The sequence below is a fragment of the Triturus cristatus genome, chromosome 5_1 (genome assembly GCF_964204655.1).
Source record: "Triturus cristatus chromosome 5_1, aTriCri1.1, whole genome shotgun sequence".
Taxonomy (NCBI): domain Eukaryota; kingdom Metazoa; phylum Chordata; class Amphibia; order Caudata; family Salamandridae; genus Triturus; species Triturus cristatus.
Genome location: NC_140587.1, coordinates 184,029,644 through 184,101,732, shown reverse-complemented (window position 1 = coordinate 184,101,732; position 72,089 = coordinate 184,029,644). Strand labels below are relative to the sequence as shown.

The following is a 72,089-nucleotide window of genomic DNA, read 5'->3' as shown; positions in this document are numbered from 1 at the left end:
AGTATTTGTAATGCGCGAACAAATAACTCCCAAGGGTCTCAAGGCGCTGGGGGCCATCGGGAAGATTAAGTGAGCTATTGCCCAGGGTCACATAGTGCTAGGCTGACCTACCGACAGCACCGGGGATCGAACCGTGAGACCCGTGTTCGGGAGTCAGCCACCTGGCCGCTGCATCACACCTCTTCCACCTCTCTATGCCCTTACCTGCTTTCCGCTGAGCCCCCACAAGTCAATAAGGCTGAGATTCCTCCTGCATTGCCTATTAAAAATTGTACTAAACAGCTATCATGCTACTTTTTTATTGACATTTTGACATTATAAGAGTCATCACAAATAAAAACAAACTTTAGTGATAAGAACTAAAAGCATGCTGAAAGAACTAAAAAGGGAAACAGCAAGGTAGATGTTACAGCAATTGCGATGTAGAAGAGAAACACTTCATTTAACAATGAACTAGGAGTCACACAACCATCCAGAGTGGACAAATTCTTGTTAACATTTTCATAAGTATGCATCAGTGTGGTGAGTAGCCATTAATCACATCTGGGCTCCTAGCATTACAGCAGTAAGCTGTGCAGAGTACCATCCAGGAAACCGGATGATCCCCATAAAGTGTTTAGGGAGTTGATGATGTCTACTATCTAAGTATGGCGACATTTGGAGTCGTCAGTGTTCATGGGCTTTGGTATCTCAGGACCTCAAATAAGCAAGAAAGGGTTCCCAGTTATCTTTGGGACAGGTTCGTGGTGGCATCAGTTCCCAGAAATGAGACAATTGATCGGTTCCCATCGGTTCCCAGAACTGAGACAATCTGAACAATAAGCAGCATCTTGCAGCCAGTCTTCCACCTTTGGCACTGGCCGCCTACTCCAATGAATGACCACTCTACGCTTAGCATCAGAAGCAGCAGTCAAGCAACAAGACAGAGGGAACAAGGAGTGAGACAGGCGATGCTCGTAAAGACACATTGGATCGCATTCAAGCTAAAGGACAAGAAAGAGAGGCACAATGCCTTATCATGTATACCATGGAAGACAGCTTTCCATACAGAAAAAAGAGCATACCCCAAGAAACTTCCATTCCTCCACAAGAACAAACATGTGTCCCTCAAAAACACATTTGGCCCTGAAGATGACATTCCACACATCTAATACCAAGGTCCAGTCCTGAAGGTCGAAACGCGTCGGCGTATCCCACAACAAGGTCAAGAGCCCAAATGAACAATTGGTGCATATGATCTTATTAGGACCTTAAATTAGTGTCAGTATACAAAACTTTGTGAGGATGCAAGGGTACTTGGTCCCAACAATAGAAAAGAGTAGGATACAAGATACTCCAAAAAGACACCTGGTTGAATTTGCCACACGTTAGAGGAACAAAGCACTTGTAAATATCTGTTTTATATGTGTAATGTAAAAAGACATGTCTCTTTGTTAATGGATCGTTTATGTGTAAGAGATGTTTCACACATCATCATTTATTTGATTGAATCGTGAGCCTTCACTAATTATTTGTAAGTTGTCACAGTGAAGTACGTCACATATCTATGTTACTGTAAAGTGTGTGAATTGTCTTTATACATATGCGGAAGTATGATACCAAATATTTGACAAAAAAGCAATAAGAAAGACAACGAATTAGACAATGGCTCAGTGTAAGAGTATTTATTGAATTAGTTGGGTTGTACTTACAAACTTTCTCTGAACAATTGCACCAGAGTTGGAATAATTTCATTAGTAGAACCTGAGCAGGGAGACTTGTGCAGATCCCTACTCTAAAACCGATGTCAATCTATGGTCTGGGAGGCTTTGCATTGCAGAGACTAGCTAAGAGTAGCAGCATAGCAGTGAGCCTGCGTGCACTCATTGGGACATCTTTGAAATAGCCCAAAAGGCCCACCAGTGGAGTATAATCAATGTGTCCATTTATTAGCGACTGTATAATCCGGAATACTTCCTTCCAGAAGGTAGCGACCCTTGGCCAATCCCAAGCCAAGTGAAGAAATGAGGCTCATAAGCTGCACATCTAAAGCAGCTGGGGTCTCCAACCAGGTCTAACCTAGGGAGTTGCAGTGGGGTGCAATGTATCTGATGTAAGTATTTAAAATGTATGAGCTGGAGTCTGTAATTAGGTGAAATCATTTCCAGTTGCCCACAGCTAAGTGTCCAGAGTCTGTCAGGTCAGGACCTATGTCTGTGTACCATAATGCCCTAGCTATGGGAATGTCATCGGAGCGCTTTGCTGAACCACAGAATATAAGCGGCTAATCAATTTGCAAGGTGAGGGAGTGGTTATGATGTGTTCGAGTGCTTGCAGTTTCAGAAGCTGTGTTGGGAAGGTTTCATGAATAGAGCGGCAGGTGGCCCTCATCTGGTAATATAAGAAAAGGTCCAACGTGGTGAGTGAGTGTGGGATTTTGGTGGACATTGATTGTAGGAACTACTTCAGGGTAATGGTCTGAAACGTTAAAGAGTTGGAAGTGCCCTGCCCTCTGCTTAGCACATTTATCTCGGAGTGGTGGCATCATAGGGTTGTCACATAGCGAAATAGACAAGCATATGACTGGGTACATCCGTCTCTCTTCCGTATGCCATCCTATGCCCACCGGCCGCATTCCACAGTGTCTATTTCCGCCCTGGGAAGCTTGTAAGGAATGTATAGTGCAGTGGTTAAGGGCCAGGGGTCTGCACGGTCCTTCTTTATTGCAACATGAGGCTGGTTTGGGGTTGGAATCGGATGGACCTAAAAATGTAGAAATTGTGCCTGTGCACATAATACATAGAGAGTCATGTCCGGTGCCCATCCCTCTCTGCACGAGAGGAAGTTGAGTGGCTGACTTCCTGCCCATGTTAGGGTGATTAAGTTGGTTCAAAGACACCGCAGAAAAGCCCTCATGACTGGTAGTGGGACATGTAGAAATAGATTTAAAAGTTTAGGCAGCACCACCATTTTGGCAATGGCAATTTAGACAATACAGGGACCCTATCTTCGAGCCATTCAATTGCGTGGCTGAAGTTAGCTGCCCACAGTTCTTGTGTGTCATGGCTTCACCGGTAATGAATGGGTATGTATGGTCCATCAGGGGAAATGCCGAGCTGGCGATGCAGCAAGTGCAAGGTAAAAAGTTTTATTTATTTAATTACTTACCTTAGTGCTGTCCGTCGTATGTCTGAGTCCACTACCCACCCACCCTGCCCCTCTCCCGCCCCGCCCCACCCCACCTCACCACAGCACTCCCTCGGCATTTTGATCTGCCCCACCCTCATTCCTGACACAACTAAGCCTGCTGTTTAGGTCGAGCATTCGAGACCTCTTGTATATACTTTAGTATATACTTATATGTGTATGTACTTTGTGGGCTCTGGAGATCAGCCCTAGGACTTGTCTGCTTCCGCTTAGCGACTTTTTATTCTGTTCAACTGCCTCTATTTAACTGTCTTGATAGAAAACGACCAGTAGTGGTCAGTAAAGTACTGGAATTGCTTTCTGCTGAGGGACATTCTTTTTTTTATTTTTCTGGCAACTGCCTCTATTTAACTTTCTTGATAGAAAACGGCCAGCAGAGGTCAGTAAATTACCAGAATCACATTAGCATTCTCTAGATTGCAGTCCATAGAAATTGTCTTCCACGAGCACCCGTAGACAATAATATTTTTTTCAAATCTTATATTTTCAGTGATATGACCACCGAAGACCCTGATTTTATATTGAAAACAGAGCTTTGGACTGCACCATTTCTTGCTGAAAGGCAATATTTCTCTCCATGTGTTCCCATACCTGGCGTGTCATGACGTTTGGTGCTTACTTTCCCCTCCATGTTAAAGAACAGTAGAGGTTTCAGCACCCAGGCTAATGTGCTGCATCGCTAAATACATATAAGGTCCCAAAGGCAAGACAGATTGCATTGCAAATGCTTGTTTTGTGACTCTGTACTATAGCTCGTTTATAACGCGCTTACTCCCCCAGGCGAGGCGTTGTAACCATGTATGGTGAGGATAGTAGTTAACTCTCCCCTTCAGCCCTTGCCCTCCTTGGCACTAGTATTATTGTCTCCATAACCCGGTTAACAATGCTATGTCCCTTTGCAGTTTTCTTTTTCACACAACGCTCTGCATTCTCCCCTCCTCATTGATACCTTTCTTTTGTTCTTCTCATTCTGGATATGAGTTGCCCTTTTGATTTTCCTCTTTCACCTCTGCCCTTCCAGCTCTTCCTGTCGGTGCTTCAGTGCTTAGTTAGTAAAACAATACCTGCCAGGGCCCAAAGATTTGGTGAGAAGCCTGCCGTCATTGCCACGAATGTCAGGGGTACCAATCTCACGGCTGCATAGTCTTGCTTCCATATCATGCCTGTTTCATCCGTAGCTAGATACCCCCTGCTCATTTATCTCACTGTTGCAGATTGTTTTTAGGTCTCGCCTGAGGCAGCGTGCATGCGATGTCTCGCTGCGATTTATTGTATCGGAAACATATTAAACAAGGATTGGCAAAGCCAATAGTTTTTTTTTTTTTTGGGAAACCTTTATTACACATTAAAAGGATACAAACAAGGGCCTACAACCACAGAGGCCGGCCGCTACAAAGCCCAGGGGCCAGCAAAGCAACGCCATATACATTCAAATAAACCATAAGCGAAAGCCCCCAGATGTTCGTGAGCACCTGTAACAGGCCGAGGCCGTAGTCCAAAAGCAATTAGAAAGAACGGTTTCATATTTTCTATTTAAACATACCAACAGATACACACCAACAAGGCAATGAGAGTCCTAAATAGCAGCGTGCGCTCCCCAGGACGGGGGAAGATCCACATTATCTGGAGTAACTTATGTCAGGAGGTGGCAGTGGGGGGGCAGCGGAGAAGAGAACAAAGTATACAGCACACCTTGCGCAACTAAGTAGGAATGCGCGGCTAGGGGGACAGAGCGACGTCGACCTCTAGCGGCAGAGGCGGAGCGCAGATACCTCCACGATAGGAATTCCATGGACCCCACACTTTAGTCCATCTCCCTGGCTTGCCTCTCGCCACATACACCGTCTTTTCCCTGAACATGCACTAGTCCATATTCTCCTTCTATACCGCCACCGTAGGCGGCCTCGGGGAGCCCCACAGCTGTGCGATATTACGCTTGGCCACCATGTACCCCAGAGTCACCCACTGCGTTTGTGCCGCGTTATAGTCTTTCGGTTCCCAGACATTCAGCAAACACCTCCTGGCCTCTGGTAACAAAGCAACATGCGTGACCTCCTCCATTACAGTATGCACTCCGTTCCAAAACCGTACAACCTCCGGACATTCCCATAGGATATGAAGGAGAGTACCCAACAAGCCACAGCCACGCTTACACATTCCATCCACCGAATAACCCATACGTATCAAACCAGGCCCTGTGACATACACTCTATGGAGTATCTTCAGCTGCACAAATCGAAGGCGGGCCGGGATCGCCACTTCTTTCGGGGATGCCACCGCGATACCCAATCCTCATCGTCCAATTCCAATCCGTCGGCTGTCCATGCCTCCCGTAACTGGGTCAGCAGGTCCGTGCGATCATTAATGAGTTTTTTATAAATCAGAGAAATAGTGCTGTCGGGCACATAGCCGTCTAACACTCTATCTTCCAACGGGGAATATTCTGGGATAGCAGCAACGTCCGGAAAAACCGAACACAGAGCCTGATATACCTGTGCGTACCGGAAGTACTCCCTATCATTCAAGTTATATTCAGTTTTGAGCGCTTCAAACCTTTTAAATTTTCCTTTCGCCCAGAGGTCACCCACCTTACTTATACCAATCATATCCCATTTCTCAAAGCCTTTCGTTTTCCACAAACAACCCAGCCACTGGGAGGCATACAACGGCGTCGCTCGAGTCAGGCGATCTCTCCACCCCATCGCAGCATTCGCCGCATGCCAGACACGCACCGCGACTCGCGTTGGTCCTGTCAACCGTGCCTCCGGAGTCGCCGAGTACAGTGCTCTATTGTAATCCCCACCAGGCAGTAGCAATTTATCCATCTCGAAGGCCGGGTTCAAAGCAGGACCGTACATCCCGTGATTCACCGCCGTCAATTGAGACGCCCAATAGTATCGTTTGATATCGGGGAGGGCAACACCCCCGTCGTACCAAGGGAGTGTCAACTTGGCAAGAACGATCCGTGGTCGCCCATCCCAAAACAATTGTCGTTGAAGACTCTCCACCTCACGGAAGTAACGGGCCGGCACCACATCGAGCGTATTTTGCAAAGCGTACAAGAAGCGAGGCAGCGACATCATTTTAAACAATGCCGCCCGTCCGAGCGGCGAGAGCGGAAGCCATCGCCATCTCGCGACGTCGGCCTTCAAGCGCTGGAGCGGAGGAAGAAGGTTCCGCTCATAACGGACCGTGGGATCCAATGATATAAAGATTCCCAAATATTTGAATCCTAGTGTCGCAATCTGAATAGGGCAGCCCCGGGGCAGGAGGGGGGGCTCGCCCGAGAGGACGTAGACACATGACTTTGCCCAGTTGATAACCAGGCCAGAGTTACGACCAAAGGAATTCAATACGTCCACCAGTACAATTAAGGACTTTCGAGGGGAGGTGAGATACAGAAGGATGTCATCCGCATAAAGGGAGACACGGTCCTCAAAATCCGGCGTCCATCTAATGCCTCGCAACAACGGCTCCCAACGCAGCCAAGCAGCGAGAGGTTCCAAAGAAAGGGCAAAAAGGAGGGGCGACAGCGGACAACCCTGTCGCGTACCCCTCCCCAGCGCGAGGGGAGCCGACACCCTGCCATTCACCACAACCTGCGCCAATGGGTTAGCGTATAGTAATTTTACCCAGCCAATGAACTCAGGGCCAAACCCGAATTTCGCTAACGCAGCCCAAATATACGGCCACTCTAAAGTGTCGAACGCCATGGTCGCGTCCAATGACGCTAAGATGGCCGGCTCACTCATAAACTCCGCTCTGGCCAGCACGCCATGCAATCGCCGCAGGTTCAGGGCGGTATTACAATGAGGTATAAAACCGGACTGATCCTGATGTATCAAGTCACCCACGACCCGAACCAGACGATTGGCCAACACCTTAGCCAGAATTTTGGGCTCCGCGTTCAACAGCGAGATAGGCCTATAGGAGGCGCAACGATCTCGCCGCTTCCCCTCCTTATGGATCACAACTATGGTGGCAAGACGTTGGTCAGGGGGGAGGGATCCCTCCGCCCGTGCAACGAGGAACATGTCACGGAGATACGGCGCTATCTTATCTGGACGCAACTTCTACAATTCAATGGGAAGACCATTAGGACCCATGGCCTTACCAGAAGCGATCGAGCGAATGGCCAAAGCAATCTCATCCGGCGACAACTTCGCCTCCATCAATGTTCTATCAGCCTCCGAGATAGACGGCAATGCAATATCTCGAAGTAACAGACGAGAATCCTCCTCCGAACGCCCAGAGGCCGGAGAGTATACCCCGCGGAAGTAATCCGCGAAGCAATCAACAATTTCTACAGGGTCGGTCACACACACGCCATCCACTCTCTCCACCACCGGCACCACTCTGCTCGCTCTCTCCTTCTTGACCAACCAAGCAATCAGCTTTCCGGCCTTATCCCCCACATCATACAGTCGCCCTTGTTGCTCTCGACTCATCGCTTTAGCAGCATCCGTGACCAGCGCTCTATAATCAGACTGTTTGAGACTGAGAACGTGCAATTTCTCATCCGTAACACCCCGCTCCAAGTCCCCCTCCATCTCAGCCATGTCAGTTTCCAGGCGAACCACCTCCTCCCTCCCGCATCTTTTATCATGGGAAATGAGAGACAAGGCCTGCCCCCGGATCACAGTCTTATAAGCTTCCCAGAGGGAGACAGCCGACGACACTGACCCCACATTGTCGTTGAAGTATTGATCAATGGACTTAACCAGTTCTGCGCGAATATGAGGATTACGCAAATACCAGAGGTTAATGGGCGCCACTCTCCCCTCAGCCCCAGGGACAACCTCCATCTGCAATAGTAAAGGGGAATGGTCGGAGATACCCCGGGCTAAATGACGCACCTCCCCAATCATACCAGCCTGGATCGCCAGCATAAGTATATAATCAAGTCTCGAGAGACTCCCGTGGGCCCCCGAATGAAAGGTGTATTGTGCCTGCCCAGGGTGCATCAGTCTCCAGAAATCTATAAGTCCTAGTGTATCTAGAAATCCACCCAGCCAAGCCTGGGCCCTAGGGAGATCCCTGGGGGGGTGACGTCATCTGTACCGGATACAACAGCGTTAAAATCACCCCCTAGCACCAGAACCCCCCCAGGGAGTCCCAAGACCAATCTTCCCAAATCAGCAAATGTAGCCGTCTGCAATCCCGGTGGCACATAAGCAGTAACAAGCGAAACAGTTCTACCCTCCCATCTCCCCACCAATGCAGCATATCGTCCTCTATCATCGTGGAGCACCTCATCTACCTCCAACGGGAGAGAGGTTCTAATCAAAATACCCACTCCCCTAGAGCCAGAAGTGAAACCAGAATGAACAGCCAGGCGATAGCCCCGCCTATTCAGGGCATGGAAGGAGTTCCCAATCAGATGCGTCTCCTGCAAGAAAACAATGTCGGGCGAGATCCGTTTCAAAAACTGCAATACAACCCCGCGCTTGATCCTGTCCCCCAGTCCGTTCACATTCCATGAGAGTATTCTCAATCCCCTACCCCCCACCCCGCTCCCGTGCATGATGCCCACATCCCGGAGAACACGACCCACACAAGTCAGCAAATAACGTCACATTGCCTTGTAAAACAAACAAACAACCCCCAACACCCCCCCTCCCCCACGATATCCCAACCACAACTCCCCCCTCCCTGCACCCCTGCTTGAGCCCGGACAGCCCCCCCAACTTGCAGTGTGCCTGTCGCCCTAATATATACTGAACTACAAAAAGAACCCCTGAAGGAGGAAGGGCCCCAATAGGCTCCCCACAACCCCGGAGCAATTTGAGGGCATATTACACCGGACAAAAGTCTCATTGAGCCAAGGTACAAACCGCCGCCACCACAGTCCAGCACTGGGAACCAAAGTTCTAGTCCTGTTCCGCCGAGCCTCCTCCGGTCTCCGGCGTCTGTCCATCTCGACCTCGTCTCTGAGGCAGGGTATCCAACCAGTCTCCAACCGCCTCCGGCCGGTCGAAGAAGTGCAAGCGATCCTCGAACTCAACACGCAACCTGGCCGGGAATAGCATCGCGTACTTCAACTCCATGTCCCTCAAGCGCCGTTTGACACCCAAGAATCCCAGTCGATGTTTTTGTACCGCTTGCGTAAAGTCCGGATAGAAGCTAACGTTAGTGTTCTCGAACTTCAGCGGCCCATTCACCCTTGACGCCTGAAGAATAGCATCCCTGTCCCGAAAGTTAAAGAGTCGAGCAATTATAGGCCGCGGGGGGACACCCACTTTCGGCTTACCACCCGGAATTCTATGAGCCCGCTCCACCGCGAAAAATTTGCTCAGGCCCTTGGGTGCGAGATGGTTGACCACCAGATCCTCCACGAAAAGGTCAGCCGCAGGGTCCTCCGATCGTTCCGGTACCCCGATTATACGAACATTATTTCGCCTTGCCCTGCTTTCGGAATCCTCCAGTCGACGGTCAGTTAGGTCCCTGGCTAGCCGTAACCCGCGAACCTCAGATTGTAGGGCGGCTACGTCCGTAGTTAGGCTCGACGCAGTGCGATCCAAAGAGTTGACCCGCTCATTCGTTTTGGACAGATCCGCCCTGACCAGATTGACATCGATCAAGACTGCATCCAATTTATGAGCCAGGGTATCGAACTGTTGACCCACTGTAGCCTTCATCTCTTCAATGGCGCCCATGACGTCTAGCAAAGTCAGTTCAGCCGATAGGCCCGAGACATCTTTGGACCTTTCCGGCGACTTATGCGATCCACTAGGGGATCCCTTTGACTGCGCATAGCAGTCCATATTATTAGCCTGGGTATAAGCTCCACGCCGGGTCATCTTAGGTTACTGCTTGTCTCCGTCCAGTCTCGCCGCCATCCTCCGATGACCACCGAGGTTGGCACTTGCCAACACTAGGAATAGGGACCAGACAGCCAATTCAAGTGACCACCGCCGTCAGACTGTAGGCCCGTCTATCGTCAGAAATCCGGGCCGAACACTCGACCGCTCCGCCAGCCACGCTCCTCTGAGAAACCAAGGTCCCGCAGTCGATTTCAGCAAGCAGGCTCAAAAACGAAAGTGAAAGTGCGGGGTACGTGCCAGGCCAGATCCTGCCTGCCGCTGTTGTTCACTTCGTACCCGGGCACCTCACCCACTCGAGTTCGGGGCCAAGGCAGGAGCAGGCCGCAAACTTCAGATCGCGACCATTCCGGTTCCCGGAGTCCGATTTGGATTTGGACAACGGATGTCACCTCAGCTCAAGCTCACCAACAAAAGCCCGTCAATAAAACCAGGATTAATACAGGATAGACGTGGGAGGTTGCGGAGGCCCTCGGGAGCCTTTAGCCTACGCGGCCATCTTGGTTGCGCGCTAGGCTCCTCCTCCAAGCCAATAGTTTTTACTTATGCAACATCTATTGGCTTTGTCAGTGTTTTTCTTTACATGTTGCACAGCAGTGTGAGCTGCTGTGCAACATGGCTTAAAGTAAAAAAGATAGCTCTTTTTTCCTTTTGCACAGTAGCCCATGCTCTTGTGCAATATGTCTTAAAACAGCAAAGAGGGGTTGGGGGCTAATTTCTACCCATGCTGAACAGCAGCTACACTGGTGTACAATATGGCTAAAACACATTGGCAAAACCAATTGCTCTCGCATAGGTGAGACCTGTTGGCTTTGCCAATGCTTGTTCATACATGATTTCTCCCTTTATCACTGTTTTCACCCTACTCTACAACACTCCACTCTACGCCACTCCTTTCTATGCCACACCACACCACTCAACGCCACTCTATTCTACGACACTCCACTCTACCCCACTGTATGCCACTCAATGCCACTCCACTCTATGACACTCTACTCCACTTTGCGCCACTCTACTCCACTTGACTCTATTCTACTCTCTCTACTCCACTCTTCTCCACTCATTGCCACTCCACTCTATACCACTCCACTCTACTACACTCAACTGCACAACACTCCAGTGCAAGACACCATACTCTTCTCTATGCCACTCTTCTCCACTCTGACACTCCACTGTATACCCCTCTACGACACTCCACTGTATGACACTCTATTCCACTCTGCACCACTCTATCTCTGCCATTCCACTCTACGACACTCTACTCCACTCTACCCCACTATGTGCCACTCCACTTCACTCAACTCCACACATTTAACTCTACTCACCTCTATGCCACTCTCTGCCATTCCACTCGATACTACTCCACATTAGTCTACTCTAACCCACTCTACGACGCTCCACTTCAATACATTCTATACCTCTCTATGCCTCCCCACTCTATGCCACTATACTCTACTCTACTCTACTCTACCCCACTCCACTCTACGACACTCTTCTCCACTCCACTCTGCAACACTCTACTCAACTCTATGCCACTCCACTCTATGTCACTACCCTCTATGCCACTCCACTTTACGACACTCCACTCTATAATACTCTACAGAACTCTATGCCACTCCACTCTACGCCACTCTACTCTACTCCACTCTACGCCACGCCACTCCACTCTAATCCACTTCACTCTACAACACTCCACTCTGCTCTATGCCACTCTCTACACTCCACTCAGTGACACTCTTCTCCATTCTACGATACTCCATTCCACTTTATGACATTCCACCCTGCTCTATGCCCCTCTCCCATCCCCACCTACTTTTACCCATGCTGAACAGAACCACACGGGTGTACAACATGGTTATAACACATTGGCAAAGCCAATAACTTTCACATAGGCGAGATCTATAGGCTTTACCAATGCTTGTTCACCCATGCTTTCTCCCTTTTTTGCTGTTTTCCTCTTGCTCTTTCTTTCCCCCTTTTGTGCTCTGAGTGAAAGTCTGATGGGGAAAAGAAATTAGTACCAGTGGGCCTCACCTACAACCACTGGTTCAAATTAAGTCCTTCTGTGCTTCTTTGGCCTTGGTTCTAAGAGCTCTGAGATGCTTCCTCCTCTGTTGTCCTTTGTTGTCCTCCAGGGTGATTGGTTTGGTTCTCTGCCATCCTCAAAGAAGCCGCCTGGCCCTTTGGGGCTTCCTTCCTCACCCTCGCCCCAGAGTGTGGGGGAAATGACAAGTCATGCCACTTAATTTCCCTATGAACACTAATGTGATTTCTTAAAATATGAAGATTTTGCAGAAAAAGGATAATTGGTTGTTGACATTCAGTGACTTTGCCATGTCCTAAAGTCAAATCTCAGGGTATGCTTCAGCTAGCAGCGTAGCTAAGCTAACAAAGGCCAGATGTGCGAACGCTTTTTGCAGTCGCAAACTGGATATTGGCCCATTTGCGACCGCAAAAAAGGGTGGAGGTATGCACAAATTCTATTTTGCGAGTCGGTGCCTCGAAAAATAGTCTTAGCGAGTCGTTATTAGGAAGGGCATGCCAAGGGCGTCCCTGTCTAATAGCGAGTCAGAATGGTATGTACTATTGTTTTGCGACTGCATTTGTGGTCGCAAAACACTCACAGTTAACCGCCTTCTTCACCTTTGTGAGTAGGTGTCAAATATTTTTTAAAGCAGGCAGTGGTCCAAGGGACCACTGACTGCCCTTAAAAAAATGAAACGTTTTTTAATGCATTCCGGGTTGCATATGGAAAAACAAACTTGCTTTATTGAAAAATCAAAAACAGACATGGGGGTCTGCTGTCCCCTGCAGGCCACCATCCCTGTGTTTGCAGGCCATTCCCAATGACTCGCAAATTGGGACCTGCCTCATGAGTCTAAATGAGGCAGGTCCCTTGCGACCCATTTATTAAGCATCACATACAGTGTCTCAAACACTGTTTTACATTCCATTTTGCGAGTCGCAAATTGCGAGCAGCAAAATGTAGTAATTTGCAACTCGAATGATTGTACATCTGGACCCATATGCCTCAATGCATGCTAGGAAACTGGCCTCCCAGCCGCTGGTTTATTAGTAATATTCTGTTATATACTCTTAGTGTTATACGAATTGGAGCATACTTAGCTGGAACGGGACCATCGGTGGCAGTTGTGGTAAGTAACAATTGTTTTAAATGTATATTGTGTGCATGCTTGCAGATCACAGTGTGTCAACCCCTTGAGTGCCCCGCCCTTTCCACGCCCTGTGCCGGGCGTTTCATTAGCGGGCGGGGCTCATGACGAGATAGTCTCGTCATGAGCACAGCGCAACCGCGGCCCATGACGAGACCATCTCGTCATGGGCACTCAAGAGGTTAATGTGAGATAGACTGAGTGCATGAGTGAGCATGTGTGTCTGTGAGCATGTATGGGTGAGTGAAAGTGAGTGAGAGTCAATGACAGGTAATGTGATGTAATCCTGGTGAGTTTGTCATTGGCCCTCTCATACTGAAGTTAATTCTTATTTTATGGAGGCTTCCAGGCCAAAATATTGGCATACTTTTTAGGCAATTCTTAGGATTGCAATCACCTGTGACAAAATACTGGCACCGGCACACTAGGGGTAATTCTTGCCATAAAAGGAACCATGGGTTAATGCTAGTACCCAAAAACTAGAGGTAAATAGAGGCACATAGGCCACCTGTGGAAGAATACTGGCATGTATGAGGAAATTCTTGTCATGTGGACAAAGGTGGACACCTGGCATATGGGAGGGTGGCAACCATGATAAAATATATGCCTTGACATACTGAGGTAATGTTTGACCTAAGGGTCAACTGTGTGGATGGTATAATATTTCTGGCATCTACAGATTTTGTGCCATTTTTAAGGGACACCCATTGCAAAATGCTGGGCATTGGACAATGGAGAAATTTCTTTTTACATGTGGGGGCACCCGTAGCAAATTTTGAAAATAAAATTAACCAACTGTAGGGGAACGTCAGATTTCCTTGGCTTGGCACACCGTGAAAGAATTTGAATATTTAATGAGTGCCCTTTCAACACCTATGGCATTTTAGGAAATGTATGTGACAATTTAAAATGCACTATTTCACCCCACTCTTTTCAAATTTTTCTCGGGGAGATAGCCCTGGTTTACTCGTTTCTTTCACTCACTACGATTCCGAGCAAGTATTGTGCCCCAGAGTGTTCAATGATGACGTCAGCACCAAAACATATGTGGTATCTAAAATCGACCTGTGCCTGTGCTGTGTTGTTATGCTAATTATGCAATTATGGAACTTCAGTTGTGATGTCAGTTCTCCCTTGATAAAAATGAGAGTCAGTGGTCATATGATGTCACTTCCTGACACTTCCACTACCCCTGTCATTGTGTTGAATCCACGCGCAAGGAAATACATAGTCCTTGAATTGCATGAGGGACCCCTGAAGGATGCGGTGCTCCCCGCCTGCAGAGGACTGCCTTAGGACCCTCAGAAGCACCAAGGAAGCGCGAGGCGATCTCAGGCCAAAGGTCAAAGCTCTCCAGTGGAACTAAAGCAGCCGATTAAACCGCTCAACTCCAGGTCAGACCCAATAAACCCGTTGCTCCAGTCCGACTACTCTCCACCGTCCCAGCTGCCCCTTAGTTACAGATAATTGCTGTACACATTCACGCTTGTCACCAACGCGGAGTCTATATATAAAGGTCCGCAGAAGGAGCCATGCAGACTCCGGCACCTGAGCAACCATGAAGGCGTTTTGTGTCGCGCTCGTGGCCGCTGCCCTGTGTTTGGGGCTAGGTAAGTCTCCCCCTACCTTACACAGCAGCAGCTATCACAACGGTGCAGATCTATGTTCTTTTGTGCTCTCTTTTGTGAATAAAATGTCACTTCATGTATTTCCAGTATTCAATGCAGCGCCCATATGTCACCTTTAGGCACTTCCGAGTCAGTTAAGGTCCGTGGAGAACATGGGGGTCGGAGTATCTGAGGCGCGTGGCTGGAAAATACTCCAAGGCACCTGTTTCCAGATTATTATAGTTACCCTGGCAGTGGCGGGAGAGCCAGGGATGCGGAATGACTGACAGATCATCTTTACTTTCATCTTTACAGAACGTTAAGCGCATGATATCTCCCTTTTCCCCCTGTTTGTGGGCGGCCTCCATGGCATCGCATCTATCTGATTGGTGATCAATTGTATGATGTAAAAGGATCGACGATTACACTAGAAAATGTCCTTATGAAATATGATTTTTTTTCTGATCTTCGGTAAGAAAATCCTCGCAGTATTTATAGTATCAAACAAGACACATGAGAGTGGAACAAGATCCTCTGCCCTTATGGAAGGTGCGTCTGACCAGTTGCAAATGGTTCCTGCTGGATCCAGGTGAGGCACCTGTGTGCTTGAGCATTGCACCGTAGATCTATTGCGCAGAAACTGAAACTCTTGTAACCATTGTAACGAGTTGGAGGACGCACATGGAATTAATCATAATACAGTAATACTTGTTACCAATAATGTGGATATCTAGCGTGTTGGTTTAGCCATATTTAAACACTCTTTCTCCAAGGCGAAGGGATTTCTCCCCCAAGCAATGCATTTGCAGGCGCTGCGTTTGTAAGCACGTTAGACATTGGCCTTGCTTAAACCACTGAGGCATGTGCACACATCTCTACCGGTGGGTTGTGGGTTCTTTCTAACCCAGTATTTGTTCAAAAATGTATTTACAATTGTCAAATGTTTTTGTCAATAAGGCCAGTGGCGTTGGAGTGGAGGCAACTATTGCCAGTAGCCCACTTTGCAATTAACAAAATGTTATCCTTCACCCCTCCCAGCACTCAGAATGAGGTACAAGTCTCCAGATTAGAGTTGTGCACGCGCATGAGAACGCATCCCTTTTAACTGGCGTCACCTCTCGCTGTAGGCAGGTCATCAGTGCATCTCCTGCACTCCTTACATTCATATCACACTGCTTACTCTCTTTGAGTACCCAAAGATCGAGCACTCCCGCAGCTGCCAGGGTTCCAGTTTGCCTATGTGTGACATTTCCATGCTAGGAATGCGCTTATGTGTGACATTCCCATGGTTGGAATGTGCTTAAGTGTGGCATTACCATGCTTGGATTGTGCTTATGTGTGACATCCCCATGGTTGGAATGTGCTTAAGTGTGGCATTTCCATGGTTGGATTGTGCTTATGTGTGACATTCCCATGGTTGGAATGAGCTTGTGGGACATTCCCATGGTTGGAATGTGCTTAGGCGTGACATTCCCATTGTTGGAATGTGCTTAAGTGTGGCATTTCCATGCTTGGATTGAGCTTATGTGTGACATTCCCATGGTTGGCGCATGGAACGCCATGCGCCAACATCACCACCTAATCAGATCCGCCAAAAAGACCTCCTTCAAGGACCGCCTCGACAACAACGCACACAACAGCAAAGAGCTCTTCAACATTGTGAAGGAACTCTCCAACCCCAGCTCCAGCACCAACGACATCCCACCTTCACAAGACCTGTGCAACTCCCTGGCCTCCTTCTTCCACCGCAAGATCGCAGACGTCCACGACAGCTTCAACAACAAGTCTACCACGGCAGCCAACGTCACCTCAGACCCCACGGCCACCACCCAAGGCGACCCCCTACTCACCTGGACCAACATCAACAACGAAGACACCATCAAAACCATGAGCACCATCCACTCCGGCTCCCCATCAGACCTGTGCCTTCACCACATCTTCAACAAAGCCAGCGCCACCATCGCACCCCACCGCCGCAAAGCCATCAACATCTCCTTTGAGACCGCGACCTTCCCGGAAAGCTGGAAGCACGCAGAGATCAACGCCCTGCTCAAGAAACCCAAAGCAGACCCCAAGGGCCTCAAGAACTTCCGGTCCATCTCCCTGCTCCCGTTCCCAGTGAAGGTCATCGAGAAAACTGTCAACAAACAGCTGACCCGCTACCTCGAGGAGAACAACATCCTGGACCCGTCCCAGTCCGGGTTCCGCAGCAACTACAGCACCGAAACTGCCCTCATCGCCGCCACCGATGACAACAGGGCCCTGCGGGACAACGGCGAGACCGCGGCCCTCATCCTCCTGGACCTATTAGCCGCTTTCGACACAGTCTGCCACCGCACCGTACGCACTCGCCTCCACGTCGCAGGAATCCGAGGCAAAGCACTGGACTGGACCATCTCCTTCCTCTCCGGCAGAACGCAGTGCGTCCGCCTCCCCCCCTTCCGATCCAAAGCCACCAAGATCAACTGCGGCGTACCCCAAGGATCCCCCTCAGCCCGACGTTGTTCAACATCTACATGGCCCCGCTCGCCCATGTCGCCAGACTGCACAACCTCAACATCATCTCTTACGCCGACGACACACAACTGATCCTCTCGCTCACCAAGGACCTTCTCACCGCCAAAACCAACCTCCACGAAGGAATGAAAGCTGTCGCCGAATGGATGAAGAACAGCCCCCTAAAGCTGAACTCGAACAAGAGGGAGGTGCTCATCTTCGGCTCCACCCCCTCTGCCTGGGACAACTCCTGGTTGCCGACCGCCCTGGGAGCAGCACCAACACCCACACCCACCGACCACGCACGCAACCTGGGATTTATCGTCGATTCAACGCTCTCCATGATCAAGCAAGTCAACGCCATCTCATCCTCCTGTTTCAACACCCACTGCATGCTCCGAAAGATCTACAGATGGATCCCCACCGACACTAGAAGAACGGTCACCCAGGCCATCGTCAGCAGCAGACTGGACTACGGAAATGCCCTTTACGCGGGAGCCCCGGCAAAACTGCTGAAACGACTCCAACGCATACAGAACGCCTCTGCACGCCTGATCCTGACATCCTTCGCCACAGCCCCATCACATCCCACCTGAGAGACCTGCACTGGCTTCCCGTCAACAAGAGGATCACCTTCAAGCTCCTCACCCACACACACAAAGCACTCCACAACACCGGACCAGCATACCTCAACAAATGACTCACATTCTACACCCCGAACCACCAGCTACGCTCCGCTGACCTCGCCCTCGCCACTGTCCCCCGCATCCGGAGAGCGACCACGGGCGGCAGATCATTCTCCTACCTCGCCGCCAAGTTCTGGAACACCCTCCCCATCCTCCTACGGCAGACCGAAGACCTACTTACCTTCAGGAGGCTACTCAAGACCTTGATGTTCGAGCAGTAGCAGCAGCACCCCCCCCCCCCGTGCCTTGAGACCCTAACAGGTGAGTAGTGCTCTTTATAAATGTCTTGATTGATTGATTGATGGTTGGAATGAGCTTGTGGGACATTCCCATGGTTGGAATGTGCTTAAGTGTGGCATTTCCATGGTTGGAATGTGCTTATGTGGGACATATACAGCTTATGTGTGCCATATCCATGGCCGGAATGTGCTTATGTGTGACATTTCCATGGTTGGAATATGCTTATGTGTGACATTTCCAGCTTATGTGTGCCGTATCCATGGTCAGAATGTGCTTATGTGTGACATGTCCATGGTTGGAAAATGCTTATGTGTGACATTTCCGGCCTATGTGTTCCATATCCATGGCCAGAATGTGCTTATGTGTGTCATTTCCAGCTTATGTGTGCCACATCCCTGGCCAGAATGTGCTTATGTTTGATATTTTCATGGTTGGCATGTGCTTTTGTGTATCATCTCTATGGCTGGAATGTGCTTACATGTGACATTCCCATGGCTGGAATGTGCTTAGCGTGAGATTTCCATGACTAGATTGTGCTTATGTCTGACATTTCCATGGTTGGCTTGTGCTTAAGTGTGTCATTTTATTGCTTTATGTGTGACACTTTGAGTGACACTTTATCACAAGTCATACAAACCAGCGGTGCCTGTGTAATAAAGTAATTTAGGAATAACCCTTTTTGTGCAAATTAAAGTCCTAGAAAGGACCATAAATATTTGCAATGCACACAATTTCCCTACGTGGCTCCATTTCTACTTCACCTCACTTTCCGATTGTGATGTGTAGACAGTACTCTGGTTTGACAATGCTGTACGTCCTGAGCAGTTTTAATCGTAATTAAATGTATATTGGCTCCTAGCTGCCCCTTTTGTCCATCATTTGTCACATAGGAGGAGAGGGAACCAGAAGGAAACCCCCGTCCGTGTGTACAATGGTGCAGTCCTGGATACATGTTTCAGTCGTGGATTCCTGGCTCAGCACTGGATGCCCATGAGAAAATCACTTCAAAGCTCAGGTCTTCTTCCTACATAACAATACTTTCACTCCTCAAAGCAGAGCCCATGTGAACATAGAGTGTCTGATGTGTGTTCATCCTCCAGCTGTTCTGCAGAAAACACCCTGCCGAGTTGGGGTGCGCCAAGGACTCTGCAAAGCGGCTGGCCTCCTAGAGGTTTGGGGTCAGCTGCGCCTTGGAGCCGATGTAGCGCTTGCGTGCTCTCCTTGGCCATATTTGAGTAACTCGTCCCACGTGGGTCGTGCATTCATACCACAAGAGTGGTCCCAGCAGCACTCTTTACAAAACCTTACAGTCTGTCTGCGCCACTGACTGTCCCGGAAGAGTAGGGAAGAGGAGTGAGATTAAAGGAGCCGAGACAGCTCTGCAAGGCAGGGACGGGCCATTGCAGCACACAGGCCCTAAAAAACACGACACCGCTGGAGTCATGTGGGGCTGCCATGGCACTGGGGTGAGAGGGCTGCTTGGCCATTGTGCAGTCAAGGCATGTACTGCATAAACACAGGGGCCTGGCAGTGCCACGCATTCAGGAACTTTGGCAAAGAAGGGCGGGGCATGACTAAGAAAGTGGGAAAGCGAATGGTGGGGTGGCAGGGGGTGCTCGTCACAAGCTGCATTTAGGCTCTACATATTCCCCTTCAGCATCATTCAGATTAGGGAAGTCTATGGTCGGGATAGTGTGTCTCTGCTCCAGGACTGTCCTGCACTGTGCAAAAACCTGGCGATGAGCTTCTCTGTATTCACCTGTTTGCTGGCAACAGCTTGACGCGGCCCTATGCCCTAAGGACATTAACCTGCCCGGAGTTGCCGTAGTCGAGTCTGCTGGTGACGAGAGCCTGCGTGACAGTTCACCTGGTGTTAGTCAGGAGCCATCCAACACCTGCAAGAGCATACAGAGCGTGAGGAAGCAGGCGGTGGAGACGGCGTCCATTTCATCTTCACATCTAAGGCACTTGGTTTCTCAATAGGGTTAAAGCACGGGCTCTTAAAACGTGCTATTCACCAGCAGCCTGTTAAACCCCAGTTAAAACCCTGCCCTGCCCAAGCAGTTAACTAAAGAGCCAGAGGCATGCATAATGGATGAGAAGATGAGAGGGTGGAACCATGACAGAACCTTTTGGATACAGATACCTACTTTAGAGAATTGATTTACTCTAGTAGGGAAAGTGACCCTATCTTCCAGTCAGCAGAACAGAGCCAGTGCCCTAGCAAGACTGCCAAGGTCACCCGATGCCAGCAAGGACCGCCCACCCTGAGCTGAGCAGTGACACTCAGTCATGATTGTCGTCCAGTAGGTCTCTAACACCCCTGAATCTCCTACTCTACACCCCAAAACAGAGAGATTAGCAAGCTTTTGTAAAGTAAGGAAGAGAGAAGGTGAGGCATTAACAACAGGGCATGAGGGACTATTGTAAGAGATTTTTGTTTGCAGAAAGATAGCTCAGAGATCCAAGAACATTTGAGTTAAAGGATATGATACCAGATTAGCAAAAACAGAATATCATCTGACAAAAATATTATGTCTTAAATATTATTTATAAAATATCACCCAATTGAAGTTAGTGATAGGAAACCTACACCCAATGGGATGATATTTATGTACACGATATTTAAGACAATACACTTCTATCGACATATTCTGACATACAACCATTAGCCATGGTCAAAAGATGTATGCAAAAACAAAGAATTCACAAGAAAAAAAGCATTTTGGCCAAAACCGAAACAAAGTCCTGAGCAGCGAATTTGCCTACAGCCAAGGAAACTGAGGGGCATATTAGCAACAACTTGCGATAATTTTTTTATCACCTCCTATCGCTGGATTCTATCACGGAGATAATGCAGTATTACCAACGTTTATCTCCACGGCAATAAAAATCCAGCGATAGCGGCGAATCCCATCTTTAACGTGAGATTTCCAGCGATAAAAATCCTATCGCTAAGGAAAATCTCGCTAATAGGCAGGTGGGGAATTAGCCATAGAGTCCACCTCCCATTGGCTATTATAGCTAAGTCAGGTTTTTACCAAGTGTAAAATCCTGACGCGGCACTAATCGTGGTTAGCGCACTTTTTTTATCGCACCGTGGGTATTGCTAATAGGCAATAGCTGTGTTAGCGACTGCTTTCAGTCGCTTCAAGTTTGGGTACGCCCACTTTGCATGTCATTAGCGATAAATATCGCTGACATGCAAAGCGGGCCCCAAAACCTGTCACTATCTCCTGGAAGCTGTCGCTAACTGCTGTTAGCGACAGCTTGGGAATTGGGCGATAAAAAAATCGCTGCTTTATCGACAAAAAGTGCCGATAAAGCGTTGATCTGGCCCTTGCTAATATGCCCATAAATTGGATTACTTTTTTCATTTTGCAAGAAAGCAGACTTAGCATTATGTCCTATGGGAGGTGGATTGTGAAGTTAAATCCACACTTCAGTATCAGCGAGCTCTGCCATTATCGCTGATCATTTATCTCCGGATTTCACGCGTTGAAGGGGTTTTTGGCCACTATCACTGGATTTTATATCGCCAATGTGCAAAGCGTTGGTAATATAGTGCTATCATGGCGATAAAATCCAGCGATAGCCGGCGATAGAAAAAAACGCGCCAAGCGCGTTTAGCGATAATTATCGTTACGTATTGTTAATATGCCCCCTAGTTTCCTACCCAGCCTGTCCATAATTATTTTTTCTTCACCTCCTCTTTGGGCATTAACATATATATCACTTATTTTGTGTATTTATGAATGCCTTTATATTCAAGCTGCAATACAAACAAAGGCAAATCCCAGAAGTTTGACTTGACTAAGACTAGACATGATAGTAATATGCTGAGGATTAGTGAGATGCTGCGTGGGGTGCGGGTGGGGGGCTCAATTGTGATTTTTAATAACTAATAAAGAAGTCAGTGTGGCTCTCCTTTGTGGTTCTTCTAGTGCTGAGGAAGCCGCTTCATACAGTCTCTTGTCTTTTTTTCAGCGCCCCCCTCATGTGACCTACAATCCACCATGACCTGAACACTTTTTTCTCTTTTTTGCCATTGAATTCCTTTTCCTTTTAAGTGTACTGCTTTCTATGCATGTCCTCAGAGAGGAACAGTGAATGCTCTTATGCTATATGTCACCATCCTTTTTCTAACTTTGTCCTTGCAATCCGTCAACTCATCCTATTACCCATCCTATTACCCTCTTTCTCGCTCTATGTCCAGTTCCAGTCCCCCCTACAAAAAAGCCATAAATTGACACATTTCTTAGCTCTTACAAAACCTTCACCATCCATCCATGGATCCTTGGCACCATCTAGCTGCCTTGTTGATACCCCTCATTATTCTGCCCATCCTCTGGAAGCCCAAGGATGATCCAACCCTGCTTATTGATACTAGTCACCAAAGTCCTGTGCTACGTTTACTCTGTGTTGCAGGGAAATTGTCCTCTTCCCTCTGTGCTCTTTGTGGTCGTGGGCAGACCCCAATCCCTACTAAACAAACAGGCAGGTTTCATCCCTGCACCTACCCACGCCTGCTACTCTGGGTGCCAGACTAATGTTTTCATTCTTGGTCCTCCTTTATGCACTCTAGTATGCTCCCACCTGAACCGTGTGCTAGGGGAGAGCAGAGTGCACAGGGAGAGCAGGGTACTAAGGAAAATCACAAGATACAACTGAAACACAGGGAATAAAGAGGGAGCGCTGGTGTCAGATTAGGAGTACAAAGAGTAAACTTGGAGGGGAAAGGGTGTAGTATAGTTCCTATATCCCTGTTCTGCGCATTGGAATAACATACACTATAGATTTGACATAGGACTAAGGTCAGTAGGTACCCGATTCACAGAACTAACTTAAGACAAAATCCTAAACTTACTACCATTTTGGTATTCACAGAAGGCACTTACTCATTTTGGTATTCACAGAAGGCACTTACTCATTTTGGTATTCACAGAAGTTAGGACTCCTAACTTTAGGACTCCTAAATGCCTTCTGTGAAGACCGAAAGTCTTAAACTGAGAAAAATCCTAACTTTACGACTTTCAGTATTCACAGAAGGCATTTAGGAGCCCTAAAGTTAGGAGTCCTAACTTTACTACTCCTCAACTGAGAAAAATCCTAACTTTAAGAGTTTCGGTATTCACAGAAGGCATTTAGGAGTCCTAAAGTTAGGACTCCTAACGTTAGGACTCCTAACTTCTGTGAATACCGAAATGAGTAAGTGCCTTCTGTGAATACCAAAATGAGTATGTGCCTTCTGTGAATACCAAAATAGTAGTACGTTTAGGATTTTGTCTTAAGTTAGTTCTGTGAATCGGGCCCCCTGTCTCTATCGAGTATATTAAACGTAATTACTTGTGTGTGCCAGCTAACTCAGAGGTCACTAGAAACTTCTCGAATATACAAGAAGGGATTAGTCTCTGACAACCGCATAAACATGACAACTTTGTTTCCTTTTAGAATCGGAACAGTCTCACAATCGTGGAAACAATACATAACAGTTTCACTCAGTCAATCGTGCATGCTTCGTTTCTACAGAGTTGCACAGAAATAGAGAGACGGGCGTTTCCATAAAAGGGTTTATTGAACAGTCTTATTTCTCATGCATGAGATATGCATTGCTACAATCGTAAGACAGACTTCGAAGTACAATATGTACGAGGTTAGCAGTAAGATAAAAGAATACTGCAATAGCATGGTTTGTAGCTATGACATATATTAATCAAAATACATACATAAATAACATAAGCTAAAATGTGATACTCATCTGATGCTTCTAAATTGTTCTACCCCAGTGTACCTAACCTAAGTGCAGTACGAGGTTTGAAGTAGGTGCCATTTCTAAAGTATAGCTAGCTATATTTTTATTTTAGACAAGAGTTGCCAAAAGTTTCTCTAAATTCTAGTCAGCTCCATACCTTAAAATGAGAGAGGATGGAATCTCTTTTCTGGACTCGATAGTCTAATCCCCCGCAAGGGAAGTCAGAGAGCACTGGAGCTGGATTCTCTGCGAGGAGGATGGCAGCGTCAGGTCAGTACATCAGGCTGGAACTCGATCTCCTTCCGAACTTGCCGTGGCAAACCGCGTAGTCTGGGTTGGATCGAATCCTCTGGGAACCGCAATTTGCCAGGGCAAGTGCTGGTATATTTATATCTTGAAGGTGTCTAGGACTGGTTCAAGTTTTGTGTTTCTGGAAATCCAATTTATAATCCAGACTTATGGTGAAGTCTGATTTTAAACTACAATTCTGGTAATGCCATTTTTAAAACGCTGGCATTTTCATACCTTACCCATTTTGGGCCTGCAGCTTGTCTCCGGGTCACATGACTGGGTGTGGGTCAAAGTTGGGCTTTTTGTAGTCCCCACACAATAGGAGCTTTGGTGTGACTGGATGTGCCATCACTGGCTGGGAGAAGTTGGACACAGTCACACTTACACTTGAATAGGCTATGCTCTGCCTCAACACAAAAGGCTGCATGCCCTGCGTAGTTAGTCTAGAGCCAGGGACAGAAAGGCAGGGCATCAGTGCACTTCAGATGCAAGCCTCTAGACGCTTCACCCCCTCTTCAAAGGCACACCTGTGTATAAAAAAGGGACGTGAAATGACAACTCTTCAGTACACTTCTGGACCAGTTGATACTCTGCCAGGAAGAAGGACTGCTGTGCTGTTACAAGGACAGCCCCACTGCTGCTCTGAAGGAGTGTGCCTGGTATGCCCAGACGTGGGTCGAGGTCTAATTGTGCTACTGGATTCAAGCTAGCCTGTTTGATGAGGGGTGATATCCCGAAACCAGTCCCAGGATGTTTGTTTCTTGTCCAGGGAAGACCTGGGTTGGCAGTTCGGGCTGGACTGTACCCATAAGGAGCACGTTCAAGACTGATTTCCATCTGGCTGGGTCTAAACTGGGCTGGAATGGTGAGCAAAAGAACAATGGATTTTACCCAGATGCCTTGACTGGTGGTGAAAGTTTGATTTGTTCTGCATTCCATCCATCATTTGAGTGTCTTTTGCTTTCTCACCCTAAGTGTGCCAGGTATGCCCAGAAGTGGGTTCCTGGGCCCACTGTGTCATTGAGTTCAAGGAAGCCTGGCTGATGAGGGGTGATACCTTGAAATCGTTCCCTGGATGCTTGCTTCTGGTCCAGGGAGGACTGCCTGGCTTGGCAGTTTGGGCTGGACTTTTCCCATGAGGAGCAGGGCCAAGGCTAATTTGCATATGGCTGGGTCTAAAGTGTGGTGGCATGGTGAGCAAAAGAACAATGGGTTTAATCCAGATCTCTTGACTGAGGGTGAATGTTTGATTTGTTCTGCATTCAGTCCATCATTTGTGTGTCTTTTACTTTTAGAAAGTTGTCCTTTTCATGAATTTGCCATTTTGTACTGGCAGCCTGTCTGTGGGTAACATGACTGGCTGTGGGTCACAGTTGGGCTTTGTGTAATCCTCCTAAACAGCTACACACAATGGGCACTTAGGTGTGACTAGATGGGCCATCACTGGCAGGATAGCAGGGAGCAGCTGGACACACCACACTTACACTTGAATAGTCACATGACTGGGTGTGGGTCAAAGTTGGGCTTTGTGTACAACACACACAATAGGAGCATTGGTGTGACTGGATGTTCCATCACTGGCAGGATGGGAGGGAGAAGCTGGACACAGCCACACTTACACTTGAATAGGCTATGCCCTCCCTCCACACAAAGGGCTGCATACCCTGTGTAATTAGATTGGGCCAGTGAAAGAAAGGCAAGGCGTCAGTGCACTTCAAAGGCAAGTCTCTAGAAGCTTCTCTCCCACTCCAAAGGCACAGCTGTGTATAAAAAAGGGACCTCAGAGGACGTCTGGAGAAGAACGGAAGATTGCTCTCCAACTCCATGCATTCCTGTGGAAGGGAAATAGACTTAGCGCATGTCATCCCTTTCCTGAGGTAAACCGCTTTTACTATTTGAAGAGCCCTGTAGTGTAGTGGTCCAGGGAAGAGCACTTGGATTGATAATGCTAGGAGATACACGATCCTGGCCAGCAGCCTGAAAGAGATCTTGTCTCCCTGTAAAACCATGTGAGGTTCCTTCTTAATATTTGTCATTTTTCTTTCTGGTAGGCTTAGTGTGAATCTATGGCGAATCCCAGGAAGGACATGGACTGGTTTGGAGTCAGTTCTGACTTGTTCTGACTTATTATGAAAGCAAGTCCCTGTTACAAGGCAATAGATGTGTTCAGGTGGTGTTTCAGACGATCTCAACATTGATCAATTATCAAGATATATTGATAAGTTACAAGCTGTATGCCCCTGGTCCGAAGGTGTTTAAAAAAACAAGAGTAACAGCTTTGTAAAGCATCACAGGGCTGAGGAGAGACCAACGTTAGTGCGATAAACTCAGAGACCTGATCTCTGAATAGAAATTGAAGGAATATTCTGTTGGGTATGATAAAGGGACTGTCAGATAGACGTCCTTTAGATCAAATCGTACTATCCAATCCCTAGGGAGAAGAACATCTCTCAAGAGGTGGATTTTGAAGTGGCGATGTAAGCTCCATTCATTGAACTCTTTCAGGATTTTGTCATGGGGCTGAAACCCTTCTCCTTTTTCTCCACCATGAACAGATTCCTTATAAAACCCCTGGCAAGGATTACAGACCTGAAAATTGCACCATTACTCTTCAAGTCCTTGACTTCATTTTCTATGTATGTCATCTCCATGGAAAACAAATGTAGAGAGTTTGGGCGTGTAGTCTTTTGAGAGGTACAAATAACTCACTGTAGAATCTTGTACTGTCTCCAATATTCACAGATCTGAGAATGTTTCTTTCCAATTGTCTGTAAAGCCCTTTAGTCTCCCGCCGATTTTTACCTTGAGAAAAGTGGATAATTGTTGGAGAATCCTCCTCAAGCATTTGTTTCTCCTCTGAAAATGCCTCCATTTTCCTGCCTCTGCTGGCTCCTCTTGAGGGAAAGAAAGTTTCTTGTTGCTGAGAATCATGCCAGCTATTGTTTCTCCTTCCCTGTCCTCTAAGTGCACCTTGGGAGGGGCCATGCTGCCAAGCTCAGCTGGAGGAGTGGCCCCTGTCTCATCCTGACCCTGGGCCTGGGAAAACCTTTCAGTTAAATATCTTTTTCATGGAAGATTGGGCCTTGACCAATGCTGAAAAGGTGGCCATAAATGTACCATGATCTTTCACAAACGCTTCACCAAATAAATTGTCCTGTTCAACGTTACCTGCCTGAAATGTGGAAATGCCTCACAACTTAGGATCTATCTTTATTAAGAGGAACTTGTAGCAGAAAGGTCACAGTTAGCATGTCCCGGAATGCAGATCTCCCTTTGCACCCATCCCAAGACTATATCCACCAGCATGGGATGCCCGATGCCTTGGTGTTTTCGGCCAGTCCTAGTATCTTGGTGCGGGGAACGAAGGGTTTGTCCTGAAACTCTCTCCATGAGTGGTCACTTCCCTTTTTCAAGTCTTCAATGTATTTCACAAAAAATGTACAGATCTTTGTGACCATCTCTGTGGTCGCTGTAATCTTACCCTCTAGGAATGTTCTAGGGCACTCTGCCATCAACTTCAACTTAACATCCTTGTCAAGAGGTTGTCTAGTTTTACTGGTGACATAGTAAGCCACCTTTTAGCTCATGAGCTACTTCAAAGTTCTCTCGTGGTAGAGCTGGTCCGGCTCAAACATCAGATTGGGATTCATCATGTCCCGTTGATTCTGGCGTACCTGGGCTAGGGTGCAAAGGCCTGCTGCACCCTGGTCATTTTTACGAGGAGGAATTCTCATCACCATCCCACCAATGCAACCTTTGGGGGACCCTGTTAAAGGGTCAGAAATTTTGGTGACTGTTTCGGGTAAAGTGCCTCCTGAGAGGGTATGTGCTTGAGCGTGCACGCATTTTTTGTGAAGGTTTTGTGAAGTCTTTCGAAGCTATCTAGGTGCCCCATGTTACACTTTCTGGCAGCAATCCTAGGCAAAGGGTCCTCTGCAACCAGAGGCATCCAAGAAAAAAAGGGAATACTGCCTTCCCCAAGAAATTCAGATATCTGTGCTGCTAGTTTATTTAATTGATCATCAATAGGTTTCAGAGCCTCTGTTACTGACAAAGAGAAGAAGGATTCAAGCCCATCTGGGATAAAGCAGTCTCCAGAGGGCCATGCCTTATCTTTGGCTTTTGGGCATTATGAATACTTGTGGTCCTTAAAGGCCTGTATAATAGAGGGCGGGAGCACCACAAAAGTAGGCACTGACACTAAGGTCAGAGAGGTCCAAGACATCACCACTAGATACCATTTAGGGATGTCCAAATGGAAATCTCTATGGCTAACTACTCAAGCGGAATTTCTGTTCCTGAAATCAGATTCACCTACTTTACCCATTCTGTATCTCATACCCAAAATACACAAGAATGTGAACATACCATCAGGCCGTCCAATCCCTTTGGCAAAAGGCAGCCTGTTTGAAAATACATCTAAATACATAGATTACTTTCTCCAGGATTCAGTAAGGAATTTGTCATCTTATATTCTAGATACCGGGGACTTTTTAAATAAGTCTATAATATGAACTGGGAGGAAGATTAAATCTTAATGGCTCTCGATGTTTCTTCCCTATACACAAGTATCTCTCATTCTGATGGAATCAGAACAGTAGGATACTTTCTGAGCTCTAGATCATTAACTTTATTCACACACACTGAGATGCTTCTTAGTATGATTCAATGGTGTCCCTACAACACTTTTTGGGGGGATCTTTATTGTCAACTTAGAGCATGGGTACTTTCTCTCGGTGGCCAAATTTACAGTGTGGTTTGTGGCTGAGGGCCGCACCGGTGGGGGCGGAGGCAGTGGGGGAGGGGGCGGGGCTAGAGCAAAAAAAAACTATGACCATGAGGTTGAACACAGGCCCCTGCAGCGGACGTCTTCATCCACTGAGCCACCAGACCCAGCATTCACACATCTCTCTCTATCTATCTATCTATCTATCTATCTATCTATCTATCTATCTATCTATCTATCTATCTATCTATCTATCTATCTATCTATCTATCTATCTATCTATCTATCTATCTATCTATCTATCTATCTATCTATCTATCTATCTATCTATCTATCTATCTATCTATCTATCTATCTATCTATCTATTTATCTCTTGCTCTGTCTCCCTCCCTCCATCTCTCTGTCTCCCTTCCTCTCTGTCTCCCTCCCTCTCTCTGTCTCCCTCCCTCTCTCTCTGTCTCCCTCCCTCCCTCCGCATCCCTCCCTCTCTCTCCGTCTCCCTCCCTCTGTCTCCGTCTCCCTCTGTCTCCCTCCCTCTGTCTCCCTCTGTCTCTCTGTCTCCCTCCCTCTCTCTCTCTCTCTCTCCCTCTCTCTGTCTGTCTCCTCCCTCTCGCCGTCTGTCTCCCTCCGTCTGTCTCACTCCGTCTGTCTCCCTCTGTCTCCCTCCCTCCCTCTGTCTTCCTCTGTCTCACTCACTCTGTTTGTCTCCCTCTCTCTCTGTGTCCCTCCCTCTTTCTGTCTCTCTCCCTCTCCCTCTCTCTCCTTCCCTCTCTCTCCGTCTCCCTCCCTCTCTCTCTCTCTCTCAATCATTTTGTGTCCCTTTCTCTCTGCCTCCGTCCCTCTCTCTGTCTCCCTCCCTCTCTCTCTCTGTCTCCCTCTCTCTCTCTGTCTCCCTCTGTCTCACTCACTCTGTTTGTCTCTCTCTCTGTCTCCCTCCCTACCTCTCCCTCTGTTCTCCCTCTGTCTCCATCCCTCCCTCTCCCTCTGTCTCCCTCCCTCACCCTCCCTCTGTCTCCCTGTCTGTCTCCCTATCTCTCTGTCTCTCCCTCTCTCTATCTCCCTCTCTCTGTCTTCCCCCTCTCCCTCTCTCTCTCCCTCCCTCTGTCTTCCTCCCGCTGTCACCTCACCCGCTGCTCTCACTCCCTGCTGCCCTCCGTCACCTCACCCTGCTGTCCTAGTCACCCGCTGTCACCTCACCCCGTGCTGAGACAGCTTCCCGGGAACACACACAGCCGCTGCACCCAAGTACTTCACAGGTCTTTTAAAGACCATTCACTCAGAGTGGAGATGCAGGGGCGCTAAGAAGAGGTGAAATACAACAAAGCCTCATTAACAAGTGAATGGTCTTTAGAAGAATCGCCCGGCCCCATAGCTCTGCTGCAACCAGCGATATAAAAAAACACAGGTATGATGTCTGCAAGGTCCGCAGGCCGCCAAGGAAGGCTTGCCGGGCCGCTGGCAGCCCGCGGGCCGTACTATGAGTACCCGTGGCTTAGAGGAACAGCTATGAGCACCTGCTTCCCCCCAGTTATGCCAATCTGCATATGGGTTGGTGTGAGGAGCCGGTCCTGGCACATGATTTTACCCAGTAAATGATGGTGAACGTAATCCTATGATCATGCTACATTGATGATCTGTTTATCATATGGTGTGGCACTATTGATTCAGCAGAAGGCTTTGTAGAGAGGTTAAATATAAATTAACTGAACCTACACTTCACATCCCACATTAGGGAAAATGACGTGCAATTTCTGGACTTAACGGTATATGTTGAGGATGGTGTTTTACATACAAAGACGCACTGAAAAAATATAGCCGAAAATACTGTATTGCATGCCCATAGCTTTCCCCCCAATAAGCCGAAAAACAGCATCCCGTATGCTCAGAAACTGTAGCAATGAAGATCAGCTCCAAATAGCACCAGAACAACTCGGGGCAGATTTGCTATATGTGGTTACAGCCAACAAGTTTTGGATGGTGCAAAGATAAAAGCGAATAATAAATCTAGAGAACAGTTGTTCTCAGATAGGAAAAAGAGCACCGGTAAACAGCAGGAACAGGAATTCCACTTCATCACAGGCTACAACACGCAACATCGAAAAACAAGAGAAATGTTCCAGAAACATTGGCTTCCACTTCGGAGTGATCCAGCGATTCGTTCAAAAATACATTGTAGACCACCCATTGCATACCGCAATGAAAGATCAATGAGAGAAGATCTTGTAATGAGCAATCCAGAAGTACAACAACAAGGGACATGGCTTACTGGGAGTGGAGGATTCAGAAAATGCCACATGTGCAAAGCTTATAATTATGGAGTGAATACTACAGAAGTACCTTTACCTTTTTTGGACTGGGTGTGTAAAATTGAGAGATCACTCATTTGTAGGAGTGATTTTGCCATTTATGTCTTGAGGTGCACTTGCCCGAAGCTCTACATGGGTAGTACCATTTTGGGAGCACATCAGGGTATCTTGCAACATGTTAAAGCTAATAAGAACAAAGACCAAACCTGTCCGGTGTCCAGGCACTTCAAGGCAATACATACAGGCAAGGTAGAAGATCTTTGATACTTTGTATTGATCAAGTGTTGAAGAGAATGAGTGCCGGCAATAGGGAGAAATGCTTGAGACAGCTCGAATCCAGACAAATCCTCAGGTTCAATTCTAAGATACCAAATGGTTGAAATATAGAAGAAGATCTTCTTGTCATCTATAAAATGTGATCATTAGTTTTCATTTAATAGAGTCAATTCAGTCAGCCATTAGACGTAATACAGATTTTTACATGTATTGGGTTTCAAGTAAGCACTTGTAGGCACTTTATGTTGGAGCGGTATCATCTGATTGATACATGCAGGTGTGTACCAAGAGGATTGTGCAATTTGATATATATGTATCAATGTTTACATTTCATTGCTTGATTTGCACAACTTAAGGAATAGCGAGGATAACAATCAATGTGTAAGAGGCACTTGCCCACAATTTTGAAATAGACACATGATGGGAGTAAAACATTCCCATTTCTACAGTTCCTGAATATAAGGAATATTTTTGAAAATCATTAAAGTATTATATAATTTTCCACAATAATCTTTTATATTTTTTTTATTGAGTTTGTTTTTAACCCTTACCTACTGAAAATTCTGTAAGGGTTGTTTGCCATAGCTTGCACATCCTATGTATCTTGGTCTATGAAAAAATAGCACTTTTTGGGATTATGCACTTTAACAGTGGTTATTGTTATTTATTTCTGGATTGCTAGTAGCGACATGCAAATTTGGATAATATTTAGGACTCAAAAAGTCTCCTCTTGTAGTCCAGTTTATATATATGAAATATTCAGCTGTATGTGAATGATTTGATATGGTTTGTTTGCATTGTAATAGTAACCATGCGGTACAACCAAGAAGTTTCAGACAAGTGGTTTTAATTGCACTGTTACATTTTAAAATAAGTCATGCCCTGTACCTTTAAATTAAAAAAATTTGAAACCCCTTTGCATTTATAAAAAAGTAAAAATGGCAACTTACAATGGTTTTGAGAAAGACCGCGGAGGTAGTAGAAACGTGTCACCTGTAGCCACAATAAAGTCCTTGTATTGAAGTGAGCCCGAGTGTGCCGGAGCCTGTTTTGATATACAAGCGGACAAGTTGAGACACATATCTCTATATCTATATATATATATATAGATATATATATACATAGATATATATCTATATCTATGTATATGTAGCTATATATACATAGAAATAGATATATAGTGGTGGTGAGAAGGTTGAGGATGATATATATATATATAGATATTGATATAGATATAGATATATAGTGGTGGTGAGAAGGTTGAGGATGGGAAAAAACCTTACCGCATTTGGTGTATGAAGTGATGGGCGCACTGGCAGAGTGGTGAAGCGATTTCCTGGTGTGAAATCCCCGATCACACTGCTTTGGTGTCAGAGGACTACTGCTGGGATTGGGTGTGCTGAGGAAATTCTGCCAGCCGCCCCACAGTGCCACCTATGGCCAAACGTGGACACCACGTCCCAACACACTCAAGCCTCCCGGCATACCGCGCCAATATAGGAAGTGGCGGAGTGCGTGTCCTTAAATATCAGTATAGTTATCAACAAAACACAATTGAAACAACTATGCACTATAAGGCAAGGAGAGGAGAAAGTATAGATTGTGCTATGAAGAAAGGGTGGCTATGGTGGTTACACTATGTCAGTACTGGAGAATAGTGGTTTGTTGGACAGTTAGTTACCTCTTTCACTGATGTTTCTGTGAAATGTCATTTTTAAAGTTTTATTCAAAGAATGGACTGTGGAAGACTGCTGGTATAATAAAAAGTGAAAAAGACATGCATAGTACTCGCCTCTAGCTGACATAGACTCTTGGTGACACAACGTAAGGCTTTGCTCACAGTAATTATGGTTCAAAACTGTTCATTATTAATATCATTATAAGTTTCACCCTAGTGCATGATTCAATAGCAATATTTTTTTTAAATAATACTCCTATTCTCAAAGCAGTAAAGTAAAGTGAAATAGAATATTATTTGCAACCCATAATATAAGTATCATTAATAATACCTGCAATTTATAAATAGCAGTGACAGCTTACAGTGTATGTAGTTCTGCTTGAAGGTGAGTCCTGCTTGACTTCTGTATGACAGGCTGCTGGAGACAGATTAAATGATAGCAGCTATTTGTAAATGGCCACTTTTAAGATGGCCGGCTAGCTTTAGGCTAGGTTCCCTCTATAAAAATACCACACACTTATATACCGCTAATAGTAGTAAGGCAGGGAGACAGCATCAGTGTGCATTAAAAAGTATCAATGTGCCATGTTTCCACCAGTAGAGAAAGTGTCATGATGCACAATTTAGGGACCTATTGTGAACCATCAAGTGCAAGCATTCCTCAGGTCTCACTTCCAAACACTAACTAGTAGCACTTTAGTGAAACTAGGGGCTTGGAGTGATAAAGCGCAACGGTGACAAAAAGAGCCATGTCTGTGCTGGGCTTTGTGATCCCTGATTCATTATTCTGTTCCTGCCAAGCTCACATTACCAAGAGCCTGGGCCATTGCAGAAGCTCCCCAGAAGGAAGAACGGGGACCACAGGCTCTTCTTACCCCAGGAGCCTCCTAAAATGATGTCAGGACCAGGGGGTATTGCTACTTACAGTTTTGCATAATATCTGACTCAGAATGTTAGCACCTTGTGTCATCATCTAAATATTCAGTCATGTACCCAACTCTGAGATCCTACCTCCAGGGTAGCTAGTATAACATGCCCTGTGTTTTCTTTTTCAGTTCACTCTCTCCAGTGCTACTCCTGCACAGCAGGCATGAATGATAGAAACTGCATGGCTGTGGAGACCTGCCCCGACACAAAGGCCTATTGCGAGACAATAGTTGGTAAGTTTCAGTGCTGCTCTCTAGACAGGTATGGTATCATTACCTTTATTAGTGGGAATGGTATATCCCCTTTGTCAGTTCCAGCATCTTCACAAAGCATACTCTGAGGCTGTCATTAAGAGTCCCCTAGAGCGGTGTACCTCAGGGTTACCACCGTGGCTGGTTCTGAGTGGCCGAGGTTACTAGGTGATGAAATATCCGGCCTGTTTTTATCTAGTGCAAAACCACTGGCGTTTTCCACCTGCTTGAGTAACTTATCTTGCACATTTAGGTGGTCAGGAGGGGCTAGGGAAAGACACAAGAGACAGGGGAGAGCTGAGAAAGCGGAGGGAAGACTCCAGCTTAAGAGGATGACCAACTCTTGTGCGCCTAAACTAGAGGTGCAACTCTTATGACATACCTTATGAGGTAGGTTACTTCCTTGCTTCTGGACATTGAAAGAACTCGTCCACCACCCACACACCCCTGGAGTACAGCTCTGCCACAGGTTGCTACCCTCTCTGTATCCTCCCTCATCTGCCAAGGCACCAAAGCTACAGTGAGCCTGCAGACTGGTCTTCTATCACCAGATGCTCTGGCGCTGTGGTGTGGTCATGCGGTACCATCTGGTGCTGGTGAGGTTTTTTGCAGGTCCATTCTTGCTCATAGGGTTGGTGTTAGTGCAAGGAATCTGCAGGAGCTTTCATGTCCATCGGAAACGTCACCAAAGGTAAGTTACATGCCCTTCAATGAAATGAATGAAATATTGAAGGACAATATTGCTTATCATGTTCAGATTATTCTTACAATATTGTAAACACCCTACATCTGTGAAATAAATGGATCCACTGTTCTTATAAAACTGCTCATATATGTAAAGTTCTCTTCCTCTAATTGGTCTTCTTCGGGCTGCGTGAAAACGGAGAATAAATACATGGTGGGCTACCTCTTACGGTGGTACATCTTTCAGTTTTCTGGAGCAGAATGACCAACCAGTTACTTCTCCAAAATACTGAGGTGCAGATTTACAAGCCCCTTGCGCCACTTTTGCGTCACTTTTAACATGGGAAAAGGGACACGAAAGGGGCGCATGGGGCTTGTAAATCTGCCCCTCAGTCTTTTTGGTTTCATGGAAGAAAGTGGATGGTGGAATTTGATGTACTTGTCAAAAGAAATTACTTATCAGGGGTTCTAGTTCAATGAAAAAATATGATTTTTTTCTTCTCCAGTCGCCATTTTTATTCACAAGTGAGGATTCTGATTGGTGAACACTTCTAGTATCCAAGATATCCTATTTTGGGACAAAATAATTCACTGAAGAGGCTTCTGACCCCCCTCCCGGAATAACCCTGATAACCTCCTGGCCCTGGACAGCCTTGGGCATGTCATTGCAGGGTACCCGGAGCACCGCAGTGCTTTACTGCACTGTTCACCCCACATGAAGACAAATTAACTCTCAAGTGAGATCATTGCTCCGTAAGAGACAATGGATTGTTGTTGACTACCGCTCGGTAAATAGGATTCATTTCCGAGAACCAACCCATTGTCTGTTACCATAACAAAAACTGTGCTGCAGAGAAACTCAAACAAAGTTGCCATTAGAGTTTTGCAACCCAGTCACATTTCAAGTTTCAGTCAGCGTGAAACTTGACAAAGGCAACTGTGCTGCCAAATTGCCTCTTTCATGAAAAGTGATTGTCAGACCTGGTTACTTGATGTACCTCCGGAAATAAATTGTTGGTCAGAGATTTTTATTAAAGGTTTGTGTTTTTGTATTTAGCTTGGGTAGACATTGCTAATCCGGGCTGGATCAACAATGTCTACCAAAGCAAAATGACTTCTCTAATGGTCCAAAAACAGATAAAAAATGAAAATGTCTGGACAAATTTCTTTTAGGGATTTTTATCAGTGGGGTGGGATTTTGTGGCACTGGCAAAGCAACTGAGCCTTTTATGTTGGGTCAGTATTGTCATCTGTGCTGACGGAGTACAGACCTCCACCATGGGTCAGTATTGTCATCCATGTTGGCCAAAAGGCAACCACATAGTTCTCTCAGAGGTCAGCTGGCAACAGACGAAGAGACTGGCGACAGGAGTTCCGCTGAGATCGGGAGGCGCACAGTTTGGAGAATGACCTCTGACACTCTGTTTTCACATTCATCTAGCAGGGAATCAGTGATACAAATACCCGACCTATTCTGGCAATATTTCTACTTTCCATGACATCTCTCAACACCTTACTGTCTTGCAAAAGCCCCAGACCTGCATGCTGCAGAGGGCAAAACACGTGTTGGCTCTACTTTCTAGCTGGCATTGAACCCTGACCAGACATTTAAAGAAAATCATGGTTACAGTTTACTGTTTAATTATCTCTTTCTCACAATCATTATACAGTGGATCCCCATGTTTTATTACATTTTTTTAAAGATGTCGGAATTGAATGTACAGTGCTTCAGATTACTTAATTTTCACAAAAACTGTCCCAGTCAGTCAAAATGGGGCTTTTTTTGCAGCCAAATCACCCCTGTCTGCATGGGAGTGCCGCATATCTAATGGGGTTGTGTGACGTTTTAGAGCTTCCATGTGCGGATGACTCACATGAGGCTTGCTTTGGCTAACTGTGGGCCCCAATCAAGCTTTTCAGATAGTGTGGCACCAAGGTAGTCAAAAACAGTCACCCTTTCTAGCAGAGTACCACTTAGAGAGGGGTTGGGGCAAGTGGATTTTGATGGATTGAAAACCATAAATTTGTTTTTGAGAGTGTTGATCTCCAGCACCGATTGCACAGAATGTTACAAAGCTATCGAGAACCCTCTGAATGCCCATTGTTGACTTGGAGAGGAGCAAGGTGTCGTCCGCAAACATCATGGCAGGCACTTTGCTGTGCGCCAACTTGGGGACGTCGTTGTCCACAACCTCTTTTAGATGGGCAACCAGAGCGTTGATGAAAAGGCAAAAGAGGGTTGGGGCAAGCACACACCCCTGTCTTACTCCTCTATTGACTTCAAAGCGGGGGGTTAACTCCCCAAATTTCCAGTACCTTACTTGGGCATAATTGTCCACATGCAATCTCATATCAATGTCAAGAGATAAGGTGGAATTCCCAATTGTTTCAGTACCTCCCACAAATTACCTCTGGGTACCAGATCAAAGGCAGTTTTCAGGTCGACAAATATCAAATAGAGGCTGCCACCCTCTATTGATACCGTCTTCCAATATAATAGGTATAGCCTTAGAGTTTGGTCGATAGTGGAGATGTTTTTCCTAAACCCTGCCTGGTAGGGGCTCAAGATTTTACACTCCTCCATCTACACTTGAAGGTGATCGAGGAGGACCCTAGCAAACAGTTTCTGTGAGACATCGATCAGACTGATTGGCCTGTAGTTCGTCGGTAAAATATGTGAGCCCTTTTTGAAAACAGGATACATTTCTGACACCAGCCAGTTACCCGCGATCGCCATACCTTGCACGATAGCACTGAAAACTACCCAAAGGTAGGGACCCCATATTGTTGGTTCTTCCTTATATAAGTCTCCTGGTCTCCTGGGATCTTACTAGACCCGGTGCTTTACCAGAAGGTAACCTCCTGATTGCAATTAGGACTTCAGATAGGGTGATCCCTTGCTCCTCGCCAGCTGCCGTCACGGGGGTTGATAGGGGGCTGTCAAGGTCTGAGTCAATATCTGTTTCCAAAGTATATAAGGATTGGAAGTGGGACTTCCATGCCGCTGTTGCGATGTTGGGCTCTAAAGCTGTTTGGCCTTCTTCACAATCTGAGCACACTAGTGACCAGAACAACTTCATGTCTCTATTTGAGAGAGCTAGTCTAATGGCGTCCCATCTATCTGTCTCCCAGGCCTTCTTGTCTTGTTTAATGCAGTCTCTATAGCAGCACCCCATTTGTTTGATCACAGATCTGTCACTACTTTTGATGGCATCAAGGAGAGCTCTCTTTGCCTTGCGGCAGGTATAATTGTACCAAGTGGATTTAAAACTCTGTTTAGTTTTGGTGTGTACAAGGGGGTTGAATGTATTCGCCAGACTAGTTGTTAGTTCTATGTGCAGCACCTCTATTCTATCGTTATGTTGGGGAGAGTTGATTTCCCCAGCAATTGCCCCCATTTCCTGGATGGGCTTTATAGTTAGAGCGTATAATGCAGTTATCTTAGCCGGAGACTGCTTTAATGTCCCCCATCTAATTCTCCTCCTATTATTAGCGAGAATTAGATGCAATAGTACATTCATGCCAGTCATTCATTTGGTGTAAGAAGGCACCAAAGCCCAACATACTACCATCAACACTAACCATGCACTTTTCACCTGATACAAAAGCACTCAATGCTGAAGCATCAACAATCAACTGCTTGGTCTTATCAAGTGCATCCTGTTCTTCTTTAGATCAGAGACATTTATTCCCTTTGTTCAATACATTTTTTTAAGGTTGTACAATGTAAGCATAACCATGTGCAAAATCTACTGAGTACTTATTTAAACCAAGAAATCTCCCTAATACGTCTTTATCTGGAGGGATTTGCACATCAATGAAATCTTTAATAAAACAGAATTTCAGCTTTGTCCTTGCTTGAAACATTGCGCCCCAGATAATCCACTTCCTGTAAAACACACATATGTTTCTTTTTTCTTATGGTCATGCCTCTTTCCTTAAAATGCACAAAACTCTTTCCAAAATGACATTGTGCTCCTGTAGCGGTTTAGCACAACTTAGAATATTATCCTGAAAGGCCTGGACTCTAGGCATATTTAACAGTCCATGGGCTTCTGGAAATCACTTGCGGTGGAAGCCACACTGAATGGGAACTGCAGATACTTGAGAGCACCGAACCATGTAACACATGTTATTTTTTGGGAATTTCCTGCTAATGGAATTAGATGAAATGCTTATCTCAGGTCTGTTATGGAGAAAAAGTTTGCACTCCCAATATTTGCTAGAAGAGCCCGGATTTTCAGCAAAGGATGACAATCCACTAAGATAGTGCTGTCTGGAGTGCATACGCCAGCACAAAGCAGAATCTCATCCGATTTCTTAGTGCATGTGAGATCCTTTTAGCGAAATCTACTGGATCAATACTTTTTTCCGTGCATAATCTGTCCAAAATCATCCTGAACACTCAAAGGTATAGGTCTGACTTTATGTACTACGGGTGCCTCTTATTTCTTAAATTAATTTGATGTTCAAACCCCACTTGTTTACTGAATACCTCAGGAAAATTGTCCAGTACGTACTTTATGTTAGGTAATTCATTCAAATTTTCAATTTCACTCTCACATAGGAAGCTAGGAAGATAACCCAAAACAATTGGATCCTCAGGACCTGGCTACGCCATATCCCCATTTTGGCCAAATCCTGCCAGCTAACAATATCTCTGACTTTAAAAGCTACATAAATATTGGTTTTAATGAACCTGTATAAACATCCTAATGACTCAGTAAAAAATCCTAACAAATCAATATTGAATCATCCAAAGGCTTTTTGAACGAACTCAGGGCACCAGATATCAGTTTAACACCAGAGAAACGATAACGCATTTTGTCTGAGATATCAGTGATTGGAGACCCAGAGGTTGCCATGGCCTCCAATGTACCACCAATACTCATTTAACACAAAGGTCTTTTTACCGTGTGTTCAATTGTGCAAACCTCTGCATTCAAAAGCAAAAGAACATTCTTTAATTTATCACAACATTCACTTGCCTCAATTTTCATTTTCACCGCTCCTCTACCACTTTCACATAGCGAGTGAAAAAGTCCTATTTTTAAAAAAACAAATACTGCACCCTTTCCTTGTGCTTGATATCTTAGGTTACTGTCTAAGTGTGCCTTAGAACCCCTGCCCCTTTAATAGTTTTATCAGACTACTAACTGATTCATCTTTGAAATTGCTGACACATACAGTGGTTATGTCAGTAATTGCTCCAATAGCAGCAGTGCTACTACACCCTGCTTTATCTTGTCCAGTTGACACAGCCTTTGTGGGAACAGGTGAACGTTCAATATGATGAGCTGCATTAAAAACTGATGTAGCATTAGGTAATGCAACACTTTTTAGAAAAGGAATTAAAAACAAATTGATCACAAATGTATTCATCCCCATTCTTCATAAAACTCCATGTGGATACTAATACTCTCAGTGATTATATGTAATCTTCAACAGATTCATCACTTGACTGTTGGCGTCTGAAGAAGCTGCAACTTGGCTCTTCTGAGTATTTTGTTGGCAAGCCTGCGGGAGTTTCCTGGTGGACATTCGAAGCTCGAAATACACCTTGTGGTGCATTCTCTCCTTATAAATGATCAAAGACTTGTTGCCCGGCATGACCGAGAATGTTGAATCAAACTTCCTGCATCTATTACCACCAAATAATTCTCAAAAATTCTTATCCAATGTTTCTATTTAATTGGAAGTCTGCCAGGAGTGCTTAAAAATGGCAGTGGTAATATTGTTTTGTATACTGGCCATATTGATGATAACTGATTGTTGAGCAACAAAGTGATGAAAATCAGAAAGTTATGTTCACAAGTTCTGGTAGCAGTAATGCGTACATTTTCCAGTATTCAGAAATTTTTTTACTGTTGTGTAGGGGAGCTCAAAAAGTGCACTCTTGTTTAAAAAGCAACAAAAATATATTCACAGCATGTCAGAGACTCAGCGCTCTTAGGGCCTGATCACGATGTTGGTTGGGAAGGCTCCGAACGGCATTCAGATTTTCCTAAACCGTGTCGGAACCCATCGTAATTGGCTGGTCGGAAACATTTCCTACTGACCATTTTTGATGGAAAGGTAACCGTTCAGTCATTCCGAATCGGTTCCAACAGGCATTCAGAAACTCCGAGCTGGTTGAAGCCGAAATGTACAGCTCTACAGACTGCGTTTCCGACTGACGTATTACGATGTCAGATTTGTACAGCCTTTCCAAATCGGTCAGTCTGACACGGAACGGCTGTCGGAAACTGACTTTGGGGGTCCGTAGCAGGCCCCCCTTCACCCAGAGGTCTCTGGTTGGTGCCGTGGGGCTACCCAAGGGACCCCCCTGTAGAACCATGCACAGTGTGACAGGCACCATGCGGTGCCCGCCACACGGTGCAAGGTTATCCGAAACCACCCCTTTTTTCAATCGGAGCCTGTGTTGTCAGTCGGAACACAGGCCCCATTGAAGCCAATGGGATGCTTTCTGAACAGTGTTCGGAAGCATCATAATCGGTCGGTCGAAACCTCCGACTGCGAGTCTGTCGGACCAGATTTCGACAAGGAGTCGGGAGGTTTAGTTTCCGCCCGACATCGTAATCAGGCCCTTAGTCGCTTTTAAGGCTTGGGTGTGACAGTGCATGAGATGTCTTAAAGAGGCTGTTGTATTTAATATGTCGGCTATACCCCACGCATAGGCTTCCAATTGCTGACTCCATTATTGCTCTCATATCTTTCTCTCCATTTTCCCATGGCATGCATGCGTCATGCTTCTACTTGTATTTAGCCCTTCCTTAGAGCATGGACAAAGTGCTAGCATCCATCCACTGCTCCCATTTTATGACCATTTTAGGACCTAATTTTTTCACTTGCTCCGTTCTCCATTAGCTTTTGACCCCTTTCAGTATTCTTCCTGAGAGCTTACTTTTTGTAAACAGGCCTGCAAATCTTGTTTATAAATGTGTGCAGTGGAAAGGTTTGCCTCCTAGTTTGTTAAAAGCTTTCCTCTTTACAGTTCCCCTATGGTTCCTTTTATAAGCACTGGAGGAGAATGTTGCGTAACTGCTTGATCAGACAACTTTGAAGCTGGGGAACCACGTTTGACTCTCAGTGGCAAAACCAACATCCTTTGATTCTGAGCAAATCCTGGCTCGTTGTATACTTCCAATGTTTGCTGCTTGGCACTGCTCATATTTATTTTCACCCAACATGTGCAGTGGAAAAGCTTGCCTCCTACTTTGCTAATAATGTTCCTCTTTACTGTTCCTCTGTGCTTCCTTTTATAAACACTGGGGAGGATGTGGCGTAACTACTTGAGATTCTGGGCTACTCACTTTCTCCAATCTTAAAAAGGAATGAATGCACCTGGTGCTCAGGTACCATGTTCCGATACCTTCAGGTCGAGTTTGCATTATATATAACTGCAAAAAACAAAAAAGGTGTTTTTTTGCTGAATACTCCGGAATGTTTCTAAAAATAGAGATGATCTTTTTATTTATTTTAACAACTTTGCAATTAAAAGATTATTACACACCCTGTTAATTCACACGCTCATAGCTATAGCCATTCTACACATCTACACATCTACAGGCTCAGGCTTCATGCTTTTTTACTTCACTTTCAGCCACGCTGAACAGCAGACGCGCTGCTATTCAACATGGCTAAAAGATATTAACATTGACCATGCAAAAACTCTTGGGGCCCAATTCATAGAACTAACTTCAGACAAAATCCTAAACTTACTACCATTTTGGTATTCACAGAAGGCACTTACTCATTTCGGTATTCACAGAAGGCACTTACTCATTTCGGTAACTTTAGGACTCCTAAATGCCTTCTGTGAATACCGAAAGTCTTAAAGTTAGGATTTTTCTCAGTTTAGGAGTAGTAAAGTTAGGACTTTTAACTTTAGGACTCCTAAATGCCTTCTGTGAATACCGAAAGTCTTAAAGTTAGGATTTTTCTCCGTTTAAGAGTAGTAAAGTCAGGACTCCTAACTTTACTACTCCTAAACTGAGAAAAATCCTAGCTTTAAGACTTTTGGTATTACAGAAGGCATTTAGGAGTCCTAAAGTTAGGACTCCTAACTTCTGTGAATACCGAAATGAGTAAGTGCCTTCTGTGAATACCAAAATGGTAGTAAGTTTAGGATTTTGTCTTAAGTTAGTTCTGTGAATCGGGCCCTCGGATTGCCAAAACTTTGCCAATGCTTGTTCTCCTATGCGCCCTGTTGCTAGGTTGGGCTAATGAAAACTGCAGTCCTCCGGCACTGACGTCATTTGCATTGCACTCGCAATTCCTTTTGGGACACGTGAATGCAAGATAGCAAAGCAGCACTAAAAAGGGCTCGCGCAGCCACAGGGGTCCAAGCCGTTGAATGTGCTGCACTCCCACAGTGCACCAACTGTTTAGAATTTGAAGTTCCCTCAATAATAATTTATCTAATGTAAGTCCTTACCGCCTTCACAAATAAATTTGTGGAAGCGGACCTCCAGGGATGCCATAAAAAACGGTCTCAGACAGCCTCAACACCACTCCATCAGTGGGTGGGTACCTTCTGCTCTCCAAGTCATCTCCCACAAGGTTGATTGGTCTTCCAGGTAAGAACACAGAATGCGGCAAATATTTTCCAGAAGCATGACGTTTATTAATGCAAAAAGACCCCAGATGGTAAACTGCACAAACATTGTTCAACAGGATCCCCTACTGTCCTTAACTTCCGCAGGCAGAATGCCATGATCAGAACCATCCCACGAGACAAACACATTCTGCAATCTCAATTGAAATGACAATCCTATAGAATTAAGAACTTACCACAGGGGCCTCATGTTTGGCTCAGCCCCACAATTGCCAGGCAAGCAATTCACTGCAGTTGGAATCCCCGTAGGTGGAATTCACCTGTTAATGCTCTGATCAGTTGAAAGTAAGGCTTCAATAATATACACCTAGCAGCAAAATAATAGTGTCAACAATCAAACACTACTTGAACTGTTGAGCATGGTAAGGAACAACTGCATGAACTGGTATATCATTTACCTATTCCTTTTCTTACAGAGGTTTTTGTACCAAAAGCCCCCTCTTATCTCTGACTTGGTGCTTTTCTTAAATCAGTTTTATTGACATTTTGTGTAAACCGGTACATATTAGAATGATAAACAGGAATTACATTGACCACAAAAGGAAGACTCATTGACATGTTTCAAAGGAATCAGGAGAAGCATCCCTTGTAAACCAGTTACAAGCAAACACAGCACATTTGAGCAGTAAAGGAGGCACTCTGAAAATGGAGAGGAGTGTGATAAGATGATACTTTGGAAGGAGATTGAGGGTGTGGTTCCTCAAGTTTTGGTGGTACAATGTACTTATACTTAACAACCAAAGTTTAGGAAACGAAACATTAGAAAAACCAAAAAAGGAGCTGGTGAGTGGAGTCAAGGGAAGGGAGCTCCAGACGTATTGCATGTAAGGGCGGACAATCATAAACCATGTGGGATTGAAGGGAAGCTGAAGGAAAAACCAATGAGACCATGGGGAAAGGTGGTTAGCCCCTCTCGAGTAGTGCGGGCGGTGTGGTCACAGGGAAGGGGGAGAAGTGTTCAGGATGAAGTATGACCGTGTTGAAGGGAAATAGTAATAATTGTAAGTCATTTTATTTGAGGGAACCAAGAACAGGGTCAAGTCCAATAACACAATCATTTTTTAAACATTCTCTAATTAGATTGGATGTTTCCACAAGAATGGGTTAAAAAATTGGATTATTTTGTCACGTGCAACACCCATCACCAGGGGCTCCTACTTAGTGCCACTGGGGCACGCGATTTGGGTAGTTAGTTACACTGGATTAGCTCCTTGTTTTGTCTTGAAGATTTGGGGGTTCTTTATCAAGCATCTAGAAATGCAGACGGCATTCAGCAATCATATGAGCCAGTGGGTTCATATATATGTTGAAATGCAGGGTCTGTTGGACTGATCCCTGATAGTCAGGGTAGGAGACGCTGAGCACGATGAATTCTATTTGACCCAATTATGATTTCTTGACTACACTTTAAATGGTACGATTGACTCCTTCCCAGGCAGTACCAATATTCCAGCCTCTCTAACAACCTTGTCAACAGAATGCCCTGGCCCACAGTGTCAAACAGTGCAGAGAAGTCAATGAAAAAAAATATTATCTGATCCTCCTTATCCATAGTAATAAGGAGGTCCTCACTGATATCATGTTTGCAGTTACCAGTTCTGCTAATGTTCCTGATGCCCAATTGGCGGCCATGTAATAAACGTGATTATTCCAAATTCTTCTGGAATCAGTTTGTGGGATAGCACTTGATGATTAAAGTAGTGTAAGAGGTAATAGAACCAAACCATAGTGTTGGCTTCGAGTCTCTTCACAAGCATAGTGGCAATTTCCTCCTTTAGTCAATTAAGAAATCTCTCTGTCATAAAAGATAAGTAAAAACAAATATAATGTCTGTGGTTAGTGGATGCTAAATTTTTTAATTTCTTTATTTCTATGAATACACACATAAAGAAGATATAATGCAGGCCACATAGCTCATAATAAACTGTATACATGGTTTAATGTTTTTAAAAATAGATAACAATAAGATACCTTATGCGGATTCATAATGTAATCAACAGCAAAATATGCTAATCTTACACCTTTTTTCCCAAACCCCTATCTAAAAGAACAGATGGTTCTCTAGCAAACATTTTAAATCTTGTACAGCCCCTTCCAAAATAAATAGCAAACACAGCATTGTCCTTTCCCTTCCTTTTCCATGTATTCTTAACTTTCTTTTAAATGCAAATATTGAATGCCACTCTTATCTTTCTTACTACCACTTACTTCCCTCTTCTCTTTCTTATCTCTACAAAAGGAAGATTTTTACTAAAGTCGCCATCCGTGTGCATCCAAATTCATAAATTTCAAAAACATTATAACCTGTTGCCAGTATTTAGAAGAGACCATGGAATGTATAAGCTTCTGGATAATATTTTTGAAATGGCGTCCAGAGACACAGATTAGACACTGGTACTAATGTGTCGCCCTCCAATTTGTTCCAGTTTTAACTCAGAATATTCTCCACGACTAGATAAGAAATGATTAACTTATGGCCTCTAAACTGATTTATTAGGATTATCATTTTAGTAATTAGGGAAAATAATGATGAAGATTAATAGAATTGATTAAAGACTGCCTGTGACTTCCCGGCGTTGTTGAATGTCACCTTCTACTCTACTGTTAACGTAACACATGTATTTGTAAGGCACATTCACCCAGAAGGGTATCTTTGGGTTGTATAACAGATGGATATTGTTACCCAACTCAATAGTACTCATTTTATCGACCTCTGAAAGATGAGAGGCTGAGCGGACCTGCTGGGATTTGATCATGTGACCATGAGGTCAAACGCAAGCCCGTACAGTGGATGCATTAGTCCACTAAGACACCAGACCCACCTGGTTGAGTGTTAATGACAACAATATTAATTTCTAGCCTACATCTCAGAAGCTTGGGGGGGGGGCGCTAGAGAGCCGGCGACAAGATGGCTGTACTCTCGTGAGGCTCTGGAAGCCCGGGATCACTATTCGGCAGAATCCTGCGTTATATGGCGGCGTAACCATGCCAAATTTATAGCCAGGCTCAAGCAAGTTACTGTGAAGCTGATGCGGCGACCAAAATCCAACTGGAGCAGCCCTACATAGTCTATCGCCTTGCGGAATCGATGTGGGAAGGCAATCCCCGCTGACTGTGTCGCTGGGCACAGGGGGCTGCCATCCGCAACGCACGGCTGGAGAGGGCGACCCGCTTCCTGAGACTGGGAGCTGTCACCGGAGGGTGCGACCGGACAAGGTGAGCCCGGGTAGGAGCTGCGGTGGTGGTGGGCGATATCCCTGCTCGATCTCCCTGGTGCTGCTGGCTGCTGCCGGGGAGACGCGCGGCCCGATCCTGCGGGACTCTGCTGCAGAGATGGTGCCCCCCCCCCCCTCCAAGGCCATTAGGGGCACAAGGAAGCGCCGGCGAAGGTTCGGCTGGGACGCACTTGGCGGTGGGTGCGGAGCGGCCTGCTCGGCCTGAAATGGTGACGCTCTATGGCAGACGGCAGCACAGGAGGCCGTGAATCTGGGGCCCAGAGCTGATTTTGAGATAACCGCCCGAGACACCCCCACGCAGTGGTGGATGAGGATCCCTGCTGACGCTGTGCTCGCCTTCTGATGAGAGGTGAGGCTACACTGCTGCAGTAGGAGCTGGGGCCAGAGAAATACCAGGGGCACTGTAAAACCTGTGAAGAGCTGCGATAGGGAGGATCCGATGAGCGATCAGTGCCTGCTGTCCACTACTGCAACCTAGGGCCAAGAGAAATGTGCACTGAGAACCAGTAGCCTGCGGAAGTGAATACTATGAGGGCGCAGTGGGGCCTGGAGGTCAGTGCTGTTGGACAAATATAGAACGGAGGGCGACCAAAATGCCAGTTACATCCCTGCCTCCCCTGCAGTGTATACAGTGCCAGCCAAAATCATACAGAAGTGTGTAACATGGGCCCCACGGTATGCAAACAGGCAAAATTGCAGTTTACGGCGTCTAAAACTGTATCTAACGCTGCTGAAGACACAGACTCACAACGGGAAAGACTGCGTCACGGTGCTGAGACTGTCAAGAGACAAGCAAGAGCTGGAGCACGAAGGGAACGGACTCTCCATATATCCAGACTTCACTATGGCAGTGCAGGAAGCACGAAAGAAGTTCCTACCAGTCAAGCGTAGGCTCCAACAAGCCAATATACAATATTCAATGCTCTACCCTGCCAGGCTGCGTGTCCCATACTGTGGGAAGATACACATCTTCAATACCCCGCAACAAACCCAGGACTTCCACAAATCTGTTGCACGGCGGACGCCTGCATCCCGAGATGAAGATCCTGGTTCCAGAAGGTTATCCCCAGCTCCTGAGGAGGACTACAGATGGTTGTTGTATGAAAGACATGCGCCTCCACACCTATTAAGACTACGCAGCTAACTTATAATGGGCCTTCCAGAGCCTCGCGCATGGCCGCATTGGAATAGTCATCAATAACCCCCGATTAAACTTGCGTAGACGCTGCTGTTGGGATCAGGGAGCCCTCCACTTAACAATGATTTCCCGGGCACCCTCGCACTTGCGAGGAGCAAAGCCAGTCCCTCTGGTGCCTTTCCCTTGTGGGAATTCCCAGAATAATGCATTCCATTGATCCAAATCTTCCTTTCTTCCTTTCTTTTTAGACTAAGGCTCTTCAAGCCATATCCCTATCTATATATCCTTATTTTCACATCTTACAGTTCTCTCTGTTGGTTATCTTCTATATGTTCTGTCAATACCCCTTTTTGAAACAAACCCTAATGCTGATTGTTTGTGGGATTTCTGGGTGGGTTGCTATCCGCCTGCAGGATTGGGCCGTGGGTGTGGGTGGAGGAAGGGATGGGAACTTTATCGTTATATACAGCAACATGGCACGTCAAAACCTTCAAAGTATGCAGATGCGCATACACATAAGGCATCCTTTAACCCCTTCGCTGCTGCGGACATTCCGCTGCAGCGCTGGGGGGGGCAGGGGGGCAGCGCGGTGGGCCTGTGCTCATGACGGAGCCGCTCCGTCATGAGCCACAGTTGAGCTGTGCTCATGACGGAACGGTTCCGTCATGACTCCGCCCATTTGCGTTGTCGCCCCGCACAGGCGGGGAAACAGCGCCGCGCAGGCGGAGCGGCCGCCAACAGGATTGTCATGACGGAACCGTTCCGTCATGAGCACACGCCAACCGTGGCTCATGACGGAACGGTTCCGTCATGAGCGGGGAAGGGGTTAAATGCACAGCATGACGGATTCCATGAAACCTTCCTGTCCTAAGGGCACTAAATTAGCTACTGCTATGACTAGACCTATTGCAGACCTCACTTATACCTTCCTGACATGGAATGTGTAGAGGGCTCCAAGACCCCCGCAAGCGCAGGCAAATCCTAGGCTACCTAGACAGGCACTAAGTGCAGGTGGCAATGTTGCAGGAGATGCACCTAGACCCTCGAACAACACCCAGCTTTGGTAAGAAGTGGGCTGTGCATAGTTGTTTCTCATCCTACTCGACATATGCTAGGGACACAGCCATCCTAGATAAGGCTTGTGTGAAGTACTTCCCGATTGGGACTTTTCAAGATCCACAAGGCAGATAAAGTGTGATGTGGGGCAGACTGGTAGATCACTCAGCAATGTTAGTAAACTGTTATGCCCCCAACGTTGACGATGCCACCTATTTTGACAAACTCTGGGGACTCATTCTGGAGATAGGCTCCACCTACACTATATGAGGAGGATATTTTATTATGGCACTGGACCCAAAGGCTGAGCGTTCACATGCAATCCCTTCCTCACATCCACAAGCAAATAAATACACTCAGCACACTCCAGCTGGTCCCGCATAGATTTTTGGCTGCTCTCGAAAAAGGCTGAGTTTGTGGTTCCGATAGGCGACACATCTGGCACTCACGCTCTCGGATCACTCCCCTGTGCTAATGAGATTGGCTCCGCCAGGTAACGAATCTCCATATCGCTCCTGGAGGCTCCAACCCACAGCATTATTAGATAGCTCCTTCTGCAAAGAAATACATCAGGAAATCCTTGAATTTCTCCCCAGTAATATAGACAGTGTCTCATCACTTGCTTGCGTATTGGGAAAGTTTCAAGGTCACTATGTGGGGCCTCTGTATAGCAAAGGGCGGGGGGATCCATTGCGCCATTCGAGGGACCTTGCGCAGATTAGAGGGAGATATTAAAAAAGCGGAGGATTACCTGGCTACTGCCCCTACCCCTCAGCGGAGGGCACCCCTAAAAGAGCTGGTAATTGAATACACAGACGAGGCAGAGCGTGAATCTAAGTTTCTCTCTAAATACCATACAGCTAGGACATATGGAGAGGGTGAATGCCCCGGAAAGGCCCTAACTGAAGTAACTCGAAAACCCAGATTTGCTAATCAGATACTTGAAATAATAGACAACGATGGCACTAGACATACTGACTTGCGCAAGATCCTCAGTATTTCTGCAGACTACTACACGCCACGTTATGGCACACACAGAAGGAATCCACCTGATATCGCTTCCTACTTGGAAGACACTGCCCTCAGGTGGATCTGTGATTCCAGCAGAGAATTTCTTGCCGCTGACATCAAAGAAGACAAAATTTGAGCTGCCATAATGGGCCTGCGCTCTGGCAAAGCCCCATGCCCTGTCGGGCTCCCTGCAGACTTCTGAAAATGCTACATTGATCAGATATTCTCCATCCTTAGACATGTCTATGAAGAGGCCAGGGATATTGGAGTCCTCCCCATGACCATGTGGCAAGCCATGATCATCTCCTTGCTCAAGCCGGGCAAGGACTCCACCCCATGTGAGGCCTATAGACCCTTGTCACTGATTAATTTTGACACCAAGATACTGGCTAAGGTCATTGCAAATATACTGACATTGTTGATGGAGGGGCTGGTACTGCTAGATCAGTCAGGATTCATACTTGGGAAGGCGACTGCCCATAATTTGCGGACCATATTTGCGCTACGGCACGATATTGATCCTGGGATCTCGGCGGCCGGGATTTTTTTAGATGCCACAAAAGCCATTGATTCACTGGAATGGGACTACATGCATGTTCACAATAATGGGCAGAATGGGCCTCCCCAAATCCTTTTTTGCGTGGATAAGACTACTCTATTCTCAGCCGGAGGCCATTGCACAGATTAATGGCCTATGTTCCACTCCGTTCCCTATCTCGGGAGGCACCCGTAAGGGGTGTCCTCTCTCTCCGCTACTATTTTCCTTGGCCATAGAACCTCTTGCGGCCAAACTTTGCCAACACCATATGCAGAAGGCCGACATTGGAGTGATGGCCCTCCTGGTTAGGGTGAAAATAAGATTTATGAAGCTAGTCTGCAACAATATTACATAATACACAGTAATGGAGAAATGGCTGTACCTGTTGTGATGCAAACGTGATTGGCGGGATTCTGTGCTCATTTGTTTCCGCACGCAAATGTGTTCCTTCGCTCTGATGTAGATACCATTCTTAGCATGACATTCAGATGTATTTAAGCCTATTGAACATGCTATGCTCCTATGTGCTGTATAGTTCTATGTTTTGCTAAATGTAATTGAAAAAATCAATAATAAAATTTAAAAAAATAAAATGTAAATATCTCAGAAGGAAAACAACCGTTTTATCTGTGGATTGCTGCAAACTAAAATCAGGTTCTGGAATATTCCAAGCTTCTTTTCTTAATTAATCTCTGCAATTAGAAGCAAAATAACTGAGAAAGGTCAGTTGAATACCTTCCATGTTAACCACTTCCGATATCAACTCAAAATCGGCAGCTAATAGCACATCGGGGCCCTCCCAGGGAGTATATACACATTAAACAGGAAAAATGGTTGCCTCATCGTTGAAAATAAAGCTTTCTTCTTAAACATAATTAATATTTTACTTGAACTCTTAAGACCATATTTAATAATATGGTCAAACCGCCTTTTGCATGCTTTCATGTGGAAAGACCATAACAACGGTCTCCAACCATTTCTGTAGGAAGAGCTACTTCTGATCAGTGGGAATCCTCATGAGCTATTGAAGTCCAAGCAACTCGCGCATTGTTGCCAGACACCCCTACACCAAGCTTCATTGACTTTAAGCTTAAGGTCCATAGAGCCAGATACTATGGTCTGAACAAAATAATTGACTAGGGGCACTTTGAAAGGGCTGCCATGTGAGTCAGTGAGAGGACAGTCTTTGGGGGTGCATGGACATGTGTGCGTATGAATGGGATATATTTGTACAGGTGACTGGGAGCCTGTGTGATATGTACTTGCAGTACAGGACTCACCTTTCGCCACATGTGGCACCGTTTCATGTATAACACAAACGTGCTGTCATCTTTTTTTTTAATGGGAGGAATTTAAAGTGCAGAAAAATGTTCTGCAAAAATGTTCATAATATGGAACATTTTTCTTCACTTTAAATTTCTCTCATCTTAAAAAAAGGCTGTATTTTTCAGTTATACTTATGTTACGGTGTCTTATGGCCACGGGAGCAGGAGGCCTGCTGTTTGTAAATGCAACACTTTGAAATGGGAGAAAATTTAAATGAAGAGTTAACTGAATCATTAAGGTAACTTTATATTTTACTTTTCTCCCATTTTAAAGTATTCAGAAACATCATTTTGCTCACAGCTCAATACTGAGTTAACAAGGAACGTTATTTAAGAGTTAAATACCCCAGTGCTTCAGTTGCTCACCTCTGTGCCCCAGTCTGCATCATAAATCCGTCTGAGCACTGCTTATTATCAGGCCCTGCTATCTGAGGCCTGATGATAATGTAAAGTAAATACAGCCTTCCTTTAACTTTAAAAAGAAAATATGACCTTGTGTTTAGATTATTATTTACAAATGAACTCTGGCCTGTGAGCGACTCTGAAGGTGTCTGGGAGCTACTAGTAGCTCATTGTCTATTGACTGGTTGGAGACACCTGGTAGCAGGACTGCTAATATTATAAAAGGTATTTATACTAATATCACCCCAAATCTATTTCTCTTGTTAACATAATATCAACAATGTTTATGAGAGTATGAACGGAAATTGACTTTTTTTCATTAGTTAGGCACACTGTGGAAATCTGAACTAATTTCTGTTAGCAAAAGCTGAAGCCATCTTGGTTGTGGCATCAATTTTGTTGGCTTTGTAATTCTCCCATCCTCTGCTGCTCGTCTTTTTCCCTGCCTGTGCTGTCTATTTTAGTTGACTTCCTGACTCAGCTAAAAGCAATATGTATGCTAAGAGTTTGTAGCTGCCAGAACACTTGGTCTCAGACTCAACAGACAATCTCTTACTGCTGCCATAAGCACTCCTGCTCTCCCTTCCACTTTGCTGACTAAGTGATCTCCCATCTGCCCATGTTTGTCCGTAGTTATTCCTGTGTATGCTTGTACCTTCTATTTATATCCACATGCTTACCAGTGCAGAAAAAGCTGTATATAAAGCTTGTGTTCTGTGACTTCAATGTACTACCTCAGGCAGCACTTGAGAGGGCTGTGTGGACGTGGTCCCACTCATGAGTGAAATAATAAACTTGTTATTTGAATTCCAGCTTCAGTGCCAATCTCTATTTTGTTGGTCTATGGATCCGTGGACAGAGAAGGGTAACCCCTGCACCGGTGTGCTACACTAAAAGGCACATTTCCACAACATTATATTCCAGGACTCTTTTGTCGGCTCGCTAAAATGTTATTCCACCATTCATTGTATTTTATTGACATTTAAGGTTGCAGAGAGCGAAGCCTATCGGACAGATTTCTATTTTCAGTGACCCTCAGATTCCCTCACTGTTGTAACTCACCATCTTTACTACTTTCCTTGATGAGTCTTCCTTCATATATTTTAATTTGGTTTTGGTAGGTACCTGTCTCAACAGCTTTTCCATACCTTCTCTCCATACTACAGATAACCTCTTCAACTTACTAATTTAATCAATATTTGTATGCAAACTATTGCCATTATTCATGATTCCATTTGTTATTTTCCATCCTAATTTATCTGACTTGACTCTGATTAGATAAATCTATTTATTTTGAAGAGCAGTGATATTAGCCATAATCAGTGCAGTTGTGGCAATTGCAATAAATTCCACTTTAGATTCCGTACAATATTTTCTTGATTGCTTCTTAAGTTAATGAACTACTTGCAGGTTACTAAACTTCAGATGCCTCAAACTCAGAATCAGAGAATATATCTCGAACAATCTATATTTACTTATAAGAGTTTCTACAAACAATTCTCTAATACCTAGTGCAAAAATGATGCTGGGTCTGGTAGCTTAGTGATCTAATGTGTCCACTATGGGCAGGCCCGGGTGGAGTCCTCATAGCCGCACCACGCGGAACTCCGCAAAAAGAAAACAAAACTATTTTGCGCTATGTGGAGTTCCACTAGTGGGCGGAGCTACAGTCTCCTCCTGTAGCATGTACTGCAGTAAGGATAAGAATAGCGAGAGTAGAGGAAACTGCTAATCTAGAGACACTTGGATCTCTGAATGTAATAGTGCACCGCTAATCTGGGACGCTTCTGTATGTCCTGCCCCAGGGATGCAGGCACTGCTGAGGGGAGGACGCTAGCCCATTCCAGATAAGTTATGAGGTTCTGTTGCAAGGACTCAGAGGAGGCTTGGGATCCTCCTTACCTTATCTGTCCATCGATGATGCGAGAAGGTCCCTTGGGTCAGGCTCCGACAGTGGCAGCCGTAGGAAGAGGCTCGTTCCCGTGTCCGCCCACCGGCAGCACTCACATTCTCTTCTTGCTGCTCTGCTTCACTCTAGCGGCAGCTCCTTATACTGAGTCCTCCACTGGAGGTGACATGACACAAGTGACATGGTGCGACCGGAAGTGGTTGTTCTCCAGCGAATTTCAGTTTCCTTGGCAACGGCAAGAAGCCAGCACTGTGGCCTACTGGGCGATTGAGCCTGGCCAGAACTTTGTGAGTGGTGGTGGTAAAAAACACCACTACATGGCGGATTCAGAGTTTTGCCAAACTCCGCGCAATAAAAGGAGGTGCAGAGTGGTAAAACTCCGCTAACCCCATCCACGGAGCAGAGTTTGACACTCACACTTAACTATAGGGGCTTGTGTTTAACCTCATCGTCACAGGTTTAAATACTAGCAGGTTCACTCAGCCTTTCCTGCTTATGAAGCCAATAAAATGAGTACCATTGAGTTGGGATAAAAATAAACATATATTATTCAGTGCCAAGATACCATTGGGTGTACTTGTGCTTTACAAATACACGTTATGTTATCTGCTAAATTAGCAGACTTTGAGAAAGATAACTGAGCTGATACATGATCTAAGATAAAAAGAAAAACCCCTATATTCAACGATATAACATGTTTGCGAAAGGATTTGATTTCAAAATTCCTCAAGGGCTCTCCCCCATCTGTATTCTTTGTGATGTATAGTATCTTGGCCTCTTCCTGTTCCATGCAAACAACAGATATAAGGTTTATTAAGAATTACCGTGTGAGTTATCATTCTTTAACTGTGATTTTTTTAATGTATTCAACTGCTTTTGTCTTGTGGGGTTATTTTCATCCAAAAATAATGTACAGGTCAAAAGTGGTGCGGGCTGTCTTATTTAATCAAGGTGATATGTTACCTGAAGTCACTCCGTGTAATGTTATCAGCAGTCAAAGACCATGTGAAGCAAGCAGTGGCTAGTGTCCAGAAATGGATTGGCTGACACATTATGATCCCTCTCAAGTGAATGTTGTTATGAAACTTTTAGTCTAGTCTTAGGATCAAAGTCCTCTGTGAGCTTCTAGTTGAAAGGATGTGAAGATTTGTCAAGGTGAAACCATTGGTCAGACCTGAAAGCCCTCTGCTTAGCTTCTTCAAATGGTTTGGAGGAAACAGAGAGGGGCACCAGCTGCCAAATATTGCAGTAGCCAGTTGAGTGTACATCCCGAGCCCACGCATGTTGTATCCTGAGTGGATGATAGATGTGACATCACCGTTTTGTCTTAAGCAAGTCAAATGTTTTTGTGGGAAAACTGAATGTTGACAGCTCCACAAACCACCAACCTTAAAAGAAATTTTAATAAAAACCATCTGCAAACCTTGAAGGGCCTCATTTTGGGTTTAAATGTAATGGAATATACTCAACTCGCTAGGAGAGGTGTCCTGTAGAGGATACCACTCTTGGAAATTCTGAATAGCCCTGTCTTTCTGAGCCCAAAAGTACCAGGCCCACAGATAAAATAATGCAGAGTTGCTCAGGTTGCATGGATTTCCTTCAAGAAGGTGGAGTAGTGAAACATTGCCCGGTAATGAGCACAGAACCAGAAATATCTGCAGAAAAGTGCAGAGTAAATTTGGTTTGGCAGATTATTCCCACCATGGCTCAATATCCTCTCTCCCACAATAGTAGTATCTCTGCACCCAAAAAGCATTGCATGGAATGAGGGCCTAAATGTTGAAGAATATCTATCTATGGAATCCTTTCTGAATTCAGTCCTTTTCTCAGAAATCCTAGGACAATCCATTGCCATCCAACTTTAAAATTAGGTTCCAAGTGCAAACAATAATTGTTTCTGTGCAAGGATAACACTGACTGAATCTGGCTAGAGGTGCTTTGTGTCTTTGACACCAATGCATTAGATACTGCTCGAAGGCCTTTCTGTGCTCATAAAAATCACTTTGATCTGTGGATCTACCATCATTAACTGGACTTCATCTTTATCTGCATAAGCAACAAACTGTGTGCCCCCTCCTGGGTAGCATACAGTTAAACCCACCCCCTGAGGAACTTTTTTGCGCTTGTGCCTGCATCAATGATACTTCAAAGGCAAAAAGGTAATGTATTCTGTACTTTTATGGGCCCACACCCCAAGCAAATGAATGAAGGCCCACTAAATAATACAAAGTGTATATCTGTGGAAACAGTATTTCAGAATGGGCAGCACATGTATCTGCATGTTCATAGTACAAGACTCTGGATGAAACTTAAGTAAACTTCTGCAACATCAAACTCACGTTAAGACATTTTACTTTAGCAGCAAGCAACAAAGTATTTGACAGGCCGGAAATGCACAAAAGAATACAGAACAGGGGTCCCTCACACAGTGCCAGGCATACTGATTGGCAAGCCAGGAGTAGCAGCTGCAACCTTTCGTGATCACAAATTCACATCTAAGAGGCTACATTCTAACTGCTTCCTGTGCGCTTTGAGATCCAGGCTTCAGGGATTAGCTTTGGTACTCCTGCTCAGCTTCATGTCACCTTTCAAGAATATTTTGTTCTAGGACCCCCAAGATGCATTGGACCATGACTCACACATGTTGAAGAAAGAGCAGTGGTGGCAATCTTATCTGACTCAATCTACCACAGATGGTAGCGCCACTATTTTGTCTCACGGCCACTGGAGGCAAAACCTTGTACTGATTAAATCTTCTATTTCTGACAGATGTTTCATGATTCCCACCCTGCCAGAATGGAATTAGAAGTTGACCTCTTTATTGAATTTCCTTGGGTTTTGGTTTGAAGTCTGGATAGGATTCTTCTGGGAGGCAAAGGTCTCCTTCAGTAAATGTCTCTTCAATTCTGTCTTCTATTAATTGAGGCAGAGTTGCTTTTTTCATGGGGTTGAGATTATTTACAGTCTAGGTCCTTGGATTTGATGGTCCCTCATGTTTCTTTCAGTTGATTCTTGCTTGTATAATATATTTTATTGTTTGCAGCGTTTATATCGCACATACTACTTTGTGTGGTGCTAAAGCACTTGCCTGCATGGGTAGCACACTACACCATGTAGGGGGTGTGGTGTGTTATCTATCGAAAGCCTGGTGTTCACTGCTCTGGTTGGTTGTAAAGCTTGAATTTAACTTGTAGGTATAGCAGTTCTTTATCTTGGGTGGCTCTGTGGACAATGCAGAATGCCTTGAACATTGCCCTTCTAGCTAGAGGTAGCCAATGGAGTGATTGCAGGACTGGAGTCATGCATTCTCTTGGATGAAGGCCGAAAAGAAGCATTGTGGCAGCATTTTGGATGAGTTGTATTTTGAGTTTGATGAATGTGGTTGTGCCAGTGTATAGTCTGTTGACATAGTCAACCTTGGAGATTGCAATTGTGCAGATGGCATGAAGTTTATGTTAGTGCACAAGTGATGAGAAGATGCTTGGTATTGTTTTTATTGGGCCGAAGGTACTCTTTACATGACATATCAAGAATAGGTCTGAATCTTTGGTTACCTCTGCGCTTCTAACGTCTCTTGATGTTGTTGGAGGGTCTTCAAGTTCTTTAGGCCATATAGAGGTAGGCCGGTTCCTTTGCCATTGTCCATCCATCATAATCTCGGTTTCTGATTTATATAGCCTTGAAGTAATCAAATCTTAAGGCACCACTCATACACCGAGTGACCAACATTTACAGATATTCTGGCCCTTTATCTTGACTTTTGTTTTTGAATCGATGGGAGACAGTCAGGTTTTTTCAGCGCTGTGGTAATGTGGTCTAATTTCTTCAGATTTTGGCTTAACCTAGGAAAGCCTAGAACATGATTTTGAATCCCCTTAAGTTTTGGATTCCTTCTTCGGTGCTTCTGCATACACCATATTAAAGCAGTGGAGCTAGGGCTGCAGCGAGTTTAATTCAGTACTTTGAAGGAGTGAGAGTACCTTTCTCAGCAACAGCTGAGAGCTGGCACTTTCATCACTGATTGAGATCTGTAGTGAAGAAGAGAAATTCTGGTCAAACAAGCTACTGGATTTTTTACCTTCTGATTTGGAGGAATAGTAAACAAAGTCTGGGCCTGATTCACAGAACTAACTTAAGACAAAATCCTAAACTTACTACCATTTTCGTATTCACAGAAGGCACTTACTCATTTTGGTATTCACAGAAGACACTTACTCACTTCGGTATTCACAGAAGTTAGGAGTCCTAACTTTAGGACTCCTAAATGCCTTCTGTGAATACCGAAAGTCTTAAAATTAGTTTTTTTCTCAGTTTAGGAGTCCTAAAGTTAGGACTCCTAACTTTACTTCTACTAAACTGAGAAAAATCCAAATTTTAAGGCTTTCGGTATTCACAGAAGGCATTTAGGAGTCCTAAAGTTAGGAGTCCTAACTTTACTACTACTAAATTGAGAAAAATCCTAATTTTAAGACTTTCGGTATTCACAGAAGGCATTTAGGAGTCCTAAAGTTAGGAGTCCTAACTTCTGTGAATACCGAAATGAGTAAGTGACTTCTGTGAATACCAAAATGAGTAAGTGCCTTCTGTGAATACCAAATTGGTAGTAAGTTTAGGATTTTGGCTTAAGTTAGTTCTGTGAATCGGGCCCTCAGTGTTTAATCTCGCCAGTGTGGTTCTCTGGAAAACCATTGTGTGTATAGTGGCGTCAGACGAGTGATTGATTGTAGAAGCCACAGGCTCAAAATGGACTTACAAGAATTGCTTCAGTTAATAACTATTTTTAGGTTTTGCCTGCACAGTGCTTGTGCTGTGCTTTTCAAATCTCTTGTGTTTAATATATCTTAAAAGGGGGCTCTTATCAGTTTTCATTGACAAATTAATGTGTTCATTCGCATTTGTGTGGAGCTTTTTGTTTTGATAACTTCCCCTGGCTGCATCCATTTACAATACTTCTAATAAAGCTGTTCACACTGTATAAGTCCCATTCACTGTTGAGATAAGATCTCTTCCCACAGAAAAGGCAGACAGCTTCTAACAGTATGCTGGAATGCTTGCTTTTTATTACTTAGCTGTGTAAAGCAGATGCTTTAGCCTTACAACGTTTGTGGCATTTCCTATTCATGCATTAGTACCTTTCTTTGCACTTCGGAGGGATTATCGGATTGATTTTTTAAACTAAATCTATGTGGTCATTATGATCAAATTCTATATGTTGTAATAAACATTGCTTGTTAAAAATAAAGTGAATATACAAGAGCTCTGCTATATTTTATTACTAAACAGGCAGCCACAAGTGCAGTTCCTTGCAGACGACAGGGTCATGATTTGAATGGTGCAGCAGCACCAGGACCACAAGTTCTCAGAACTCATCTGAACACATAATATTGCTAATACCTCAATTAATTCTATTATTTCCCTCTTTCATAAAATTTTCAAAATCATGCTATTACTTACCCGCACTCTACCACTAGTAACAGAACAATATATTTCCTTTTGTACATAAACAAGTCATAACACTTTAACAGACTTTCTGTAACTTGTATTGTACAACAGCTCAGCAAGCTACAACTTACAACAGAAAACATTACTAATCACATAGGAAAAATCTAATGAATTAACCAATGCTTGTTTTGAATGTGGTGATATTTATAGAGCACAAACATAGATAGACAGTAAAGGAGCGTTTCTTGATAATACGCTTGAGGAACAGTGAAATTTCTCTGATCATTTACAAGTTCTAATTTTCGTTCTCTTCCGTTTCAGCTAACATCATGTCCATCAAGCTGATGACGAAACGCTGCGCTGCCTCGTGCGTTAACGGCCATCAGAATTTGCTCGTTGCAAACACCACTGAAGAGTGCTGCACCACAGACCTGTGCAACGCCTACAGCATCGGCGACGGCAACACCATTGCTGGCTTCTCCTCCAGCGCTTCCAGCGTCAAAATCAGCTTTTTGGTGGAGGCTGCCTCGGTAGCGGTCATCGGCGTCCTGTTGAAGCTGGCGCTGTAATGTCTGACGAAAGAAGGATCATGACGCATCAAGGGCGGAGTCGGGGGAGGGGTCAGCGAAAAATCAGCTCAGCTCTGATTGCTTGGAACGGATACCTTCGAAATATGCTGCATCTGTCTTGTTTAATACTGAAGCTTTAAAATAGGGGTTATTTGTAGGGCCTTTCGGGACACATCTTGGTCTCGTAGATATGTAAAAGTTGTAGAAGCAGGATTTAAATCCTTTCTCATCCCCCAATTACCACTTGGCAATAAGTGAGTCCTACTCAGATTGTCCAGTGATTGGTAAATAGTGTGCCCTGTGCAATTTCTATTTTTGCTGCAGGATTTAGTGGAGTTTCCTAAGTTTTACATGACACAAAAATGTTTAATGAGTCTAACAACTGGGATTTCTGCCAATTTTGGACATGCTTTACCTGTATTTGCCCTGCTTGATCTCATATTGGTTTAAATTCAATCTGACACCAAGTGTAAGTTAGGCTCAGCTCTAAATTTATACTACTGCTATAAGGGGCACACAAAGTTTTTACCCCTTTTTAGTACTATCAGCATGGCCTAAAACAAGCCCTTTGGAAGTTGCTTACAATATGCATCCTTGCACCTTTTAAATAGTGTATATTCCAGTAGGACATGAAGAATAAAGGTTGGCATATGCTTTAACATTGCTCATAATTTGTTTTCTTTCTGTTTACCTCTTGGATGTAATTCAAACCAATAAAGATCTCCTCTGATGTAAGTTGTTGCTAGTGTACTTACTCTGTGCCCTCACTGCACACCACGCCTCTGACTGCTTTAGCGCCTTCCATGGATCTGAGATGCCAGCCTACTGTCTTTTTAATGTCAAAGTCATTGTACCTGACTTTCCAGCCTAAAACTGTTTGAAACATGGCACTCTTTTTGGCATTAAATTAGGTCAGTTTCAAATGTTAAAGTATTTATGGATATGGGCCAACAGAGTTGTACAAAATCAGAACTACTATAGTTTTCATCTGATTAGAAATGCTCAAAAGTTTCATAATTTTGTGAGATTTGCTAAAAAGGTTGGCTGGCGCTTGGTATAAGCCTGAGAGGTTTAGACTCAGGACAAAAAATCTAATCAGTTTCTTCAGTCATTCACAAGAAACTGAGGCCCAGATTTACTAAGTTTTTGCACAGGCGCAGAGAAGTGCAAAGCTGCACATGGTATTTGCTACCCAGCACAAAAGTGCTTTACACTAGAAAGATGCCCTTTTCTCAGCCCTCCGCCCCCAAGAAAAAAGTTTTGTGTCAAATGAGTGTTACTCAGACAGATGAGAGCAAAAAAATATAGGTTTAGGTTCAAATCCCAGGGGCAGATGTTAAAAAAATACAAGCCACGCAGCACAGCACCCAGAGAGGCTGCACTGCATTGCGTGACAGGGAGAGAGCAGGAGAGTGCCATATCTCCAGCGATATAGCTCATGCAATGTCCCCTTGGCGCTAAGTAATGCAAAGAAGTGCTTTGTGCTGTTTTTAGGGTACTTTCCAACACAAAACAAGATTTGCGCTGGAAAGTATATTCCCCCAAAAACATTTTGTGCTGGTTAGCATCACCTTTGTGACGCTAACCCAGCGCTAACTGTTTGTAAGTCTACCCACCAGTCTGGTAGCCAGACTGGGGTTTGTGTTAAAAAGGAATGCCTACTTGAAAAGACATAAACAAGAGGGAATGTAGTAATTTACACAAAAATACAAGGCATTGCATTTGTGCTGCAGACGACTGTGCAGAGCACACACCCAAGTGCGTTGGACTGTTCAGAGTTTGTCTCAGCATAGAAATCTGTACTGGAAGAGAATGCTTCCGGTGCAGACTTATGCTAAACGCCCACACTCACCCTTGCACCACAGTGCAATGATGTAAATCACGCAAAGGAGACTTGTTTGAATGCCAGTGAAGAGGATGGTAGCAGCAGCAAGCCAGTCCCAGGGCTGGCTTTAGCACTGATGGCACCTGATGCTACAATCTTTGTTGGCGCCCCCCAGAAACCTGTTTTTATGTTGAATTCATACAGGTAAACCCCTGTGCTAATTTCATATTTAACATGTAAACGCAGATGTTATGTCACTTCGGGACTCTAATTGTGGCATTGTGCTTTGTGTACATTGTGTGACCCTGGGCATATGGTTTAACTTTACATACTTTGCTTCCTCTATCTACCAAAACTTGTGAGTACTAAGCTAACTGCTGAATAAATATTAATACATAACTCACTGTTCACATCAATAACCTCTGCTGCCCTGGGTCTTCTGCAGAATGGACGATCTCTATCATTATCACCAGGGCCGGACTGGCCGTAGCGGGCACCGGGCAGTCTCCCGGTGCGCCGCATGGGTGAGGGCCGGTTTAGGACCCCTGGGGGCCGTTTTTGCAGCATAGCTGCAAAATTGGCCCTGTAACAAAATCGTCCGAAAACCGGACCTGGCAAAGAGCTCGGCGGCAACACCCCTCTCACCCCCCTACTGGAGGGGGCTGGCCAAACACTTTGCCAGGGCCGGTTGTGGTTCCCAGTTCGGCCCTGTTTATCACCGAGGAGTTGGCATTCAGTTTCCTCTGTTTCTGTCATCTTGTGACTTGTTGTGTGTGTGGTCCCTCCTGGCATCTGACACTGCAAATCCACGTGAAATGATCTAACACCAAAAGCAGTAACAGTGACATATCATATACACACATACACGTTCCACAGAGCAGACCAACTCTGTGGCAAAAGCAAGACTTTTTCCTACATCTATTCATGCTTCTTCAGCAACAAACAAAGTACAGTTGCAGCTCACAGAAATCTGCAGTCTGTGAATTTCAGACCGGAGATAACATATAGCACAAGCATTTGCAATGCAATAGGTCTCACATTTGCGAGAGTTAGAGCTATTGGCATTGTAAATGACAATTTCTGTTATCTATGTGTTTTGTTTGGAGTGGAGTAGAGTGGATGGATGTGGTTTGGAGTGGAATTATGTGGGTTGAATTGGAATTGTTAGTTGTGGAATTGAATTGTGTGGCGTAGAACTGTGTGATGTGTAGTGTATTTGTGTAGTGGAATCATGTGAGATGGTGAATAGATAGGTGTGAGAGCTTCACAGAATAGATCGAAAGGAAGATAGAGTGGGATAGGTAGTTTGTGCACGAAGTGGTGAATGAACTCTAGATAGAGGAGCAGAAAGAGTGTGAAAGAAAGAAGGGGAGAGCAGGCCACAGACGCATAAAGGAGGGAGTACCTGTGTATGCAGAACAGACCCTAAGAAGAGGAGGAGAGCGTGGGTTTGAGGGACGGAAATGTTGAAAAGGCACAGGAAAGAAATTGTCCTTGAAGACCTGAAGTGAACTAAAATGATGGCGGGAAGAGTGTGTGAAAGAGCAAGAGAGAAGTTTGTGAGAGTGTACGAGAGAGGGATAAATAGGAGGGGACAACCACAGAGTGAGGGGGAGGCAGGAGGTGGATTTTTGCACAGCGCGAGGTGGGATAGGAAGTTTAGCATGTGTGAATAGGAAATATAGACAGGAGACCGGGAGTGTGAGGGAGGGATGAGAGGCGGTAGTTGAATTGCGAGATAAGAGGTTGTAGTGGCAGTGTGAGGGAGAGATGAGAGGGGCAGTGGGTGTGTTTCACTACTTTCAACCAATAGAGGTGCAGACTGGGATCAGGGTCCAGGACCAGGGTTAGCACAGTAAGAGTGGAAGGGGAGTCCAGAGTTCAGTAGAGGCAACCGTCATGCAGTTTAAGGAGGTGAGGGTCAGGCTGATAACAAGGCTTCCACATTTCAGAAGTCAATCTAAAAATATGTTGGGTAATGACAACACTAATTATTTGCAGCAGCGGAAAAAGCGGCAAGAAGTGGCAAGAAGTGTAATAAACAAGTTACCTATATTCCTCTTCAACCACAATAGTTATACAAACCATAAAACTCCGCCCTACTTTTGCAAATCACACCCTCTCCTTTCACAAGCCCCAGATGGTCACTTGTCAGGTAGTAGAAGTTCTCTGTTTTGAGCAGTGACAAAAAGCCCCAAATACCCCATTGCTCCACTAGATCAATTGCTGCTCCCAGGGCAAGTTCCTGCATTATAGCAGCACCAACAAAGCACAAGGAAACCGCCGAATAGACCTCACTCCCAGTCCACCTCCTAAGTGCACTCTCACCAATGTAATTCTAACGTTTGACGTCTAGCCAATAAGATGTATCCCCTTGTTCCTCCACTATATGGCTGTTATGATTCTTGCAGCCAATGCTTAATTAGAAAACATGTGTCTATATTTTTTATAACTATTTATTTGAATCCTTTTTTTCTGGTTTAGCGACAGGTATGTTGTATGCAAAAAAAAGTGTTTTACATTACAAAACGCAGATTAATACATAAACATTTTTAACATGATTGTCTAATTCTTATTCGAAATTATTTAAATGTATGCACTTTTCCTGCTTTAGTGTTTTTCAAAAAAGTGAGAATATTGGCAGTTTCAAGATGGCAGTTTTATTAGTGGACTACACAGTAAGGTGTGTTCTCCAAATAAGTCACAAACATTGTGCAGCCATAGGCATGGCTAAGCCGATATTCTATTGTAAACACTAAAGCCAGAGCATGCCAACTCAGTGAGTGCTAGGATAGCAAAATAACTGAGGATGGGGACGTTCTTAAAGATCAATTAAGCCAAAAAAGGTGCTGCAGAGCAATCTTTTTAATTGGATCCGAACCGGGTGGGAGGAGGTGGTGGCGGGGGGCAGCATGGCACAGGGAGATTAAGTGAACAGCAATGGGCACAAAAACTTAACACGCACCCACAGTGTAACATGAGCAATTAAAAGATGAGAAACACAAAACAAAAAGTTAAAGTGTGAAAGACATGCAAGCAGAAGTGCATAAGGCTATCCTAGAGTGTTTTTAACACAATAAAAACTCTGTCTCCTGCCCTTCCGTATTATGGTGAGCCTTTAAGGTCGTTATTCGGGAAATGTGTATCGCTAAACAGGCGCGAGTCCTTAAGGCAATCAGAACTAACCCTGGGCGTAGTTTGCCTAGTAGCGCTACGCGTAGCTACGCGAAGTGCACTTCGAACTACGCGAGCTACGTGTAGCTATGTGAACTGCGTAATCCACTGTGCAAAATGCTGTTCGCACTGATTGCACAGTGCCGGATGCTTGTCCGCACTGTGCATTCATTGCAAACGGCATCTTGCACAGTGCAAGCGGTCGTTTTCTGCCGCTCGAGTAGATTTGTACTCGAGCAGCAGCTTTCTCAACGCGGACTGGTAGTTTCTCATCCCGAGCAGTCGCGACCATTCGCGACCACACACAATGAGAAACCTGACCTCCCCGTGTTGAGAATCACGCCGGGAGGTTTATTTTCCACGCTCGCGATCGGCAACCCTGGGTGTAGTGTAGTCCTAAGCCCAGGGTTAATCAGAACACGACTGGGGGCACTGAAGGGTCAACTTCAGTTGCTCTAATTAGACCCTAGAGAGACTGACTCCCTCTCTGCCATGGCACGGGAAACCCTCAGCAAATATAAAAAAGAGGCCGCGCGGGAGCTAAGCTTCCATGCACACAATGCTATGGTGCATAGAGACGGCGAGGGGGACTGACCTGGGAGAAGTCTAGCACGCATGCTCCGATGGCCTCAAGCCTCTAAATATGTGGTTGAGCTACTCGACGAGCGTCAGGAGCGCATTTCTTAACCCTTTAAGAGAGCTCATCGGCCAACGGCCATTGCGAGCACTACCTCGGTAGTGCTGCTCACGTCCGTTGGCCGACGTGGCCCCGCCCACTCAATGGAACGCCCCGCACCGCGGCGGAAATTCCGCAACTTATAATCACGGTCGCATTTAAAAGCGGGAACGTTTGCTCACCAGCTTTCATTCCACTGTACTAAAGGGAGTTGGAGCACGTCAGGAGACTCATTTGGTCCCGGTAAGGAATCACGTTAGTAGGGGTCAATTCCAGGTGATTAGAGCACTATGGGCATTATTTTAAACGTAGCGGGAATCTACGCATTTGTCCTGGGGGGAAATTGATTATAAGTTGCCAACTCCTTATTTATTCCAAGGAGCCTGATAGTTTAAGAAATGGGCTGCGCAGGATCGCCTATAGGGACATCTATATCGTGAGAAGTGCCCGAACGGGTAGGGGAAACATAGGGGGTGATCTAAGGGGGAGCAACGATTGGCATCTCCGTGGAGAAGGTATAGCAATACTATGCCCTAGACATGAAACATATCTGTCACATAGAGTTTTAGTGTAGCACTATCAAAGTGAATATAGAATCATGGCTACACATATACCAGCCACTCTTCGTTATTGGTGGGCAGGTTATATGTCTTTTTAAGAGTATATGAACTTTTCCCAGAATACAGAAACTAGCAGAAGTTTGTTATTATGACAGGACAGCTAAACATTAATGTGTTTTATTATATAGGCTAATTTGCTCAAAACATTTAAAAGCCTGAACTAACGATGCAAGAGTCACGGAGAAGACTTATTAAAACAGAGGATATACCGTCTTGTATGCCAAAGCACCAGTGGTTATTTACTTCTGGATTTTAACAAAGGTAGAGTGTTGACCTTTTAACTTGGTGATGAGCTTTGACCATAAGATGTAGAAGAAAAGATAACGGATTTTCTTCTATCGATAATCACAGGGTACGAGTGAAGCTTGGCCCGTTTTATATCGATTGCCTAAGTTCAAATGGTAATTAGAAGAGAATTTCCAAAGATACAGTGGTGAGTCTCTTTCCATAAATGAGGGGGAGAATAGGATAAGAAATACGAGATTGGGGGCCATATGTAGGTAATTTCTATTTACCAATTCCTAAATACCGAATTTCACCGATTCGGTATTTAAGAATCGGTAAATAGAATGTAGGTAAAAAATCGGTAAATTGTACCGATTCGGTAATATTCGTTATTACCGATTCGGTATTTACCGAATCGGTAATAAGGAATACCTTCCTAGTCATTTCTATGTGCCTGGAGGCCCATAGGAATGAATAGGAAGCCATTCACTATTACCGATTCGGTAAATACCGAATGAGTAATAGGGGAGCATATTCAAGGGTGGCAGGGTGCCACATTGACACCCTGTCGCACCCCTGAATCGTGCATGTGTGCACATGTGGCACCTACATGCCATAAGGGCATGTATGTCTGCCACATGGCATTTCTAGAAAAGCACACAATGGCTTTTTAAAAGGTATTCGGTATTTACCACCAACATGTAGTTGGTGGTAAATAACGAATCCTTAAATCAAAAATGCAATCGCTTGAGTGCTCCCTACATAGGATTTAAGGATTCGGTAATTTACCGATTCGGTATTTTACCGATTCCTTAAAATAACAAATCGGTAAATTACCGAATCCTTAAATCCAGCCTCCTACATCTCAATTGCCTAAATACCGGTCGGTAACGGGAAATTTACCGATTTTCAGCCGTTACCGACCGGTATTTAGGTACCTACATATGGCCGTAGATGTTTACCTAAGGATGTCATTGTCACTCTCTTAGGGGGGGACGTATTGGCGCCTTCAATTGCGGGACCTTGAAAGAATAAGCAGCCACTGCACGCAGAGGAGAAGATAGCTTCCCTCACATATATCAACGTTCTATTATTTCGGGTGGGTAAAAAATTATTTATATGGACACACTGTGAATATGGGAAAATAATTAGTTTCTAGTGTATCACCTTTATGCCATTATTGTTGTTATCTAGGGAGGAAGCATCTATGCCCATTTCCCTTAGACTGCGGGGCCTAATGTGAAAGAAAAAAGGCAGCTACCGCTACACAAGGAGGAGATAGTTTCCCCTACATAAATAGTTGTTTTGTCCCTTCGGGTGGGTAATATGCTCGATCTATATTTAGAAATGCTTTGTGTGGTTATGGATGTTAAGAGAGTGAATGTAGGGATAGTCTGCCATCTTTAACAGCAGTGATTGAACCAAAATTGTAATATAAAAGTACTCATGGAAATTAACAATACACTGTCTTCTATATATTTTAACAAAATGTTTTTTTTAAATTTAAATGATGATATACTATGTGGAATGTGTTTATGAACAAAGGATGTTAATTAAATAGTTATTCCTCTGTGTAATGTGTTTTTAAATTGTTTTGGGAGACACTGAACTATAAAATATAAGCCTGAATAAGGTGGTGAACCATATCAGACCACCGCAACGCATCGCTCTGTGTCGATTGAGCACCCATGTCCTGCCGGGATTTGATTAGAATAGTAACATGATCAAGTGATCAACCTTGGCTATCAACTGCAAAGGATATGGACTTGGTTTGCCGGTTTGTCTTTAAAAGTCTTTAATGTCTCCATTGTCTTGATATCTGCTCCCAGATTATTATTTTTATGAAATATTTTAAATCAATGTGACTATTTGAATTGTTATAATTAAAGTGTATGTTCTTTAACACTTTTCAAAGAAAAAATGCTTTTAGGAATTAAATCCTATTAGGAGTGTGAACAATAAAATGTACTGTATATTTTTTATATTGTTGTTTTGGTTTCTAATTGGTGTTGGCAAGCTGAATAGACTATGCATGTAAGTGGTGTATATGAAGGATAGAATTGTGTTGATGGATGCTTAAAAAGAACCCAAAGGGATCTTGTCTTTGACAGTAGTGTCAACTGGGCTGAATCCAAACTGTTTCCACCAACAGACACCACCACTCTAGTATCTTCGGAATTACCTTTGTGTTGGGAGCAGAAGCCGGTACGCTACCTGGAAATTTGGCTAAGTAGAGATATTGAGGAACTATGGAGGTTAAACTTTGGGAGAGCCATGGCATGGCTTGAAGAGAAAATTCTGACAAGGAACACACACCCCATCTCCTTACGTTTGGCGATAGTCAAGATGATAGTAATGCCCAAATTTCTTTGTCTTTTTAATAATGTGCCCATTCCCCTCACTGCCTCCTTCAAGCGATTGTGTTCCAATTTCATATCTCTTGCTTGGGACGGTAAGCAACCCCACATACTATGGAAAATAGCGACTCTCCCCTTCTACAAGGAGGGCCTAGGTGCACCTGACCTGCGCATCTATGTGTTATGCGCTCAGGCTCCCTATCTACACTATTGGCTTTATCCAATAAGGTTCTAACCCCACATGGCAGCAGAGGCAGATGCTGCCTCTCCTTGGCCATTAAATTGAAATATAGCACTTTATCTGCACTATAAATGTCCGTGGAGGATAGTGGACATAATGGAGTGCATGCGCTGCACGTGGGATGGCATGTGCGGCCGCGCCAAACTTACCGTTCTATAAGCCTCATCAATACCACTAACTCGGAATCCATTACCTCCCACTCTACAAGTCACCAGCACCAGAACACATGGACAACAGAGACACCTGCTCACCTTTGCAGACCTATACCTGGAGGGCCACTTTATCCGCCCCTTTGTCCCCGCTGATGAATTCAGCGTTACTGTGCTTGACATAATGCTATATCAACAAATATGAGCTGCATGCTGAACACTCCATGCTACTTTCCCTGAACCACCACCACAACTAACAGCATATAAACCATGCCTATCACACCCTCCCCTCCCAAACTAATAGCCAGACTCTATAACATCATGCAAGACCTTGCCCCTATTCGCACCTCTAATGCACAAACCGTCTGGGAAAATGATCTGGGCATCCCAATAATAGAGGAACAGTGGAAATACTGTTGTACACAAATGACTGCCTTCTCGCCAGATGTCTTGTACACTGGTGCTATTACTATGTATGGGGCTCACACAAGATGCGCACTGCAAGAGATGTGTGACATCACCGGTCACTTTTTTACACCTGGAGTGGACTTGTCCTCAGATTACCAAATATTGGCAGGCCATTACTCAGGCTCTTACACAGACTCTGAAGCACCTAATGCATTACACACTGCTGGTATGCCTCTTGTCTTACAGGTAAGACTTCCCATCTGAATCCTACCGATTTGTGGCTATGCTATTACAGCTGGAAAAGCGTAGAGTCGGTATGCACTGGGGGAGGAAACCAGTGTCTTAAGATTGACTTTTGGGCACGCAATGCAGTATATTGTCAGGAGCAGATGGCTTCCTACTGGGAGCAAATGCCTTCACCCTATAGGCCCAAAGACATTTGGGAACCCTTTTTAACTTATGTTCATGCACAATGCCATGCACCTGGACAAATATCCAAGACACACTGCCCTGTGGGAGGTTAGGTTCCTGCATTCAATTAACGCACCCTATATACATTTGCCTGTCTTGCACTAGACATGTCACCAAGTTCCATTCATGAAGACGCCACAGACCTTTATGATCTCCTCTATCAATGTATCTTGAACCCATGTGAGTGATAAGCACCTAGGTAGTTGTTTGTCTTCTACACTGGCCATCTCACTTGGCTCTTCAGCTTCTTCCTTTACTCTCTATATAAAATGTGTAACACGGGATGTCCGAATGCAATATGTTCTCTGGATCTGCTTTTCCCCCTTTCTCCCTCCTCTCTCCCCTATTTCCTCTCCTCTCTCCTCTAGTCCCATTATCCATATCCCTATTGCTTTCTCCTTTCTTCTCCCTTTCTTTCTCTTCCTCAATGGGAAGATGTACACCCATATGTGATATTATTGCGGGCATTATTGTTATATCCCAGTTTCTGATTGTACTTCTGCCTTAAATGTGAATAAAATAGTTTTTTTAAATGTGGTGGATGTGAAGCCTCTGCTGTGCTGTGTATGAGGAACACAAAAAAGAAGAATGTGCAGTGGACGTGAAGAGGGCGATGGAAACAAAAAAGAACACTTATACAGAGTGCTGCTGGCAACCAGAGGAAAGAACACGCACCCACAGTAAAACGCGAGCAGGCAAGAAAAGAAAAGTAGCCCTCAAAAGAACACCTAAACACGTCCCTTCCATGGGAGAAAACAAAAGAAAAGAATGGACAAAGAGGAAGGATTGCTTATTAGAGAGCAAAGACTTTTAAAGGACACTGATAAAGACAAATGAAAAGCACTAGCAAACAATGGCCGGATTCGATCCCCACAATGCATATTCAACAGGTCGCTAAGCAACAGAGCAAGTGCTGTCTAGGCTCTACCTAAAACTACTTGGCAGAGCCTGAGTCGACTGCTCAGGAGGAGGGGATGCAAGGCCAACAAGCACGGACAGCATTGCCGCTGCAACATTCTTTGATCTGGGCAAGTAAATTATCTTTCCATACCTCAAAAAAAAAACTGTCATCCATGCATGTTACATGATATGCTGATGGATTATGTGGCAAATGCAGCAAGTCTATACTGTAGTGTATGCATAGAATGGCTTGCTTGAGAGCGCACAACCATCAATACCCAATAACACTGGAATAACCACCAACCTGGGGCCCTGGAGTAGTGCGCTGCCTGGCATAAAGCGCTTCAACACCTCATTGTGGTGTTAAGCGTGATATCAATGCAATTACAAGACAATACAATATAATGCACCTGGAAAGAGAGACATAAGGGGGGAGAGATGGGGGAGGGAGAAGAAAGTGATGACTGGAAAGATACCTGGGGTGGGAATGAGGGGGAGAGTGCCTATGCTCAATCCAAGCTGCTTGGCAGTCCAGCAGTCTTGTGCCTTTATCCAGAGGTGAGCGGTAACAGAAACTCCTCCGATTCCCAGAGGAAGCGCTACATTTGGAAGAGAATCACCAGTGGAATTAACGTCTCCATAGGCTAGTATGGTGAGGAAAGTCCCACTGGCGGAGCCTTCTTCAGCGTTTGCAATCCT

At 45.0% G+C, this 72,089-nt stretch overlaps 1 protein-coding gene across 1 annotated transcript; it reads left to right on the top strand.

The window, feature by feature from the left end:
• The first annotated feature begins 14,644 nt into the window (after nt 1-14,644).
• On the top strand, nt 14,645-61,079 carry LOC146830616 (prostate stem cell antigen-like). The gene is made up of 3 exons (XM_085604805.1): nt 14,645-14,790; nt 34,295-34,399; nt 60,097-61,079. The coding sequence occupies exons 1-3, from the start codon at nt 14,739-14,741 to the stop codon at nt 60,342-60,344; spliced, it is 405 nt and encodes a 134-aa protein (XP_085460931.1). The 5' UTR covers nt 14,645-14,738; the 3' UTR covers nt 60,345-61,079.
• The last annotated feature ends 11,010 nt before the right edge of the window (nt 61,080-72,089 follow it).

Bases quoted from the DNA above. Each gene is read 5' to 3' on its own strand.
- LOC146830616 (XM_085604805.1), top strand. From the start codon at position 14,739: ATGAAGGCGTTTTGTGTCGCGCTCGTGGCCGCTGCCCTGTGTTTGGGG. The intron at 14,791-34,294 runs GTAAGTCTCCCC...TTTCTTTTTCAG, and splicing joins TGCCCTGTGTTTGGGGCTAG to TTCACTCTCTCCAGTGCTAC. The intron at 34,400-60,096 runs GTAAGTTTCAGT...CTTCCGTTTCAG, and splicing joins CTATTGCGAGACAATAGTTG to CTAACATCATGTCCATCAAG.